The sequence below is a fragment of the Peromyscus californicus genome, unplaced genomic scaffold (genome assembly GCF_007827085.1).
Source record: "Peromyscus californicus insignis strain IS unplaced genomic scaffold, ASM782708v3 Scaffold_3__1_contigs__length_106647218, whole genome shotgun sequence".
NCBI classification, from domain to species: domain Eukaryota; kingdom Metazoa; phylum Chordata; class Mammalia; order Rodentia; family Cricetidae; genus Peromyscus; species Peromyscus californicus.
In genome coordinates this window covers 101985800-102056520 of record NW_026294551.1, presented here as the reverse complement: position 1 = coordinate 102056520, position 70721 = coordinate 101985800, and the positions used below count along the sequence as shown (strand labels likewise).

General features: G+C 47.8%; 2 protein-coding genes across 6 annotated transcripts; one reads left to right on the top strand and one right to left on the bottom strand.

Annotated features, from left to right (window-relative positions):
* Window positions 1–16164: 16164 nt before the first annotated feature.
* Tvp23a (trans-golgi network vesicle protein 23 homolog A) lies at window positions 16165–62654 on the top strand. 3 transcript variants are annotated; one of them, XM_052759456.1, is made up of 9 exons: window positions 16165–16326; window positions 16575–16654; window positions 34505–35014; window positions 52345–52489; window positions 53726–53815; window positions 54503–54631; window positions 55948–56076; window positions 57940–57999; window positions 62105–62654. In XM_052759456.1, the coding sequence occupies exons 3-8, from the start codon at window positions 34989–34991 to the stop codon at window positions 57997–57999; spliced, it is 579 nt and encodes a 192-aa protein (XP_052615416.1). In that variant the 5' UTR covers window positions 16165–16326; window positions 16575–16654; window positions 34505–34988; the 3' UTR covers window positions 62105–62654. The 3 variants fall into 3 exon arrangements, with proteins under 3 accessions (XP_052615416.1, XP_052615415.1, XP_052615417.1); XM_052759457.1 differs by lacking the exon at window positions 16165–16326 and adding an exon at window positions 33270–33381; XM_052759455.1 differs by lacking the exon at window positions 34505–35014 and having other exon boundaries at window positions 16175–16326.
* Nubp1 (NUBP iron-sulfur cluster assembly factor 1, cytosolic) lies at window positions 57627–70224 on the bottom strand. 3 transcript variants are annotated; one of them, XR_008222614.1, is made up of 12 exons: window positions 70078–70222; window positions 69897–70001; window positions 68271–68404; window positions 64394–64462; window positions 62480–62512; window positions 61858–61948; window positions 61082–61236; window positions 60838–60948; window positions 60489–60591; window positions 59203–59286; window positions 58711–58892; window positions 57627–57804 (listed from the first exon to the last, which is right to left on the bottom strand). XR_008222614.1 is itself a non-coding variant. In XM_052759453.1 (11 exons), the coding sequence occupies exons 1-11, from the start codon at window positions 70094–70096 to the stop codon at window positions 58765–58767; spliced, it is 1032 nt and encodes a 343-aa protein (XP_052615413.1). In that variant the 5' UTR covers window positions 70097–70223; the 3' UTR covers window positions 57627–58764. The 3 variants fall into 3 exon arrangements, 2 of the variants coding, with proteins under 2 accessions (XP_052615413.1, XP_052615414.1); XM_052759453.1 differs by having other exon boundaries at window positions 57627–58892; window positions 70078–70223; XM_052759454.1 differs by lacking the exon at window positions 62480–62512 and having other exon boundaries at window positions 57627–58892; window positions 70078–70224.
* Between the last annotated feature and the right edge of the window lie 497 nt (window positions 70225–70721).

Here is a 70721-nt window from a genome sequence, read left to right as displayed (position 1 = left end):
TACGCTGGCCCATTTTTATTGGCAGTTTGACGCAGCCAAGAATAACTTGGGAAGAGTCTCACCTGGGGAATTTCCCAGATCAGATGGCTGGTGGACAGATCTGTGAGATCGATTGACATTGATGTGGGAGGGCCCAGCTCACCACAAGTGGCATCTCTGTGGCTGTCAGCCCTAAGCTGGTGGCACCGTGCTATTGCTAGCCCAGGAAGACCCCACTCTCGCCCAGTCATTAACGGCACTTCTTTCCTTTCTCCAAAGTGGCCTGGTTTGTGTAACAATTTTCACATGGCTCCTTTGTGATGGCTAAGAAAACTAGACTCTGTACCAAGCTCCTGATGGGGTGCCACACAGGGGACATGGGACAACAAGGGACCCAGGTTTTGTTGTTGTTGTTTTATTATTATTAATGCCGTGTGACTGGGAGTGAGAGACAGCTGAGGGAAGGAAAGTCAATTTCTCACGCAGCTGCTGACTCCACAGAGAATAAGATAATTGTGCCTACCTTTAAAAACCCGTCCTCCAGTCCCATTCATCTCTGGTGCATGAGCGGCCTTTTTGGAGCCCACTACCTTTAACGGGACACCTCCTGCCGCTTTGAGGCAGGGGGAAGGGCTTGGACTTGCCTCTACTGAAGGTGCCTCCACATGAGAGGCCTTGCCTTGTGGGAAGGAGGGAAGTGAAGGATGGGTTGGGAGGGGAGACTGGGGGTGTGGGAGGAGGGAAGAGGGGGATCTTTGATTGGTGTGTAAAATGAATGAAAAATTTTTCTTAATAAAAAAATGATTAAAAAAGTCTTAAACATAAAAAAAAAAACCCCAAACCTTCCCCCAGCCTCCTGTAGGACACACCTTCCACGTGACTTCCAGGCTGCTGTTCTGCTAGCAGTAGTAATAAACTAATTTAATTATAATTTGGGTTGCACCTTTGGTCTTTTCAGACGATCCTGAGCCGTCTGAAGTAGCTGAGTGTTGGGAGCACAGCATGAAGGTCCTTGTGCCCACAGGTCTCTATAGAAACCAGGAATGTTAAGAATACAGGATTGTCTTTCCAATGGGAAAGATGTAATAAAAAACCAAAAACAAAACAAGACAACAACAAAAACACCTGTTCTTCCATCCAGAAATCTGAGAATTGGAGGTGATTAATAGCCGTGTTATCTGTTGGGTCAGGCCATATCAAGCTCCCACAACCAGGACCAGAGGTAGCTAACAGCCCAAATGACCTCTACACTATCTGTATGTCCAAGACCAGACCAGCGTCTTCCCTAGGCCCTTAAGCTATCACAAGCAGACTGTCCCTAGAACCCATCTTCTTGGAGGAAATGACATGTACCCTGGCCAAGTTTTGATGGAATTTCACTTCTTTGTGCACAGGGTGGGAGGGTGGGGGGATTGTATTACACCAAGAAACTTTTTTCCAAATTATACTGTGTTTAAATTTGTTGGGAATAAACTGTCTGATATCAGACTTTTCAAAGTCTTGATCCAAGTTGATGAAGTCAATCTGAACCGTGTTTCCATTCTCATCTCTTCATGGTTCGATGTCTTACCTGGACCCCTGCAGAGACTGACCCCCTGGGCTGAGTGCCAGCCTGCGGGAGAGTCTGCAAGCAGCTGCTGTGGGATGGTCTGTATGTTAAATGTGTTACTCTGATTGGTTAATAAATAAAACACTGATTGGCCAGTAGCCAGGCAGGAAGTATAGGAGGGACAAGCAGAGAGGAGAATTCTGGTAAGTGGAAGACTGAGGCAGAGAGATGCTGCCAGCCACCACTGTAAGTAAACTGCAAAATCTCTGGGTTTGGTGTCCCAGGTTTCGGCACCAAAATGTTAGTAAATTGATGGCTGAAACTGCAAGGAGACAGTTCAGTCCTAGAGGGTGAGGTATCCCAGACACCTCGAGCTACTCAGAACAAGAGCTCTGCCCTGAAGGTGTCCCGGACACCTGGAGCTGTTTAGCACAGCTCAGATGGCTGGGACTGCAAAGAAATAGCCTAACCTAGGAAAGGAAGGTTTTCTGACCTCTCCAGAGAGTCAGGCCTGGAACTGCTTCAGCAAGGAAGGGTATCCTGACTCTTCGGGAAAGTCAGGATATCCTGACACTTTGGGAAAGTCAGGATATACCTGGTGTGATGGGGGATGGTCTCCCCGCAGGACACAGCAATCCTGCTCCTCTCCTGGAGAGCCACAATCTCTGGCTCAGTGTACCAGCTCTTTCTCGCTCAGTCCACTATGGGATGTCCCAGCAAAGTTCTTCTGTGCACCAATGAAGGAAGGCCTTCACCCAAAACTCTTTTGAGAAAGAGGTTTATTTGGGAAGGAGGAGTCCAGGAGAGTAGCTGCCTCTACCAGGGTGGAGAGAACAGCTCACAACTGACCGGGTAGGGCGGTTTATATAGGATGTCTAGGGGGCAGAGTCAACTGTGATTGGTTAGTTTATTTTCTGCTCAGGGATTGGTCAGTTTTGTGAGCAAGGGGCAGAGATGGCCCTGATTTCAGGGCTAAACTGTGTTCCTTTCACTGACCTTTCTTGGCTTTTTGAAACAGGCCAGGGCACATTTCTTTCACTGACTCTGATTCTAGTGGCCAAGAGTGTTATTTTGGTACTAGTTTCAGAGTCAGAGCATATTTCCTGGGTTCTGGGTTTGGGGATAAAGTTTTCATTTCTCTGGCTCAGGTCCCAAACACAGGCTGTGTTTCTTTCCCTGGTCCTGGGCCCTAGGGCCAGGATTCTACTATCCTGCTCTGTGATTGGTTGATTTCACAAGTCAGTTGGACAGGGGCAGAGATGGCTCTGATCTGAGCTAAACTGTGTTTCTCTCACTGGCTTTATCTGAGCCATCCTTCCCTAATTCTGGGCTCCAGGGTCAGGGTGGGTTTCTCTAGCCAGCCCTTTTTCCCTACAGCTGCCATGACAAGCAACATGTAAAAGATACCGGTAAGCCACAAGTCATGTGGCAACTTATAGATTAATTAGAAATGGGTTAATTTAAGATATAAGAACTAGATAACAAGAAGCCTGCTGTGGCCATACAGTTTATAAGCAATATAAGTCTCTGTGTGTTTACTTGGTTGGGTCTAAGCAGCTGTGGGACTGGCAAGTGAGAGAGATTTGTCCTGACCATGGGCCAGGCAAGACTGGAAAACTCTAGCTACAAGCAGCATTCCTCCAGGCTTCAGCTTCTGTTTAAGTTTCCTTCCTGACTTCCCTCAGTGATGGACTGTGACCTAGAAGTGTAAGCCAAAATAAACCCTTTCTCCTCAAGTTGCTTTTGGGCATGGTGTTTGTAACAGCCACAGAGGTCTTTGACCTATTCCTGTCTCTTTCTGTCAAGAGGTGAGGAAGAGCTGTATTCCACTGTATGTTCCTGCTGCCAAACGCATGGGACCAAATGACCCTGGATTGACCCCTGCCACAATAAATCTTCCCTTCCTGTAGGTGTTTCTATAAAATCTGTTAATCTTAAAATTCGCCAGAAAAACAATTCCACCAGTGTGGCTGAGTTTAAGTAAGCTTTTATTTAAAAAATTAAATACTGGCCAAGATAGAATTTTAGTCAGGACCATCACTTGGAAATTCTCCAGGTAGTGGCCTCCATGTGTTGGCAGAGCTTATATGGGCAAAGCCCATAGGCCACTGTACTTTCCCATGAGGCTTTGTGGTTAATTTCCAAGATCTCCAACTTCCAGAATCCCAGGAAGTTACCTGGTCCTTGGGCAGGTGGGGCTTGAAGGTTAACTTTGGGTCTAACTGTCTTTGGTCCCAGTGACATACAGTAACCAATACTCTTCATATATCGAAGTCCCAACCTCCAGTCCTCATTGTGATCCTGTTAGGGCCATTGATGATGGTGATTAAAGTAAGCCCCTTGGAGTGTGACGGGCCCCTCACCAGTCTGATTAGTGTCCTCACAAAAGGAGTAATTGGCACAGATGGCAAAGGAGGATCATGCACACAAACATGGAGGCAACGGAAACAGAAGGCTGGACCGGGCTGAAGGGGGACGGCCTGCTGACACTGTGACTTCAGACTTCCAGCCCCCAGAACTGGGAGACCAAAGTCTGTCGTTTGGGCCATTCGGTCTGCAGGACAGTTTCCATTTCCAGTCCCTAAGAGAAACCAGGAAGGGGGTATCACCACAGTTACATCTGACTTGGATATTGGCCAGAAACTTCACTTGTTTACTTATTTATTGGATGGCTTAAATTTCCAGTTAATTCAAACATGCCTGAAGATCAGCGTGGCTTTGGCTGTCAACTGCATGAGTCACTTTGGCAGAGACACCCCCACCCCCATTCCGTCTTTAAGTGATAAAAAGCCAGGAGGAGAAGGCAACAGACCCAAGACCCTCACTACCCAGGGGCTTCCCTGGCTTCTGAACCTCCTCACTTAGGTGTGGCCTCTGGGCTCCACAGCGGACACCACCTTGTCCCCCTTTCTAATCTTCTGGAATGACAGCACAACAGCCTCCTGTCATTCGCTCACTGTCCTAGTCAGGTTTGGTTGCTGCTGTCACCTGGGAAGAAGGAATCTCAGTGGAGGAAATGCCTCCACAGGACTGGCCTGTAGGCAAGTCTGTAGGGCTTTTCCTTGGTTGGTGATTGATAATGGGGGACCCAGCCCACTGTGGGTGGTGCCACCCCCGAGGAAGTGGTCCTGGGTTGTACAAGAAAGCATGCTGAGCAAGGGTGAGCAAACCATTAAGCAGCACCCCTCCGTGGCCGTCGCTTCAGTTCCTGCCTCCAGGTTTCTACCCCGAGCTCCTGCCCTGACAGCCTTTAATGATGGACTGTGATCTGAAGAGCTGCAAAATGGAATAAACCCTTTCCTTCCCATTTTGCTTTTGGTCATGGTGTTTTATCACAGCAATAGAAACCCTAACTAAGACACTTAGCAAAGACTTGGTATATATAATCTATGTTCTTAGCAGATGGCAACCAGGGATTCTTATTCCATCCAATTGCCCCCAGCAGTAGCCGCCATCAGTCCCACCTATTGCATGAAACCTGAGACTCAGAAGGCTTGGTAAGTTGCCAGAGATATCCCGGTGGATAGGAGGTAAAACAAGCTTCAAACAAGCTGATGTGGGTGTGAGCTCTCAGGCACCCAAACAATTGCCTCTTCACAGCATTAGTGCTTCTGTTTTGTTTTTGTGTTTAGTGAAAGGGGGCAGGGTGAATGCCCTGGACCATTCCATGGAGCTGTCATGCCACCCAGAGAGAGCTGGTGTGGCTCATGAGGCTTCCTCATCCAGTTTGGATAGGTGCCAGGGCCTTTCTCCTCAGCGGGTGCATTTCCCGTAAGTGGTGACTCTTGTCTGCTGTCTCTGAGGCCTGCCAACTTGCTCTCGCCAAGGACAGCAAAGCGCTGTGCCTGCTGGCCAGGGCCTTTGAACTGTTTCCAAATAATAGCAACAATCTTGAAAAAGTGCCCGGAACTGGACTCTGCTCCCCAGTTCAGCCCAGACAAGCCTCCACTGCCTTAGGCCCAGAACCGCATGGCTTAAATGTGCCCTGGATATACAGAGCAGATGTTTGGGAGCTGGGGCTGGCAGGGAAGCGGGACCCTTGGGCTAGTAGTATGTGTGTGGGGAGGGGGCTTGGAGCTTCAGACAGGAAGTGGGTGGTGCCCATGCCTCTCTACTCCCTACTTCTTCTATAGCCACATCATCTCTAGCTCTCTAGGTTGGGCAGAGACACTGCTGGGCATACCTCACAGGCTTGTTCACCTTTTCCTCACTAACCACACAGCACCCAGTGCCCAGAATGTTCAGGGAGCGTCCTTCATCCTTCCAAAGTCACATCCATTCTTCTAGACAATAGATCTCAACCTTCCTGATGCTGCGACCCTTTAATATAGTTCCTCATATGGTGGTGACCTCCAACCATCAAATTATTTCATTGCTACTTCATACAGTAATTTTGCTACTGTTGTGACTTATAATGTAAATACCTGTGTCTTCCGATGGTCTTAGGTGACCCTGTGAAAAGATTGTTCAATAACCCCAAGTGGGTCGAGACCCACAGGTTGAGAACTGCAGGTCTAGACGTAAGTCCTAGAGAGAGTGTGGGGAGGTGAAAGGTCAGCAAGCCAATAAGACAAGAGGATTAAAGATCACCAGAAAGTACTAGAAAGGGAACAAGTCCAGCTTGGGTTTAGATCCTAAAACTAGAGAGGACTTAGCTTGCAGGATGTGAGCCAGGTGAGGGAAGGCTCCTGAGGAGGAACTTCCTACTTTTGGCCCTGGGGGATTCAGGAAGGGCAGAACGTGCAACTAGGGAATAGCAGCTGCAGGAACCCTGAGGTAGCAGGAAGTCTGGGACTTTGTAGGAATCTCAGCCTGGTGGATGTTACCAGAGTCTTGCAAGAGCTAGGGGTCATGGAAGGGGAGAAAGGTCAAAGGCTCTGACTAGGCAGGTCACTCTCTATGGGGATAACTTAACTAGACCTCTAGCTGCTAGGGCAGAGGTGGCTCTTATGTGCTCCCCAGCACAGGAGCTACGGAGGAGCTGCTGGACCCCAGCTACTCAGAGGAAACCAGAGGTCCAGGAAGCACCTGCTCATGGGGTGACAGGCTCCACACTCACAACCAATTGCAGAAGGCCTGTTCACCTTACACTCCTGCATCTTGTCCTGGCTGTTGAAGGACATGTGGCTTTCTTAGGTCTGTTAACCAATTCTCACACCATGGCTGTGTTGCTGGGGAGGCCAAACACTACATCAAAGCTTGGCTTGTCTCTTTTGTGATCCCCACCCATCAACCAAGGGAAGATCTTGGCAGGATCTGGTAGACAGGAATAACCAGGTAGAGAGGACAAGAAATAGCACCCTGGCCATGACCTTTAGTGCACACCTCCTGCCTCCAGACAGGCCTCATGTGAATCACTCCTACCACTCATTTAGATCTTTACAACACTCCACGAGGGAGAGGCTCGAATAAGGTCATTCCAGGTGGGAACAAAAGTTGGACACAGGCTCTCTAACCTGACATTGAAGGTCACGTGGCACTGTGATCAAGTTCAAGTTAGAAGTAGGCTATTACTGTAACAGCCAGGCAGTGGTGGCACATGCCTTTAATCCCAGCACTCAGGAGGCAGAGGCAGGCAGATCTCTGTGAGTTCAAGGCCAGCCCAGGCTGCACACACCCACATGAACACATTCATACATACATGTACACCACACACACACACACACACACACACACACACACACACACACACACACATGATGAGAGCTAGATATGTTATTCAATTGGTAGAGCACTTGCCTGGCATTCACCAAGCCCTAGTTCTGATTCTCAGAACCACATAAAATCAGACATGGTGACACACAGCTGTGATACCAGCCCTCAGGGCACAGAACTGGGAGAATCTGGTGGAAGGCTATTCTCAGCTACAGAGTGAGTTTGACATCAGCCTGGAACCCATGAGACTTCATCTCAAACAAACAAACAAACAAACAAACAAACAAAACTAAAAAACCACCAACTTAGATTCATGCCTTTGAAGTCTGTCACTCACTGGTCCAGCTGAAAAGACAGACAGGTCATGGAAGGATGAGCTAGACATAAGACTCATGTCTTGTGCCGTGGGACCACAGGGGTCCCTCAGGTTCCAGGGCCTATGTGTACGACTGTTAAATCACCATCACCAGGGCATAGCTTGCTAAGCCTCTACTCTGAGAGGGGCACTTTATATCTATTGTGTCTAGTCCTGGTCATCCTGGATGGGGAATATTGGAGAAATTATTAAGGCCACTCCACAGAGTTAAAAGGGAGGTTTATTTAGTGGCATAACTTACAAATGAAGGGATAGGTAGGTTGCAGGGTCTGGGAAAGACGTAGTGCAGTCTGGCGGTGTTCTCTGGAGAACTCTGCTCGGTCTACCTCCAGAGTCCAGGGTCCAGGAACCAAGAGAAGGCAGCACACCCAGATCTCGGGTCTTCAGGACCCTCTCTTGGCCCCGCCTTGTAGGCGTGACAGTTACCGAAGCCTCAATGGGGGTTGGAACTTCCAGATCAAAGCTGGAATGGCTACCCACTACATCTCCCCCTTTTGTCAAAAGAAAGGTTCTAACTTAATACAAGAATATATACAAAGGAGTGGTTATCAAATATTGTCCAGGAGTAATGAGGGATAATGACCTAGATAAGATGGAACTACAATCAATGCGAACAATATCAAGCAAGAAACACATTCTAAAATCCAAAGAAGTCTAGAGTGTAGGTAAATGGCGTATTACAAAGACCATTCCAAGCCGGGCGGTGGTGGCGCATGCCTTTAATCCCAGCACTCGGGAGGCAGAGGCAGGCGAATCTCTGTGAGTTCGAGGCCAGCCTGGTCTCCAAAGCGAGTTCCAGGAAAGGCGCAAAGCTACACAGAGAAACCCTGTCTCGAAAAACCAAAAAAAAAAAAAAAAAAAAAAAAAACAAAGATCATTCCAAATGGTGTCCTATCCTAAAGAACCTGAATCTAATACTTAATATGTTCTATCTAAGATTATACACACACACACACACACACACACACACACACACTAAATTGTAACTATAACTGCTAGTCTTCAATCCCATTAAAGACCTGAGAAGGAATATAATGGTACCTGAGAAATGGAAGATGGATGCAAGCAACTTTCAGGAATCTTGCAAGAGTAGACAGAGACAGCTGGCAGCCTGGACAGTCACCTAATGTTTCTCAGCATTGTTGGTACATTCAAATTGGCTACAGGCCTAGAGTATCTGACAGACCATTTTCAGAAGCAGGAATTCTGAAAGACCATCTTACCCTGTCTTGGCAGAGTTCAGAAGTCCCTTTTCCTTGTGTCCCGCTTGTCCAGAAGGACAGCACTCATATTGTCAGCAGTAGAGGCAAGGGCAGTTCTTTGCCCAATAGGCCATTTTGTGCCAAGAAGACAAACTTCCAAATGGAAATGTCTTAGAAGCCCAATGTTCTCTTGGGATCAAATTGGTGCTTCCAGGAGCAATTGTGTCTCATGTCAACAGAATTCTAAGTTATTTAAATGCCATATTCTCTAGGTCTATGAAGTGTTTGAAGATTACCTGTCCATCCGACCTATGAATCTGTAAATCTGGATAACCTAACTAATGTAACTATAGAGATGACAAGCATAGGTGACTATAAATCTATAAGTCTTATCTACCGAAATAACCTAAGGACTAAGGCTTCATGTAAATTAGGCAAACAGTCTATAAGCAAATGTATGGTAAAGGATGATGACTTCAAAATTGTGACAATACACAAGATATTTATAACAGAGATAGGAATGTATAGTGCAATATGCAATATGACAATAATCTTAAATATATATCAATATACAGAATATCCTAAATAGAAGTAGAACATACATAAAGTATGACAGATATAAATTTACATTTGTATCAATATACAAATATTTCAAATAAGAGTAGAAATATATGTACATTATAACAAATACAGTTCTGTATTTTATCAATATACAAATTATCTTAAACAGGAATGTAAAAATAGTTTACATTTGTATCAACATATAAGAATCCATAACAGTACAAATTACAGTGCAAGTAATCTAAGGCTGCTATTTTACTAAATTTGTTTACTAGTATATACAATAATCTACCATAATATCTTATACCTATCCATTCCATTTCTTCTTTTCTTCTTTTTTTTGAGACACTTTTTCTTTTCTTAAGGAGAATACTGAGTTTAATATTTTCTTCTACCCCCAACCCTATAACCATCATCCATAACGTTGAGAAACATGAAACCTTAGGGAGAAGGGGCATCATTTTCTTAGAATTACTTCCTGCTGTTTAGGGGGTGATGGTATCTCTGTTGGGTACTGTGAGAAAGCTCAGATAGTTAAATCTCAGTTAGACTAACTGTAGGTTCCGCAGCAAGTCTTAGAGTAATGGGTAAGATTGAAATTCTGGCAAGAAGTGTCGTATGATGATGATTATCATGGCATCATTCTGGATTGGGTAGAGTTGTTGTTGTTGGGGCCCCAATCTTCCTTCTGGAGACTTCAGAGACTGCTATTGGAAAAACTTATTTTTTATCAAAATGTAAAGTTTGGATTTAAAGAGGACATAACATGTAAGAAAGGATTCTGAGAGATCAAGAGTAAGCATGGAGAGAATTAGAATCTTGAAGACAATGGTTCCTTTTTATTGGTTTCCTTCTGTCCCACACCAGAGGGCTCTTCTGATATGGGACTGAAGAATCTCTCAACCTTTACTTTTAGCAATATGCTTGGATTTAGAGAAAGAGTGAGCCAAATCCATCTCCAAAGCCAGCTTGGTTTATAATTGATTTGGAACCACAACTTTTCTAGATTGATAGAGATATAGATGTTACAGTGAGATTTTACCCTGTGTAGATTGGTACCAATAGATTCTTTCTTTCTGCTGTAAACATCTGGATATCCAAGGCCTTATAATTTTTGGAAGATGGGTATTTCCATTATCCTGGAAAGACAAAAACAGAACCCTACCCCAACCTTTGATTGTTAAATTTCTCTTACAACTTGTAGAGATGTCACATTGGTGGATGATCTTTTACTTCTCCTCATCAAGGAGTTTCTCCTGTTCGAATCGAATTTTTATTAATTTTGTTGGTATCCATAGCTTTTCTTCTCCTGCAGAAACAAAAGTAAAACTCCTTCCCCAACGTAGAACATATCCAGGTTTCCATTCTGAGATCAGCACATCCTTGAAATAAACCGGTTGGTTTAGCTCAGGAGTTTTGTCTGTCATCCAATGTCTCTCCGCAGCTGTTGTTCCTCTCTCATCAGCATTGAGAAAATTCAAGGTTAATAAAGGACTATGCAATCTATTTCTAGGAGTCATTGTTACCTGTCGCTGTTTATTTAGCATATCCTTTAAAGTTCAATTGGATCTTTCTATGACTGCTTGGCCTGGGGGATTGTGTGTTGGCCTTTGCCACACCTTCTACATAATCCGGGAGGTGGTTGGGGTCTCCTGTTTAGGCTATTCCTAAAAGGAGTATTACTTCTAGGAGTACCCTATGTACTGTTTTTACTTATATGACCTGGTGTACCACATTTAAAACATTTGATACCCCGGGGCCTTCTTTCACCTCTGGGATTTGTCTCTCCTATCCAAGCTTCATTACTGTAGTTAAGAGACTCAACACCATTAGTATACTGAATCCATTCTTCCAAAGGAGCTGATCTGATCTTTAATGGTGTAAGTATTCTTCTGCATTCTGCATTAGCATTGTCGAATGCCAAGGACTGAGTTAATACTTTTCTTAATTCTTTATCTGACACAACTTTTATTATAGCTGTGTTCAGCCTTTGTAAAAAATCAGAGAAGGGTTCATGAAGTCCCTAAAATATCTTTGTGTATACCTCAGTTGGTTTTCCAGGTTCTGGAATTTTTTCCCAAGCATTTAGAGCTGCTGTACGGCATAGGGATATTGTATGCTCATCATAAGTGGCTTGTACAGCAAAACATCCCTCACCAAGAATTTGATTTTGGGAGATCACAAAACCTCTGAGTTTACCTTGTTGTTCTAAATTTTTTGCCTCATCTCTCAACCAGCTTTTCCACTGTAACTGCTGGCTATATTCTAGAACAGCTGAAATTAACTGATGCCAGACATCTGTAATGATTCTATGTGAGGTAGACCACAAATTTAACATGTCTTACATATGTGGAGTGTATCCCATAGGTAACTACTGCTTCCTTTATATTTTAAAAGTCCCTTGTTGAAATTGGTTTTAATGTATATGTCATATATGGCTTGGGGTGTGTGTCATCTGCTGGCTTCTCATGGATTATAACAGGATAAGCCATTGTATGAGAGCCATTTGGAGATGTTACAATCTCTATGGTCTTGCCCTTCTGGTTATTAGGTCCCTTGTCATATTTACTGAGAGTTTATTCCAGGGCTTGCAAACGAGCACCTAGGGGTCTGTTCTAGGGAGGGAACCTCCTCTCTGACAAGGGACTCCAGATTTCTCATGGAATCATGGAAGTTTTTATGTTCTTCAGAAACACATGATTCCATGGACCTTATCAATTAATGATAATCTTTCTTCCTTATATAGTGTCTGGAGAGTTAGTGTTCTATCCATTAAATATTCACATTTATTATCAATAAGATCAATTTTGGGTACAAGCCTGTTTTGTAAATCCTGATTAGCAGATTCCAGAGAAAGAATCTTTTTCTGTAAGCTTTCACTGCTATTTTTGAAAGCCTGTAAATCCTGATTAGCAGATTCCAGAGAGAGAATTTTTTCTGTAAGTTTTCATTGCTATTTTTTAAAGCCTGTATCAGTCCCAATAGTGACTCATCTTTGTTCTTATTATTAAACCAGTGTTTGAACACTGTGTGAATTATTATGATGAATGCCAAAATGGTACAGGCCAGATATGCCTTAGGAAGGTCATACATTTCCAGGAAAATGTCATTCATCATACAGGCAAAAAGGTTTTTAAATTCTTGTGAGGTAATGTCGGCCATATTACAAGAATTACTCAAAATTTGTTAGTCAATTTTAAGGTGTAAAATTATCAAGTACTTTTACTTGAAATAATATACTTGTTTGCCTAGCTTACCTTTTGTGGTTTTGGGGGGTGTGGTAGCACTTACAGCCAGCAGGAGGCATTAGTACAGCTCTAAAGCAGGGCCTGCTGGCGACCTTGGCTGGCGGCAGCTGAAGACAGGAGCCGAGATGGCGGGGAGTCGGCACTCAGGGAGGAGGGGAATGCCTCACTCACAGTGGTTTTTTGCTGGTCTGGGGGCTAAGCTAGGGAACTGAGACCAGACTAGCTGCCCCCTTTTTTGGGTATAGAACCGTGTAGGCGTTCCCTGGTTTTATGGAACCTTGCAGGCGGGTTTAGGAACCCACCAGTCAGGGAGGAGGCTGAAGGTGGGAGCCACCCAGGCCTTTGGAATTTGCCCCACGTTGGGTGCCAGATATTGGAGAAATTATTAAGGCCACTCCACGGAGTTAAAAGGGAGGTTTATTTAGTGGCATAACTTACAAATAAAGAGATAGGTAGGTTGCAAAGTCTGGGAAAGACGTAGCGCAGTCTGGCGGTGTTCTCTGGAGAACTCTGCTCAGTCTACCTCCAGAGTCCAGGGTCCAGGAACCAAGAGAAGGGGGCACACCCAGATCTCGGGTCTTCAGGGCCCTCTCTTGGCCCTGCCTTGTAGGCATGACAGTTACCGAAGTCTCAATGGGGGTTGGAACTTCCAGATCAAAGCTGGAATGGCTACCCACTACAGGGGAAATGTGGTCCCACTTTATAAATATGGACACTGAGACCAGGGAGACGGTGTTTCCTGCACAGGCCACCCATCTAGGCCTCCTGACAACCAGACTTTGAGCTCTGGGGGAATCTCCAGAGCCCAGTGGCCACACAACCAGCAGACCCTCCAGGGGCTGTTCAGGCTCCAAGGCTCAACTACAGGACCAGGGAGAAGACTGAAACTTGAGTTTCTGCTCCCTGCCCCTGGTAGGCTAAGAGGAGCAGGGAGCACAGAAAAAAAGTCTCTGCTCTAACATTCCCTATATTCCAAATACTCCCAGTATTTCCCTTATGGAAAGAAGTTTTCCAAACCCCTCCCTGGAGATTCCAACGGCCTGGAACAGACTCCTCAAACCTACCTAGTAATAGGTGACTCCTCACAAACTAAAAGTGGGGAGGGGGGAAAGCCTGGCATCTCTCCCTCCATTTTGTGTCTCTCCTTTGTTTGCTTCGGACTCCTGCCTGATTCTGTGTAGACAAGGGAATTACAAAGACCTGTCTGTGTGCCTTAATTCCCCCTCAAGACTGAAGAGAGACAGGTCAGTATGTGGTACCTGCCATCGCCCAAGACTCCAGATCAGTTGATTTCCCCGGCAGGCCAACTGCGCATGACGTCAATCATCCCTGATGCTGAAGCTGCACCCTGGAGCAGATCACCTTGGAAGAACCAGATTAGTTCCCCGATCATATCAGTGTGAAGAGGTTAACAGTATTTCAGATCAACTGGCACAACTGACCTGAACAGTGAGGGGCAGGACCATATCTCAGGCAGGACCACTTCATTGGACAGAATACCTCTTGCCCCATCTCAGTTCTCTCTGTACTAAACTTAAAGCTTGTTAAAGCTTGTGCCCTGAAGATGAAGTCAGGGTCCCTAGGCCTCACCATCTGTTTCTTCCCAGTGCGCTGTCTCTTCTGTTTTCACTCTTCCTCCCCTCTCCTGTTGGTGTATGGGGCAGGTAGCTGAGCCAGCTTCAAGGCGGATGATAAATTCCCTGCACAGTTCTTGGTCTTTGCCTTCCCGGCCTCTGCCCTGTGAGGACAGGCCAGGGCAGGTGGGGAGCAAAGTCAACTGGTGTTCATGGGGTGACCTTTGTGGCAGAAGCAGTGGTTGTTCCTGAGGCTCCCCACCCCGAGAGTGTTAGCTAGCCCTAATGGGGCTTCCAAAGGGGTTTTCCCAACTGTCCCCAACTCAACAAACACCAGCAGCTGCTGCTGCTCAGGGTCAGAGGAAAAGCCCCTAAATGCACTGCAACGAACAGCCTCTCACCTCCACCTGGCCTCCACTGTGGACACTTTCCCCAATCCACTCCTGGTGGCTTCTCCATGTCACATCTGTGCCTGGAGCCAGCTGTGGTTGGGGAAGAGCCAACACCACTTTCCAGAAAGCCCAGCCTCGGTGATCGTAGATCCTGATGCCTCGAAGGCAATCCCGACCTTGGTCTCACATAGGAGTCATAAGAGAACTGAACTCTCTGCTGCCCAGATAGCGCAGCCAGGCTCTACTCCAGGTGGAGGCCCAAGAGAAGGCACTGGATCTGACCCCTGAGAGCTTTGGCAGTTCTGCTGGACTGATTCCAGTGGACTATAGTGGCAGTTGAATGGTAGAGGTTTTAGAAGCTACTAGAACTGATGCTGGGCTTGGAAATACATATATGATACTGGGGATTGAGCCAAGCTCCTCTTGTATGCAAGGCAAACAATCTAGAACTCTTTCAAAAGCACGTGTGTGAATGGGCACACACACACACACACACACACACACACACACACACACACACACACACACATAAATACATGCACTCCAATAAACTTTTTGAGACAGGGTCTTGCTAAGTTGCCCAGGCTGGCCTTGAACTTGTTCTGTATTTCAGGCTAGCCTAAAACTTGTGATCTTCCTGCCTCAGCCTTCCTAAGTACTTCGATTTCAGGCCAACTTTACCATGTCAGGCATGGTCTGAAAAATACTTCGAAAGGCTCAGCCCCCGAGGATGGCCTCCACCCTTCCTCCAGACAGCATTTCTGTGGCCTAAAAAATGGAGCACACAGCTGGCAGTCTCTGGCACAGCCAGAGGATCAGACATGCGGCAGCTCCTCACTGCACCCCAACCAGGGCCGCAGGGTAGGAGCTGCCGCGGAGCTTGTGGCCCAGTGTCCCCCACGGGGTCACCAGGAGTCAGGCTAACACCTGCTTGGGGGCAGGGAGAAACTCGAACCAGCAAAGGAGAACCAACAGCCTTGGCTTCCTGGCACTGAGCTCTCTACCCAGGGTAGTAGAGCAGGGATGTGGGGCTGAGGAAGATTGTGGAGGTGGTGGGGTGGGAACTGGGAAATGGGAGGGGCAGGCCACAGAGGAGGTGGATGACTCTGTCCTGGGCCAGGAGAAGGCCAGTAAGGCCTTCCCATGTCAATAGCTACTCTCCTCAGTGTGCCCGTTTCCATAACAATACCACAGTCCCCGAGCCAAGCACATGATCCTGATCACACCTGGTTGGTTGGTTTGTTTGCTTTTCTATGCACTCAGGCATTTTCTGCCTCAGATTTCCAGGTGTTGGGGTCACAGGCCTGTACTACTACACCTGACCCAGAAAAATCTGCTTTTCATGGAGCTTGAAAACTTTCCTTCCAACCTGAGTGTGGCTTCTGGATACTAACGTACATTCATTCATTCATCCCTTCTGGCCCTAACACACACACACACACACACACACACACACACACACACACACACACACACACACACACCCCTCTGCCACCATCCCTCACTGTCCTGGGTCCTGCAGGTCTGTCCTCTCTTTGCCACAGCTCCCTGCTCTCAGCTTCTGCTAGTTGCCACAGCTTCCCTGGGGATCCTCTCTGGTCCCGCCCCAGCCCGAGAATGCGCACTGCGCAGAGCCCCTCCCCCACAGACAACCAAAGCAAAGCTGCGGAGCCTTGGCTCCTAGCATCCCTCCTGGCGGCTGCTTGCTCGGCATCCTAAACCTTGGGCTGTAAAGGGCGGAGCTGGAGCCTGCGCTGTAGGGTCAAGTGGTACCCAGGAGAATGAAGCAGGTAGGCCTGTGGAAATGCCCTGCCGTGAGGATGATGATGGCAAAGAGACCGAGAGAGGTAGATAAATGCACTGGCCTTGGAGCCTAAGGCTGAACTAGGCCCAGTGTAAAGGGGGAGGGGAAAGCCTGGAGCGGTAAGGGAATAACGCTAGGAGAAGCAGAGAGATGTGCCCAGGAAGAGAGGGCCCTTAGGAGTGGAGGCCGGGTGTGCATCTGTGGGGCCTGCCATCTGTACCTGGTGTCCCCCAGGCCCTCGTGGACGATACTGAGGATGTGTCCCTGGACTTCGGCAATGAAGAGGAGCTGGCTTTTAGGAAGGCCAAGATCAGGTATGTTGAGACCAGGCCTTGGGCCAGTGGTCCCAAACTGCAAATTCATTCATTTAAAATACACGGAGCAACTACTGTGTGCAGTCACACAGACCCTGCCCCCTTGGAGCATACAGTTGGGCAGGGAGACTGCTAACTTATGAGGCAAATATATTGACAGGGTTAGGAAGAAACCAGCATGGTGAGGCAAGAGACGTTTCCAAGAGGTGCTCTCACGCTGTAGCACAACAAGGGGTGTTTCTCTGACTTTAAGTGAGAATGAAGGTTGAGAAGCAGGCAGCTCTAGGAGACTCTGGAGGAAGAGTTCCCACTGAAGGAAGAGCACATGCTGCGGTCCTGCAGGCCTTGTTGGAAGGTCAGAGAAGAGCACTGTGGCTGGATGGCAGTGTAGGAGGGAGTCGGTGGGCAGCTGGGCAGATGAGAAAGTGCTTGCCACTCTAACCAGCCAGACTGATCCTGGGCCAGGTCCCAGACCTGCTTGGCACCTTCAGCAGCAGGACCAAGGTGGAGAAGTAACTTAGAAGCATGCTGGCCAGTGGCCTGAGAACCTGATCCTCTAGAAACATTCCCAGCTCGGCCACAACCACTTGTCCATTTTGTTCATCTCTCTCCCAACTCGCATACCTGGCAACCGGCCCCTGGTACCTTCCTTTATTTTTTCTGGTGCTGGGGATGGAACTGAGGGCCTCGTGCACCCTTGGTAAGAGCGCTGCCACTCTGCTGAACCCTCAGCCGTTCCTCTTATCGCCCCTCCCATCAGCTCGTCTTTAGAATGGAACACACTGCGCTCCCTCCCTATGGTCTCTATAACAAATTATCACAAACATGCTGGCCTCATGTAACTCAGTTGGTGGAGTTCCTGCCTAGCATGCACAGAGGTGTGGGTTCCTTCCTAAAATAGCATAAATGAGGCATGGTGGTGCATGCGTCTACACATGCACACTCACATGTGTGTGCATACTCCTTGTACTTCTCACTAACATAGGTATTTTTGACAACATCACAAGCCTGCTCAGTAATCTCAGGTAATTTACACTTCAGGATCCTTTACTGTGTGAGGTCTGGGGATGTAGCTCAGTTGGTATAGAGTGCTTGCCTAGCATGCAGGAAGCCCTGGGTTCCAGTCCATACCTAGCACTAAATAAACTGGGTATAGTGGCACATACCTGTAATCCCAGTGCAAGGGACGTGGAGGCATCTTGGTCATCCTCAGCTACATGGTGAGTTCAGGACCAGCTTGGGCTGCATGAGCCTCTCTGTTTCTGTCTGTCTCTCTTAGATCCTTTACTAAATGAAGATGCCAAGTCCAAAAAATGTGACATCCACAGGTTCCAGAGATAGGTTCCAGATATTGAAGGCACACTATTTATCCTTCCGTACTGTGGGAACTGGAGTCCTAAGTGGAGGAGTTTATAGATCATGCAGACAATCATGTGTTCAGTACCTGGTGAATGTCACCTATGGGCCTGACACTGGGCTGGTCATCATGTTATGCAGTGTGCAGGACCCAGCCCCTGCCTATGGAGTTGCCCAGGCTAGAGTCTAAGGACACTTCTGCCATGTAAAGGTCAGGTCCTGCTTGCTGGGGGCTGTCCTATGCAACCCTTGCTTGCTTGCTAGCTCTCAGCTAGCTTTCTCCTCCCTTATGCTGCTCAGCAGCCCCTGCCTAGGGAATGGTGCTACCCACAATGACTGGGTCTTCCTACATTAACAATCAAGACAGTCCCCCACAAACATGCCCACAGGCCAACCTGATCTGGATAATTCCACGTTGAGACTCTTCTCAAGTGATTCTAGGTTGTATCAAGTTGACAGTAAAACCAGCCAACCCAGATGTATTCACCAGCTATATTGTGGTGGTTACTAGCTACCTGTGGCTGCTGGGCATTGGAACTGTGGCTAGTGATATGGAATTTGATTCTGTTTAATTTTAGTGTAAATCTAAACAGCCACATGCAGCTGCTGTCCTGGATGAACCAGATCTAGAGCTCTTTTTCCCTAGAAGGATTTTGTCGGGGGCAGTGTTGGGGTCAAGACTGCAGGATGAAGACTGCCTTAGCCTCTTTCCTGTTGCTGTGGTAACCCTGACAACTTAAAAAAAGGAAGCAGTGTAAAGAAGGAAGGGTTTTGTGTGGCTCACAGATCAAAAGCCAAGTACAGCATGGTGGGAGTCACCATGCCAGGGACTGGTGCAGCTGGTCAGAGTGCATCTCTAGTCAGGAAGGGGAGTGGAATGCTTGTGCTCAGGTCCGTTTCCTTTTTATATGATGTAGGATCCAAGCCCAGGGGATGGTGCTGCCGATGGTGGGCAGGTCTTCCTACTTCCATCAGTTTACTCAAGACAATCCACATTGGGTGTGTTGAGAGGCCTGTATCTCAGATAGTTCTAGATCTCCTCAAGTTGGCAATTGAGATTACGCGTCATAGACTGATTTAGGAGCAGAAGAAAGCAGAGGTTAGGAGCGTGGCCAGGACACTTGGAAGGTTCAGTCTACCTTGACTGTGTGGTAGTTGAGGTGTGGGTGATGGACAGGGAACTGGGGAGATGGATTAGTGGATAAAGCACTTGCTATGCAAGCCTGGGGACCCGAGTCAGATTCCAGCACTCACATAACATGGTGAATGTGTCTGCTTGTGTCTATAACCCCAGTGCTTCGGCACTGGGGACAAGGTTAGGGTTTCCGTCCACTAGCTTAGCCAAAAAAAAAAAAAAGGTGAGGTCTAGGCTCAGTAAGAGACCCTGTCCCAAGGTTAATGCCCTTCTCTAGCAATACACACACACACACACACACACACACACACACACACACACACACACAGCTGTGGGGTGGGGACAGGTAGTCAGGGATGATGTTCATGCTTCTGGTCTGGGGCCCAAAGTTAAAGGAGCGCTTGTAGAGCAAAGATGTTGAGCTTTGAATGGTCCTTGATGGACTGTCATGGAACAGCAGGGAGGGGTACCTTGGAGCTAGAGGAATTACACTCACTGTAGATCTGCAGGCAGCTGCTCACCAATCTGAGAGCTGCCGATCCCAGAATCCTCTGATGTGCCAATGCTGATTTATCAGCCTGTCCAGGGATTAGTGGATTCACCGGGGATGTGATGTGTAGGCAATCCAGAGAATGAGCGCACTCAGCAGTGTGAAGAATTAGGTTCTTTATTTTGTTTTGATTTTAGTGTGGTTTATTGAGTAAGGATCTCACTATATAACCCAACTCTAGGATCCTCCTGCCTCCACCTCCCAAGTGCTATGACTATAGATCACACACACACACACACACACGGTGCAAAGTGGATCCTATTTACTTACTTGCTTGCTTACTTTTTTTTGACAGGGTCGTATGTAGCCCAGGCTGGTCTCGCTATGAGCTTGAACTTCTGATTCTTCTGCCTTTTCCTCCCAAGTGCTGAGATTACAGGTGTGTGTCACCATACTTATTTATGTGGTTCTAGAATGTCTTAGTTACAGTTTCTATTGCTGTGATAAAACACCGTGACCAAAGACAACTTGGGGAGGAAAGGGTTTATTGGACTAAAAACTCTCAGGTCATAGCCCATCACTGAGGAGTGAGGGCAGAACTCAAGGCAGGAACCTGGAGACAGAAACTGAAGTAGAGACCGTGGAGGGATGCTGTTTACTGGCTTTCTCTCCATGGTTTGCTCAGCCTACATTCTTATAACATCCAGGACCACCCGTCCAGGGGTGGTACCATCTCCATTGAGCTGGGCCCTTCCATACAGATCATCAATCAACAAAATGCTCTACAAACTTGCCTATAGGCCAGCCTTATGGAAGCATTTTCTCATTTGAGTGTCCTGCTAGGTTAGTTTTTTGAGGCAGGGTCCCCATATGTAGCCCAGGCTGACATTACAGGGCTGTGCTACCACACCCAGTCTGCTTATTTTATTTTACTGTGATTTTTTAAAAAAGACTACAATGTATCCGAGCTCTGTCTTTCCCTTTGTACAGGGCAGTGGTGCTTGGGTAAGTTCACATCGCTGCAAATTGGAACTTTTTAATCCTGCAGAAGTGAAACTCTGTGCCCATTAAACCTTTCTGCATTCCCATTAACTCCCTGCTAACCACCATTCTATTTCCTGTCTTCTCAAATCTGAATCACAGCGTTTGCTCTTTATGACCGCTTCTTTTACTGACTACAATGTTCTCAAGGTTTATCCCTGAATTTTCTCCTCCCTTAAAGCTGAATATTAACCCATGTTGTGAGTCTGCCACACTCACAGACAGTTGTTGACTTCCACCTCTCGACCCTTGTGACTAATACTGTCCCTGCCAATGGGTTTGCACACCCCACCGTAGAGACCATACCCCCAGTTCTTTTACATATAGTGACAGCAGCAGGTCTGTGGGCTGGATGGAAGTTCTCTTTTTATGTTTTGAGGAACTTGCTCATTTCCCAGAGGAGCTTGCTCGTTTCCCAGAGCAGCCGCACCATTTTACAGTCAATGGACTCTCCACACCCTTGCTAACACAGCGTTTTCTGTAGGGCTTTTTGTTTGTTTGGGGTTACTGTTCTTTTAGTTTCTGAGGCAGGGTGGTCATGTAGCCCCAGGCTGGCCTCAAGCTCCCTATGTAGTCAAGGAGGACATTGGGTTTCTAGGTTTCCTGCCTAGTGCTGGGACTCCAGGACCATGCCTCCATATCCAGTGTGTGCAGTGCTGGGACTCCCAGGACCATGCCTTCATATCTAGTGTGTGCAGTGCTGGGACTCCAGGACCATGCCTCCATATCCAGTGTGTGCAGTGCTGGGACTTCAGGACCATGCCTTCATATCTAGTGTGTGCAGTGCTGGGACTCCAGGACCATGCCTCCATATCCAGTGTGTGCAGTGCTGGGACTCCAGGACCATGCCTTCATATCTAGTGTGTGCAGTGCTGGGACTCCAGGACCATGCCTCCATATCCAGTGTGTGCAGTGCTGGGACTTCAGGACCATGCCTCCATATCCAGTGTGTGCAGTGCTGGGACTCCAGGACCATGCCTCCATATCCAGTGTGTGCAGTGCTGGGGCCTCCAGGACCATGCCTCCATATCCAGTGTGTGCAGTGCTGGGACTCCAGGACCATGCCTCCATATCCAGTGTGTGCAGTGCTGGGACTCCAGGACCATGCCTCCATATCTATTGTGTGCAGTGCTGGGACTGAGCCTAAGGTTTCAGGCTAGGCCAGCACTCTCCCAACTGAGCTACATCCCCAGCCCAAGAGATTTTTTCTTGTTCTGAGACAGGCTCTCATTGTAGACTACATGGGTCTCATATATCACTCATGTGTCACAGAGCCATGTCATGTGTATGTTCAATCAAAGTGCAGCTGGCATGCCATCAACTCAGACAGTCTGAGGCTCAGTGTGCCTTTGGTCACCATGACCTCATTCCATAATTATTTCACCATCCCAGATGGAAACCCTGTACTCATTAGACAGTCACTTCCCATTTCTCCTTCCCACAAACTCCCAGCTGCCACCAATATACTTAGTAAATTGCTTATTCTGGATGTGTGTTATAAATGGTATGTGTCAGGATATTCTAGAAATACAGAAATAGTATGTATGTGTATATATATGTACATGTGTATTTGTGTATATGTAGGATTGTTATGGGTATCTGTGAGTGTATGTGTGTATATGTGTATGTGTGTGCAGGTGTGTTATGTGTGTGTGTTCATCTGTGTGTATATATGGAATGAAAAATTGTACATTATATATATTTGGTTATATATATATACATACATACATACAGATAGATAGATAGATAGATAGATAGATAGATAGATAGATAGATAGATAGATTTATTATGGTAGCTTGGTTCACATTATTTTGTAGCCTGAGAAATCCCAGGATCTATTAACAAACTGGAGCTCCCATGAAGTTGGTGAGGGCCCCAGTCCAAAGTCTTTGAAGAGCTGGGGCCAGTGACATGAGGCCCAGTCTGAATCCCAGGGCTTCACTCTGTGCACAGCTCAGTCTGTGTTGAATGTCTAGGCTGGGTGCTCTGATGTCTGAGGGTGGAAGAGATTAGTGTCCCAGCTCAGCCTGAGAGTGAACCCCTCTTCCTCTTCCCTGTTGCTCTGTGCTCAGGCCCTGGTAGAGGTCTGAGGCCCACCTGCTGGGGGGTGCTCCTTTTCATGGTCCTCCATTCAAATTCCAGACCCTTCTGGAAACATTCTCAGAGACATACCCACAAATAGTGTCTTACCAGCCAGCTAGGCATCCCTTAGCCCAGTGAAATTAACATATGGAATTATATACTGTGTGGGTCCCCCCCCCCCCCGTGTGTGTGTGTGTGTGCACATGTGGAGGCCAGAAATCAACCTTGGCTCTCATTCTTCAGGACCCACCCACCCACTTGGTTTTTGAGACAGGGTCTCTCACAGGGACTTGGGACCTGGTGTCTTAGGCTAGGCTAGCTAGCCAGTGAGCCCGAGAGCTGCCTGTCTGTTTCTCACACACTGCTGTTATGAGCAGGGACTGCCACGTGGTTGGTATGGTTGCATGGTTGCTGGGGTTGTATGCTTGCACAGTAAGTACTTCACTGTCTGAGCCATCATGGATTCCAGGTTTGTCTCTGTCTGGGTGTTTAGCCACATTTAATTCCTCTTTATAACCAAATACCATTGTGTGAATGTACCACGTTTTGTTTATCCATTCATAAGTTGATAGGTATTTGAGCTATTTTTGCTTTTCAGTTCTCATTAATAATGTAACTATGAGCATTTGTGTCTATGTCTGGGGGTAGGGCGTATGTTTCGGTTCTCTTAGGTACTCACCTAGAAGGGAAACCCCAGAGTGCTGTGGAAGCTCTGCTATACTGCCGGTGGGGAGACTTTTAGCCACCTTGAAGAACACATGGGGTCCTGGGCTTCTGGTCAGGGAAACCTAGATTTGGACCTCAATTCAGCATCCCCACGCCAAGCACCTGCACCCCGGAGTTTGAGTCTCAGATGCCTTTGGAGGCATGAATGGCTTTTGTGTAAAGTTGCCTCCTGAGCTCTGTGGAAGGACACGGGGCCTCCTCTCATCAGGAGACGCAGCCCCGCTCCCCCTGGAGTTCCTTTGCCTCTGCCATTCATCTGGGGTGTGTTTTGCTGCCAGGGGTGGTAGGCTAACTTAAATCAGCAGTCTGTCTTTTTTCCCACCAACATTTCCTCATGGTTCCATCCTCCTGGGCCGAAGGTCTTCCTGCCAATTTGTAGTTCCCCTCTTCCCAGGGCAAGTAGTGGATTCAACAATTTCAGGGATCCCTAGGACTTTGGGAGACCCAAACCCTTCCAAGACTGGCCTGTGTCAGCCCAGGTCTTTACTCACTCAGTTTTCTAATCTGTGAGATGGGGTGGTGGCAGCTTCCTGGTACTGTCCTATGAGGACCACAAGAGGCAGCCATGAGTGGGTGATGTATGTAAAGAGACATTGGGTTCCGAGGCACCACTCAAGACTGCATAAAGATGTTTATTACTTTATTGATCTTGTGGCTTCCGGGCCTAGCCTCTTTGTACAGGCCTGGGGTGCGCACAGGCCTGGGGTGCGCACAGGCCTGGGGTGCGCACAGGCCCTTGCTGGGATGAGATGCTGTACTGAGGGTCTTCCTGAAGCCGGCTGCTGCCTCTCCATGGAAAGCTGTGCTCACTCTTCCATATTTCCTCTTTTAAGTGTTCTGTGTTTTAAGACATTTCTTTTTATTTTTTTAAGGTGTGCATGTGTGCTCAAGTGTGCACATGCGCGTGTACCCAGCATGCTTATGCTTTCAAGACACTGTCTGCATGAAGTCCCAGCGAATCCAAGTGCCGTGGGTCTCAGGTGTTGTCTCCTGCGGTGTAGCAGTGTTCTCCTTCCCCACACTGATTTGGGGCCTTGGTCTCTGTCCCAGTTGTCAACGCTAGTTTGCTTGCAGGGTTTGATGAAAGCTTCTCAGTAAGGTCAGTCTGGGGAAGCATGTGTGAATTTTTTTTAAAGATTTATTTATTTTATTTTATGTGTCTGATTGTTTTATCTGCATGTATGTATGTATGTGCACCACGTGTGTGCCTGGTACCCGTGAAGGTCAGAGGAGAGCATGAGATCCCCTGTAGCTGGAGTCACAAATGGTCGTGAGCAGCCATGTGGGTGCTGGGAACCGAACCCAGGTCCTCTGCAAGAGCAACAAGTGCTTTACGGCCTGAGCTAGCTCTCCAGTCCAAAGTGATTTTTTTTTTAATGGATCCCAAGCTGGCCTTAACTCCTCATGCAGCCAACAGTAGCCTTGAAATTCTGATCCTCTTGCCCTCCACCTCTTGAGTGCTGATATTCCAGGAGTGTGCCACCACACCCCGTTTATGTTGTGCTAGGGACAAACCCAGAGTTTTGTGCATGTGAGGCAAGCAATCGGTAGACTGAGAGACATGCCCGTCTCATGAATATGAAGCTGAGAACTCTGCCCTCTGCTCTTAGACCCACAGCAAGTCACATGTTAGTGGGTGGCAGGCATGCAGGCAAGCATCGCATGAATGAAAACATCCACAGTGGACTGAGCTCCCCATGTTGCATACAGAAACTGTTCTCACAGTGAGACTTGAATGATATTGGCTGCTTTCGGGATGAAGTCATGTGGAATGCCCAAGAACCAGGAACAGGTTATCCAGCACTTTCCACATGCAGGCACCACTCTGTGATCTGTGTATAAAGGTTCATTGCCTTTGCATGGTCAGCCTGTGGTATGGCTACTAATACATAGTCAGATCAAGATTAGGGAAACTGAGGCAGAGAGGTGCATGAGTTGCTCAACATCACAGTGGTATTAGGTCAAGGATCTGAACTTGACCAGCTCTCAAGCCCATGTTTTATGTTATATTATATTTCATTAGTGGGGGTATGGGGATGAACTTGACTTTTGGGGGGACACTGGATTAAGAGTATCTGTCTTTGTTCCCTGGGGAAGACGTCTACGTTCTATGTATCAATATAGATGTTATGGAATCGCCTCTGCTAGCTATTCACAGTTTCTCCTTCTGACCAGTCTTTCTTCTTCTTCTTCTTCTTCTTCTTCTTCTTCTTCTTCTTCTTCTTCTTCTTCTTCTTCTTCTTCTTCTTCTTCTCCTTCTCCTTCTCCTTCTCCTTCTCCTTCTTCTCCTTCTTCTTCTTCTTCTTCTTCTTCTTCTCCTTCTTCTCCTCCTCCTCCTCCTCCTCCTCCTCCTCCTCCCCCTCCTTCTTCTCTTTCCTCCTCCTCCTCCTCCTCCTCCTCCTCCTCCTTTCCTCCTTTCCTCCTTCTTTTTTTCTTTTGAACTGTCCTGGAACTCTCATTGTAGCCAATGACGACTTTGAACCCCTGATCCTCTGATTTCTACCTCTCTAGTGGGATTACAAGTATTACCGCACCATTGCGGTGACCAGATCGCTGTGTTTGGTGGGGTGACCTGTGTACAGCAGGTCATTAGCAGCATCTCTGTGCTCTGCCCTCTAGGCACCAGGACCATCCAAACCATCACTTGGTGGCAACTGAAAACGTCTTCAGATACTGGACATGTCCCCTGTAGACAAAATCACCAATTTGGAATTTAGAATATTCTCTATTGGGAGTTGAGGAGTTTGCTCCTCAGTTAATTGGTCAGGTTTTTTGAGGCCTAGGCTGGTCTCACTTCTCTATTTAGCCAAAATGGCATTGTTCTCCTGATTCCCTTGGACAGCTCCTGAGGGCTGAGATTATAGACAGGGTCCACTAGGCCCAGCTTCTACCTAGAGTCTGGGTCTAGATAAGTTAAAACTGGTGTTTAAGGGAACTTGGAGCTGTTTCATTACTTCTGTGTGTGACACTGATACACGAGAAGCTGGAGATAGAGGAAAGGGAAGCAAAGGGGTGGGTGACAGCACTTGAGATGGCTTGGTGGACAGTCACTCTTGTAAAACAATATAAACACACTCGGTTTACTACACACACACACGCAGCACACGCAAGCACAAGCACTCATATACACATACAGACACACACACACACACACACACACACACACAGCACACACACCATGTTCCAGAATACTAAGGAATCAATAATTTTTATTTTCTCATTAACCCAAAATATCTGTCTATTCAATTGATGAGGACCCTCACCAAGACTCCTACGTACCTTTGGAGAACAAGTTATATTGTCCCTAGCTCTCTAAAATAAATTTAGAAAAATATAGAAATAAGGCACATAAATAAAAAAATTTAAACCCTGGCATCACAGAGTACACCTTTCATCCCAGCACTGAAGAGGCAGAGGCAGAGGGATCTCTAAGTTTGAGGCAAACCTGGGCAGCAGAGCAAGTTTGTAAGTTTGAAGCCAGCCTTAGCTACAGACTCTATCTACCCCCTCAAACAGCAAACAAACAAACAAACAAACAAAAACCCCAGACACACAAGCCAGTTCCATCAAGAGTAGGTTGTTTAATTTTAAGGAAGGTTCCAAGGAAAATAACCCTCAAAATGGAGGAACTAGTGAGATTTCAGTTCTCTTTGATCAGGCACATCATAGCTTATTTTGAAATTAATTCCTCACGTCTCTGACAGCTCCACTTCCCCTTACATGTGTATTTCTTGTTCACATGGACTTGCCTGTGTGAGCTGGGTCAGCAGGAAAGCCACTGAAGGATAACTGCACTGGACTTTGACCACCACGTCTGGAAAGTGTGTGGAGATGAGGAATGGGCATCAGTTGCGGTCCAAGGGGCTTCGTTTTGGATTGGGAGGAGTAAATGTTGAAAAACTGGTACAAAGCTCATTCATGTGTCTGGCGACATTGTCTTGGTAAAGAGCAATTCCGGAACTTGTGGTTGAAACCCAGATTCCTTAGAGCCCCCCGTCTGATCCTGGCCCATGGGCCAGAAGCCGTGTCCCCTACAGTTATTAAAATATCTCTGAGCATTGTCTGCCCTGGGACAAGCCTCTGTGACTGAAGGGGCCAGTGCTCTGAAGGCAGGGCTGGCTGGTGACGCTGTGCACCGTTGTCTACTCTGATGGACAGTGGTGCTGCGATATTCTGACGGCTCTGTTGGCCCATCCACATTTTGGAGAAGTCCCACGTTGGCATCCATGTGATTCACTGTAGAAGGGTGTGGCACTCCATTTCGTTCAGGGCACTCTGGCCCAGCCTGTGCCTGGCAATCAGTAGGCACCCAGTCAATGGGCTACTGTTTGAAGCTTGATTTATTTAGTTATATTTCTGGAATGATGTTGAAGATAAATTGAAAAATATTTTGTTATAAAATTAATTCTATGTCTCTAGGCAATTTAAACAAGGTCAAATTAGGATCAGTGATTTTTTTGCATTTCTTAAAAACAGATGTGTGTGTAGAGGTGGGTGCATGTGTGTCATGGCAGTTGCGGGGGTCAGAGGACAACTTGGAGGAGTCTCTCCTTCCATCATGAAGGTCACAGGGGCTGAACTCAGGTCATCAGGCTTGGCAGCAGGTGCCTGTCAGTGACGTGCTGGCCTATCTGTGGTTACTTTGAATGCCAAATTCACCTGCAAACAAAAATACACACAGAACTCAAATACAAAGTGTGCTATTTTCAGTATGGTGGGACATTTTAATGCTCAATGAAACTCCAAATAAAGGCCCTGTAAAATATAGCCACTAGATACATTAACTTGAAAAATAGTGCTTTGAATTAATATCCATAAAAGAATTTTAAAATATCTTTTTAAAAAGATTTTCTTTAAGAAATGTAAATTTTGAATGTGTAAAAGTGTTTTGGCTGCACGTATATATGCACCATGTGTGTGCCCGATACTCATGGAGGTTAGAAGAGGGTATCAGATCCCCTGGGACTGGGGTTACAGACCGTTCGGAGCTGCCAAAGTGGGTGCTGGGAAATGAACCCCAGTCCCCTGGAGAGCAAGTGCTCTTATGCACAAGCCATCTCTCCAGCCCTGTAGAAGCATTTTGAAAGTGTTGTTTTTTAGAACAGCACTACGAAGCCGGGCATGAAGGTACACTCCTGTGATCCCAGCACGTGGGAGGCAGAGGCAGGTGGCTTGGAGGTCCAGGGTCATTCTCATCTACATAGGGAGTTCAAGGCTAGCCTGGGCTACATGAGACCCTATCTCAGAGTAAATCCATCAGGCAATCCATCAACAAAAGAGAGGCACAAATAGCTGACATATGCCCTAATGTACTTCACTGTACATTAAGAACAGGACATTCTTCCAGAAGCAGAGCACAGGACGAGAGCCACAGGCTTTATCTGAGTACACTTCATTTCCTCAGGTCCTTTGCAGCTTGTGTGCCCTCGGGGATCAGTCCTAGCGACGTCGCCTGGCAGAGACACCACCAGTGTTATCTCTAAAAGTGTGTTCTGTTCTTGAACCCGGTCACCACCACAGATGGCCCGTTCTTCCCCTCTGATCCTGTTTACCTGTTATCCCAGTTTTGGTTTTGCAAAACTAAGTCTTGCTGTGTAGCCCAGGCTGGTCTGGAACTCACAATACCCCTGCCTCAGCCTCCCAGATAGGGATTCTTAATTATCTTTGCCACTCAAAGGACCCAGGATTCTTTCAAGAGAGGGAAGTAGATTTCAAATCTTTGCTTTTCCCCTCTGGACTGGTGCTTGCCCACCAGACCTTATGTGTGCTGGATAAACTGTTATCTATCCCCAGCTCTCTTTTTCCACTTTTTATTTTCAGATACAGACTTACCAAGTTGCCTGGATGGCCTTGACCTCAGTCAAGAAATGAAAGAAATGAACTTTTGATTTTCCGCTTAGACCTCTGGAGATTTCAGGCCTCCTTCCCGGTGGCATATCTAGGAGGACTTCAAAACTTGAGGCAGGAACCAGTCCGACTGGCTCTTGAATAGCCTTCAATGCCAGGAAGGAGGGACACTTGGAAAACCACACGTGGTTGTAGAACAATTAAAGAGCCAGCCTGTGGGACTCCCACACCCGGTAGAGGTGAGGAGTCAATGCTGCCTGATTGGACAGGGTGTCACTCAATTCTCCCATCACGTAACCTCCTGCCCAGAGATGGCCTTTGTCTCTGGTCCCCACACAGGGAGCTGTGCCAATAATTTTGTTTTGGGGAGACAGAGCTGAGGACTGAACATGAGGTGGAAGACTGTAGCATTCGGAGAAGCGTTCTGATTACAGGAACACTGAAGTGGCTGGAAGTGGGTTGGAGAGATGGCTCCAGCAAACAGCACCTACTCTTGCAGACGCCCTGAGTTTGGTTCCCCCATCTTTTCCTGGTCTGCCGTGAACAGTCTCCATTCACGTGCCCCGGCCACTATGCCCTGTCCATCAAGATGGACGGAAACCCTCTAAACCATGAGCCAGAATGACCCTCTCCTCACCCAGTCTCTGTCATGCACTGTGGTCATAGCGAGACAGTACCTAACAGCCTCCAATCAGACATCTAGTTACTGGAAGGTATACATCATAGAGGAAATATAAACACATTCCTGAATTCTTGCAGTATACCTCCAAATTTTGTCAAAGTCATGAGCTAGTTCCATGCATCCTCCAGTAGGTGACCTGTGAACTCACAAAGACATGATTCCATTTTCTAAATTTATTTGTTGATTGGTTGACTGATGCAGCACATCAGGTGAGATAACAACCCTTGGGAGTCGGTTCTCTCCTTCCATCTTGAGGGTCCCAGGGACTGAATTCAGGTGGTGAGCTTGACAGCAAGCATCCTGCCTCAGCCACCTTGCCTGGTGTGAGCCTCTTCCCATGTGCCTCTGTCGTTATGAGTTTACTCTCATGGTGTAGCAGTTTTGCTATCCTCTAGAATATCCCAAATGCCAGCCTCATCATAGCCTTGTCTCCATCTCTTCCTGGAATTTGGAGACCATGTATGATGCATTTACCTGTGCTGTTAGCTCCGGCCTGCAGGTTAAGCCTGATGCTCTGGGAACACAGAGGCAGCCGCAATGCTCAGGGCTGTCAGGGTGGGCCACTGTTCCTCCACCTTCAGGCAACTGCCGGCCTACGGCACCATCTGTCACCAAACCAAAGGACAGAAGCTCAGAAGACATGGTGGCCTACCCAGCGTCACTAGGGAGAGGATTTGTCACTGAGGTCCCGCCCCACCCCCACCCAGAGCCCTCTGCAGCAGGTCGCCTGGGAACACAATTGCTTTCTTGCTTTGAGTCTAGGCAGTTCACCCCTCTGAGCATCAGGGGCCTTGTCTTTGAAAAGACTCACTGTTCCCTCTTCATGTATTTTCTCTGGGTTCAAGATAAGTGTTGTGGACTGAATGAAGTCTGTGCTGAAAGAAATGTTGGGAATCCCTCACCCCCGAGTCTGGCTGAAGTATCTTGCCAGCTAAGAACCAAGAATGGCAGCACAGTTAGCAGAGGTTACTGTGAAGGTTGTCTGCCCAAGACAGTCTTCCGTCTCTATAATGTTACGAGGGTTGGGGCCGGCTCAGTGGGTGAAGGCTGCTGTGTAAACATGAGGATTTGAGTTCAATCCCCAGCACCCACATAAAAGCCAGGCATAGTGGCCCACTTCTGTGACCCCATTGCTAGGCAGCGGAAGACAGGTATAGTGAGGCGGTGTGGGGAGCGGGGGTGGGTGATAGAGGCAAGAGGATCCCAGTGGCTTCTCTTGATAGCTAGTCTAGCTAAAACAGAACATTTCAGGTTTGGTGAGAGGCCTTGTCTCAAAAATAAGGTGCAGAAATAAGGAAGAACCAGATGGTGACCTCTGGCGCGCACACACACACACGCACACGCACACATATACACAGGTATGTATGTTAAAACAGCAATGCCATGTTTAAAAAATAAATGTGTGTGAACACATTCCTTTACCAGACGCAAAAGGAGGAGAGAGGACTTTACAAACCCTTTAACAAGTTCTTTCAGAGCCCACCACAATTGCATACCTAGCTTCTGTGCTAAAACCTGAGGGTGTGGCTTTCTCTTGGGGCCCACATGTACGATTGAGTAAGGACCCTCTTTTCCCAGACCCCTTCTTCCTAAGGCCATCCGTTCTTCAGTCTGGTGCTGAGGCGAAGTGCAGTTGTACATTGCTGGCCCAGCATGCCTGATGCCCTGGGCCCATCCCCAGCATGCCTGACGCCCTGGGCCCATCCCCAGCATGCCTGACATCCTGGGCCCATCCCCAGCATGCCTGACGCCCTGGGCCCATCCCCAGCATGCCTGACGCCCTGAGCCCATCCCCAGCATGCCTGACGCCCTGGGCCCATCCCCAGCATGCCTGATGCCCTGGGCCCATCCCCAGCATGCCTCATCCTAGCACTTGGGAGATGGAGGCAGGAGGGCCAGAAGTTCAGAGCTCCTCAGGCTGCTGAGGCAGTATTGTGGAACTGTGTCTCTGGCCCACACCCCTCAGCCACAACCACAACTCTGCTCCTTCCTACCTGGAGAAGCTCTGAGCTCAACAAGGGGCGATGGCAGAGCAGTCTCTCTGTGCTGCCCAGTACCAATGCCTCGTTATCCCTGGTCACCGCCCACCGGGCCCTTTAGTGTGTCACATTTCTCATGTGATTGTCCCAGAACTCCATGCAGTTGGTGCTGCTGTGGCATGTGCAGCTTCCACAGACTGGTTGAACAGTGCCCCCTGGAGATATGTCATGGCAACTCTGATTCATCCCATTTCACAGATAGGACCCTGGTCCATTCTTCTGTCCAAGATCACACAAGTCCTCAGTGGAGGAGCTGGGACTTGAACCAGGGCAACTGCCAAGTTCAGAGTCCGAGCTTGTACTGAGGACCCTCTCATGGCTGCCCACTCTGCTGCCTTCTTTCTGAAGGAGAGTCAGTGACATCAGGACCCTCCCTCCCTCCCTCCCTCCTTCCTTTTAGCAGCACTTAGTACATTCACAGTGCCATGCACCCTTCCCACTAATTCCAGAATATTTTCATCACCCCAAGGGAAACCCCACCACAGAGACTCTGAGTCCCCTTCCGGTAGCCTCTGGCAACCACTGACACACCCTTGTGTCATCCGCCCATTCTAGAGAGCCCATAGAAGTTAAATCATCACGTGACCCTTTGGGTCTAGCTTCTTCCACTTAACATGGTGTTTTCAAGGCTCATCCACATGGTTGGATAGTTATCCTTCAGCACCCAAGGAGACTGGTGTCAGGACTCTTCTTGGGTACCCAAATCTGAGGATGGTCACATCCCCATATAAAATAGACATAGTTTGACATGCAACTTATGAACATCTTCCCATATACCGTCAGCCACATCTAGAGGACTTGCAACATCTGATATAAAGACAGTGTCACCTACACAGGTGTTAGACCATATTGCTTAGAAGATGATGATTTTAAAGTCATGTTCAATAGAGTAGCAGGGTTTTGGTTTTTTACTTTTTGTTTTTGTTTTTTTTTTTTGAGCTGAGGATCGAACCCAGGGCCTTGCGCTTGCTAGGCAAGCGCTCTACCACTGAGCTAACTCCCCAACCCTATAGCAGGGGTTTTTTTCCCCTCAAATATTTTGGCATGTAAGTTTGGGGTGGGGCTGGGGATGAGTATTTATGTGGACAACCATCCTCCAACTTATTTTTTGAGACGGGGTCTTTCAGTGAACCTGGAGCTGATTGTGTTAGGCTGGCTGGCTAGCAAACCCCAGAGGAATGCCCCTGTCTCCACCTCAGTAGCTCTGGGATTCTAGGTGCAAACCACCATGCCCGGCTTTTTATTTGGACCCTGAGGATCTGAACTTGGGCCTCATGCTTGAATGTGCTTGGTTCGCAGTTGAGGTGGACACAGCCACTTATGCAAAGGTACGTCATTATTTTTCTTCACGTTTTTATTGTCATAAATTGACCATTTTAACCATTTTCTCTTTTTATGATTTTTAAAATTCTATTTATTGGGCTAGTGAGATGGCTTTAGTGGGTTATGGCCTCTGCTGCCCGGACTGGCAACCAGAGACCCTGGGACCCCCATAGTGGAAGGCAAGAGCTCCCAAAAGTTGTCCTTTGACCCCCACCTGTGCTGTGGCATGCACACACACACACACACACACACACACACACACACACACACACAATAAATAATGGGAACAGTTGGTTCTCTCCTTCTACCACGTAGGTCCCAGAGATTGAACACGGGTTGTGAGGCCCGACAGCAGGCACCTTTACCTACTGAATGGTCTGGCTGATTCTTTTTAATTTTTTCATGTGCATAGCTTTGTGGTAGTAACAACATTCATTTTGTGCGACACCACCACCACCCATCTCCAGGAATTCTCTCATCTTCCCAACTGTACTCAGAAAACAGTCCTCACTGTCCCTACTCCAACACTCAGGAACCTCTATCCTTTTCTTTTCTTAGTGTGTGTGTGCGCGCGCGCGCGCGCGCGCACGCGCGTGTGTGTGTGTGTGAGTGCGTGCGTGCGTGTGTGTGTGTGTGTGTGTGTGTGTGTGTGTGCCACGTGTGCTGGTGTTCTCAAAAGAGGGTATCCAACTCCCTGGTGCTGTGTTAGGCGATTGTGAGCCTCCTGTCATGGATGCTGGGAACCAAAGGTGGGTCCCCTGCAAGAGCGGGAAGCACTCTTAACCACTGAGCAGTCCAGCCCCAGTCCTATTTTCCATCTCTGTCTCTGGCTGTTCCGGGCCCCACATACAGCGGAATTGTGGGACACCGCTCCTTTTGTGCTGCCTTCTTCCCTGAGCATCAGGTTTTCAAGGGTGGTCCACCTAGAGCAAGTGCCACACGTTAGTGTAGCTGATGACACTTCACTGTGTGCTGATAGCACATTTTGCTTATCAAGTGACCTATTGGTAGACATCTGGGGTATTTCCATTTTGGTCCATTGTGGTTAATACTGTTGTGAATAGCTGTATATAGTACATGGTTTTGTTTGAATCTCTGATATCCATTCTTTGGTGTCTATGTTTTTAGAAGACCCCAGAGCCTTGGCTAAAGGATGGGTCTGGGCTCCAGCGGCATCAGAGTCCATCAGGCCTAACTCAGACTGGCTGGTGCCTGATGACTCCCTGCAGCCTGGGCTGAGCAGACAGGGCCTGCTGAGTCATCCCATGAGCTTCCTTCTATGTGATACTGAGCCAACCGGCTGCTAAAGTTGGTCTATGTCTTTAAGAAAAAGTAAAGAACAGAAACAAGAGGAGAAAACTGCGGTGGCCAGAGGGAAGTTGCTGTTCTTCACTTCCACACATAAACCTCAGCTGCGCAGACTTTTAGTGGGAACTGTGAGTGCTTGGCAACCAGCATCCACTCCAACATCCTGATGGCCCCAGGATCCGCCCGTCCAGGCTCTGATGAGTGCAGGAGGTCACGTTGTCATCCGTCATGACGGAGATGGCCCTGCACCTGGAGCATTCTACAGAAGAATGAGATACAGGAGCCTCGGTGGCAGGTCCTGAGTATGCACAGCCCCGGGGCTCCTGGAGGGTGAGAGAAATTTCTGCTTCCTCAGACTTGGGTGCCTTCTGTGTCTCCCCCTCCCCCGTTTTACTCTTGGCCCCAAGTTGACATTGGAGACAATGTAGAAGAGGGCTGTTGATGACAAGCTGAGGTACTGCAGTCCCAGCAGGCTCCCAGGAGACCAGGAGTGAGCAGGTGGAAAGATGACTGAGCCCAGGACCAGAGAGAGTACTCCATCTACAAAGTGCTTGTCTTGCAAGTGTAACAGCTAAGTTCAACTCCCAGAACCCATGGGAAACCTGGGCATGGTGGTGCACACTTATAAGCCCCGCACTGGGAAGATAGATAGGTCCTTGGAGCTTCCTGGCCAGCCATTGTCCTCAGTGGTCCCAGGTCCCAGTGAAAGACCTTGCCTCATAAAAATGAGGTACTGGCTTCTGAAGAATGGCAGCTGAGATTGTCCTCTGTCTCTACTCACAGACAGAAAGGAAGGAAGGAAGGAAGGAAGGAAGGAAGGAAGGAAGGAAGGAAGGACAGACGTAAAACTTTAAAGGAAGTAGGGAGTTGGTTGGTTGACAGCCCAGTCAGAAAAGCCTTGTGAGCAAGTCCGATCTCAGAACCCACAGGAGAAAGCCAGGCATGGCTGCACACATGTGGGTTCCCAATACTGGGAGGTGGAGATGGAGGATCCAGGGGCTCTGGTCAGCCTAGCCTGAGAACTCCAGGTTCAGTAACTCTGTCTCTCAAAAACTAAGGTAGATGCTACTGAGCTTTTCCTTTGTACCCCCAACATCCTCAAGCTCATACACATGCCTGCACACACAAGAGTGCATATGCACATGTGCGCACACACACGCACACGCACACACACACACACACACAGTCTTGTGTCTCCTCCAGGGCAGGATTGAGCATCTGGACTCTGGCTGTCACTGTGCCACTGTCATTAGGAGGGTGACATTTGTGCCTCACAGCGATGTCCCACCCCATCCCACTCCCCTTTTTTAAAGAGGAACTGATGAACACAGAAAAAAAGGACTTGTTTTCTGGAGTTTTCCTCAGGCATCCAGCTGCAGTGACCAACTACAGTTGGGGATTTTTAGGTGTGATTTTTTTAAACCACAGACAGGCCACCCAAGGCACCAGAACATCACCCTGTGAGTCGGTCTGCCCTGGAAGGCACTTGTGTCTCCGTGCAAAATCCAGACCAGCTTCCTGTGGTCTTTCTTGGTCTACTGTTTCATTCAAATTTTACACAGGGCCGAGAAGAGTGGAGCTGGCGCCCTCCTTGCTAGGGTCCTTGTCCGTGTGGCTGAGCTGTCTTGTCCCCCAGCTCCAGCTCCTGGGCTGATTTGAGACAGATTCCTGCATCCTCTCAAAGGGTACATAGCAGGAAGGTGACTGAGAAAGGAAGATAACAATGTCTCAGCCAGCTGAGCTGGGCCACTGTCCCCACACGCCAACTAAAAGAGACAGGAAAGAGAGATGTGTTCAGTGTGGCCACACTGGGAAAAGGACCAGATAGGTGGGTCCAGGGCCCCCAAGTCTGTCTTCAGGGTTTTAGCAGGAGCGTTGGGTTTAACTGGAGAAAGGATGGAGACAGAGCAGGCAAGAGTTCGACACGGTTAAGCAGTTCTGATGAAGGTGTCATCTGAGAGCACTGTTTTATCTCCTTCTGGAAGGTGGGCCTGAAGAAGCCACTGCCGGCATGGCCTTGCAAGGAGCAGTCGGGGTTACAGTCTCTCAAGGGCAGGTGAATGTGGACATGGCCTGTTGCACAGACTCACCTTAGCTGGGCGGAGTTTTGAGTCACTTGCCACCAAGGTCAGTCCCTGAAGTCCAAGGTGACTGGAGAAGAAAGGTAGAGGGAGCCACAGAGCTGCGAAGGGACAAGGTGGACTTATGCCAGGGAGCAGTGCCCTTCTTCATTCATGTCTGTGCTACACTGATGAGAACATTCCAGAATGCCTAAGGGCCATCAGAAACTGAAATAGGATGTGTGGTGTGGAATTCATGCCAGAGAGCCCACGTGCAGGTCTGGGGAGCTCTGAAAAAGTCAGGCCTTCCCTGTGAGTGCTTTGGAGGCGGCTAGGCCAGCCAGCCCAGCTCAGTGGCTTACCTCAGGCCAGTGAGAGACCTTTTCTCTGAAAACAAGGTGGACAGATTCTCAGGAACAACATCGGAAGTTGATATCTGGCCTGCACACTCACGTGCACACGCATGTGCACACATATAGACACACTCACACTCCATAGTGCAGGCTGGGTATGGTGCTTCACAGCTATAATCACAGAACTTGGAGATTGAGTCAGGAGGATTACAAGTTCTAAGCCAGCTTGGGCTACTGGGGCAGAGGTGATGGCTCAGTGAATAAAATGATTGCTGTACAAGCAGGAGTGACTGAGCTCTGATCCCCAGCACCCATGGGAAAGACTGGCATGGTGGCCCACGCCTGTAATGCCAATGCTGGATCACAGAGGCAGGCTCGCTAGCTGGCCAGCCACCACTGCCAGTTCCAGGGTCCGTGAGAGACCTTGTCTCCAAAGTAGGGGAGGGAGGCTGAGTGTGGCCGCACATACCTTTAATCCTAGAATTTAGGAGGCAGAGGCAGGCAGATCTCTGCTAATTCCAGGCCAGCCAAGGCTAGATAGTTAAGACCTTGTCTATAAATAAATAAACACTTTTTAAAAATCGTAAAAAGGGATAGAGAGTGATTGAAGAAGGGCCTTGACACTGACCTCTCACACAGAATCCCACCCAGGTGAGTGCACCTGTGCACACATCTGCACACGCCCAGGTGAGTGCACCCGCGCACACATCTGCACACGCCCAGGTGAGTGCACCCATGTACACATCTGCATATGCACAAAGAAAACTAAGCATAAACCCTGAGCACAATTTTGGAAGTAAGCAAATGAAGAATAGCCCTTTCTTTCTCCCTCCCTCCCTCTCTTCCTACCTTCTTTTATGTGTGTAAGGGAGGGTGCAGACATGTGTGGAGGTTGGAAGACAACTTGGAAGAGTTGGTTCTCTTTACCATGTGGGTCCTGGGATCATCACCTGAGCCATCTTGCCAGCCCAAGAACAGTTTTTAAAGACACATGTTAGATCCCTGTTACATTTAGGGCAGTGGCCCTTTCCTCCTGGTTAGAGCTGCTGTGAAAGGTGATGCGAAGGGGTTGTGTGTGCCAAGCTGTGAATGGCCCAGGTGCCTTCTGCACAGACCACCTTGACTCATTTGAGTAGTGCTCGGGCTGTCGCTCAGCCCTGGCTACTGGCTGCTCCCTGTGTGTACGCACAGAGAGCCCACACCCAGGTGCCCATCCTCCTTATTATATAACCCGTGCTAAGGGGTTTTAGGTCTACACAAAAGCAGAACAGAGGGCTGGGGGTGTGGCTCAGCTGGCCCAGTGCTTACCAAGCATGTGCAAAGCCCTGGGTCTGATCCCAGTATTCCGTAACCCAGAAATGAGGGTGGGTTCCTACAACCCCAAAACACAGGAGGATCAGGGTTATCCTTGGCTCCATAGTGAATGGAGGCCAGTCTGGGATACACAACACCCTGTCTCAAAAAAGAAAAAAGGCACAGAAGTATTGGTGAAATTATTAAGGCCACCCCACGTAGTTAAAAGGAGATTTATTTAATGGCGTAACTTACAAGTTAAGGGATAGGTAGGTTGCGGGGTCTGGGGAAGGTGTATCGCAGTCCAGTGGTGTTCTCTGGAGCTCTGCTTGGCCCACCTTCACCGTCCAAGGACCTGGAACTGAGTGCGAGTTCCACCCATCCAGATCTCAGGTCTCCAGGTGCCTCCCTTGGCCCCGCCTTGTAGGCGTGACAGTTGCTGAAGTCTCAATGGGGATTGGAACTTCCAGATCAAAGCTGGAATGGCTACCCACTACATCTCCCCCTTTTTGTCTAAATAAGAAGGTTCTAACCTAATACAAGACTATATACAAAGGAGTGGTTATCAAATATTGTCCAGGAATAATGAGGGATAATGACCTAGATAAGATGGAACTACAACCAATGCAAACAATATCAAGCAAGAAACACATACTAAAATCCAGAGAAGTATAGAGCATAGGTAAATGGCATGTTACAAAGATCATTCCAAAAGGTGTCCTATCTTAAAGAACCTGAATATAATACTTAATATGTTCTATCTACTAAGTTGTAACTATAACTGCTAGTCTTCAATCCCATCAAAGACCTGAGAAGGAATATAATGGTACCTGAGAAATGGTAGATGGATGCAAGCAACTTTCGGGAATCTTACAAGAGTAGACCGAGACAGCTGGCAGCCTGGACAGTCACCTAATGTTTCTCAGCATTGTTGGTGCATTCAAATTGGCTACAGGCCTAAAGTATCTGACAGACCATTTTCAGAAGCAGGAATTCTGAAAGACCATCTTACCCTGTCTTGGCAGAGTACAGTGGTTGCTTTCCTTGTGTCCCGCTTGTCCAGAAAGGACAGCATTGCATTCGTATTGTCAGCCGTCGAGGCAAGGGCAGTTCTTTAACCAGTAGGTCATTTTGTACCAAGAAGACAAACTTCCAAATGGAAATGTCTTAGAAGCCCAGCATTCTCTTGGGATCAAATTGGTGCAGCCAGGAGCAATTGTGTCTCACGTCAACAGAATTCTAAGTTATTTAAATGCCATATTCTCTAGGTCTATGAAGTGTTTGAAGATTACCTGTCCATCTGATCTATGTATCTGTAAATCTGGATAACCTAACTAACGTACCTATAGAGATGACAAGCATAGGTGACTATAAATCTATAAGTCTTATCTACCGAAATAACCTAAGCACTAAGGCTTCACATAAACAAGGTAAACAGTATATAAGCAAATGTATGGTAAAGAACGATGACTTCAAAATTGTGACAATACACAAGATGTTTATAACAGAGGTAGGAGTATATAGTGCGATATGCAATATGACAATAATCTTAAATATATATCAATATACCGAATATCCTAAACAGAAGTAGAACATACATAAAGTATGACAGATATAAATTTACATTTGTATCAATATACAAATATTTCAAATAAGAGTAGAAATATATGTACATTATAACAAATATAGTTCTGTATTTGTATCAATATACAAATTATCTTAAACAGGAATATAAAAATAGTTTACATTTGTATCAACATATAAGAATCCATAACAGTGCAAATTACAGTGCAAATTATCTAGGCTACTATTTTACTAAATTTGTTTACAAGTATATACAATAATCTACCATAATATCTTATACCTATCTATTCCATTTCTTCTTTTCCCTTTTTTCTCTTTTTTTTTTTTTTAGAATACTGAGTTTAATATTTTCTTCCACCCCCAACCCTATAACCATCGTCCATAACCCTGAGAATTATGAAACCTAAGGGAGAAGGGGTGTCGTTTTCTTAGAATTGCTTCCTGCTGTTTAGGGGGTGATGGTATCTCTGTTGGGTACTGTGAGAAAGCTCAGATAGTTAAATCTCAGTTAGACTAACTGTAGTTTCTGCAGCAAGTCTTAGAGTAATGGGTAAGATTGTCTGAAATTCTGGTAAGAAGTGTAGTATGATGATGATTACCATGGCATCATTGGGTAGAGTTGTTGGGGCCCCATCTTCCTTCTGGAGACTTCTGAGATTGCTATTAGAAAAACTTATGTGTTATCAAAATGGAAGGTTTGGATTTAAAGAGGACATAGCATGTAAGAAAGGATTCTGAGAGATCAAGAGTAAGCATGGAGAGAATTAGAATCTAGAAGACAATGGTCCCTTTTTATTGGTTTCTTTCTGTCCCACACTAGAGGGCTCTTCTGATATGGGACTGAAGAATCTCTCAAACTTTTCTTTTAGCAATGTGCTTGGATTTAGAGAAGGAGTGAGCCAATTCCATCTCCAAAGCCAGCTTGGCTTATAATTGAATTGGAACCACAACTTTTCTAGATTGATAGAGAGAAAGATGTTAGACAGTGAGATTTTACCATATGTAGATTGGTACCAATAGATTCTTTCTTTCTGCTGTAAACATCCGGATATCCAAGGCCTTATGATTATTGGAAGATGGGTATTTCCATTATCCTGGAAAGACAAAAACAGAACCCTACACCAACCTTTGATTGTTAAATTTTTCTTACAACTTGTAGAGATGTCACATTGGTGGATGATCTTTTACTTCTCCTCATCAAGGGGTTTTTCCTGTTCGAATCGAATTTTTATTAATTTTGTTGGTATCCATAGCTTTTCTTCTCCTGCAGAAACAAAGGCAAAACCCCTTCCCCAACATAGAACATATCCAGGTTTCCATTCTGAGGTCAGCACATCCTTGAAATAAACCAGTTGGTTTAGCTCAGGAGTTTTGTCTGTCATCCAATGTCTCTCCGCAGCTGTTGTTCTTTCTCGTCAGCATTGAGAAAATTCAAGGTTAATAAAGCACTATGCAATCTATTCCTAGGAGTCATTGTTACCTGTTGCTGTTTATTTAGCATATCCTTTAAAGTTCAATTGGATCTTTCTATGACTGCTTGGCCTGGGGGATTGTGTGGTATACCTGTAACATGCTTTATATTGTAATAAGCAAAGAATTGTCTCATTTTATTGGAGACATATGCTGGGGCATTGTCTGTCTTAATTTGTACAGGTATTCCCATGATGGCCATAACTTCTAATAGGTGTGTAATCACAGAATCAGCCTTTTCAGAACTCATAGGAGTTGCCCACTGAAATCCTGAATAGGTGTCAATGGTATGATGTACATACTTTAATCTTCCAAATTCTGCAAAATGAAACACGTCCATCTGCCAAATTTCATTTCTTTGTATACCTTTTGGATTGATCCCTGCAGGTAATGGAATTTGGTTATAGATGGAACAAGTAGGACATTTTTTCACAATATCCTTAGCCTGTCACCAAGTGATGGAGAAATCCTTCTTCAAACCTTTGCTATTTACATGGTATTTCTTATGAAATTCTGAAGCTTCTAGCACATTACCTATTAGTAACTGATCAATCTCATCATTACCTTGTGCTAGAGGTCCTGGCAGACCTGTATGGGATCTGATATGTGTTATATATATAGGATGTTCCCTTTTTCTGATGATTTCCTGCAATTGTATGAATAATGAAGTTAATTCTGTATTATCAGCAATAAATTCAGCAGTTTCAATATGTAAAACAACTCTTTCTGCATATTGAGAGTCAGTGACTATATTCAGGGGTTCTGTTAAGTCCATCAGTACCATAAGAATGGCATACAGTTCTGCCTTTTGTACACAGCTGTATGGACTTTGTACCACTTTACTTAAGTCTCCTGATTTATATCCTGCTTTCCCTGATTTATTTGCATCAGTATAGAATGTGAGGACTCCAGAAATTGGCCTTTGTTGTACAATGTGAGGACCCATTCAGTCTTCTTTAGGAATTCTATTCTCTTGCTTTGGGGATAGTGGTTGTTAATCTCTCCCAAAAAGTTACTGCAGGCTCCCTGCCAGTATTCATTATCTTTCCATAGTGATGAAATTTCCTCATTAGTTAAAGGTACTACAATTTCTGCTGGGTCCATTCCTGTCAACTGGCGAAGTCTTAGTTTACCTTTTTGAATCAAATCAGAGATCTTTCCTATATAAGTCTTCAATTTCTTATTTGGTTTACATGGTAGGAATATCCATTCCAATATAATATCTTCCCTCTGCATCAAAATACCTGTGGGGGAATGTCTGGAGGGGAATATGACAAGAATGCATTTAAGTTCTGGATCCACACGATCCACATGTGCTTCTCGAGTTGTCTTTTCTACTAGAGCCAATTCCTTCTCAGCATGGCTGATAATTCTCTTGGACTATTTAATTCTTTGTCCCCTTCTAGAGTATTAGCCAAATTTTGTAGTCCATCTTTGGGTATTCCCATGATACCCAGTAAGTTGGAAATGCTTCCTAATAACTTTTGAAAATCATTAAGAGTCTTCAACCGATCTCTCCTTAGCTGTACCTTTTGGGGGTCTAATTTCTTGTAGCTCTATCTTATATCCTAAGTAATTAATAGAATCTCCTATTTGTATTTTTTCAGGAGCAATTTGCAGTCCCCAGCGAGTCAAAAGTTTTTTTACGTCTTCAAACATGCTTTCTAATGTATCTAATTTTGGATCAGCTAATAGGATATCATCCATATAGTGATAAATTATGGATTGTGGAAACTTTACACAAATTATCTCCAATGGTTTCTGCACAAAGTATTGGCACAAAGTAGGGCTGTTTAACATTCCCTGTGGGAGAACCTTCCATTTACATCTCTTGACTGGCTGAGAATTGTTATAATTAGGTACTGTGAAGGCAAATTTTTCTCTATCATTTTCTTCTAAGGGTATGGTAAAGAAACAGTCTTTTAAGTCAATAACTATTACAGGCCATTCTTTAGGTAGCAGAGAGGGCAAGGGCATCCCAGTCTGTAGGGGGCCCATTGGCTGAATTACTTTATTAATAGCGCTCAGATCTGTCAGCATTCTCCAATTACCAGACTTTTTTAAATAACAAATACAGAATTGCAAGGGCTGGTAGATTCTTCAATGTGTTGAGCATTTAACTGCTCTTGAACCAGCTGTTCTAAAGCTTGTAGCTTGTCTTTTGTCAAAGGCCATTGTCCAACCCAGACAGGTTTATTAGCCATTTTAAAGGTAAGGCAGTTGGTACTTCTGAGAGTTCAACAGCAGTCGTGCTCTGTTTGTGAACAGCCTGAATGGTTGGTGACTGATTTTTATAGCATGTCATGATATTGTTCCTAGAAACATGCATTGGTCTGTATTCCTTTTCTGAAAGTGTAGGAATTTTAATCTGGGTATTCCACTGTTGTAACAGATCCTGGCCCCAAAGATTTACTGCTACATTGGCTTCAGCCTTCCTCTCTGTCCTTCTGGCCCTATGCATTCAACCCATCTCGAACTCTGTTTTATCTGAGATAGAGTGCCAATCCCTAAAAGTTGGACATCTACCTCTTGAAGAGGCCAATTCAGATGCCATGATTTTGGTGTAATTATAGTCATATCTGCACCTCTGTCTACCAGGCCCTCCAGAACCAGGCCATTAATTCGAATTCTAAGCTTTGGTCTTTGTTCATTTATGGAAGTCTGCCAAAATATTTGTTTTATAGTGTTCTTTGTAAACTGTGATCCACCTATCAGAGCTGTTTTATTATCCATTGTAGTATTGGTTTTTACATTAGGCATTGGTTTATTCAGTTGTCCTGGAGAGGAATTTCTTCCACAGTGGCTGGGAATGTTCGTACTATGTTTGATTTGGGGGCCTGCAAGAGGACCCCTGAGGCGTTTCCCACCAGTAAAGGGTTGCCTTGTATGTCTATTTTTGATCTGCACTCACTGGTCCAATGTCGGCCTTTGCCACACCTTCTACATAATCCAGGAGGTGGTTGGGGACTCCTGTTTAGGCTATTGCTAAAAGGAGTATTACTTCTAGGAGTACCCCATGTACAGTTTTTACTTATATGACCTGGTGTACCACATTTAAAACATTTGGTACCCCGGGGCCTTCTTTCACCTCTGGGATTTGTCTCTCCTATCCAAGCCTCATTACTGTAGTTAAGAGACTCAACACCATTAGTATACTGAATCCATTCTTCCAAAGGAGCTGATCTGATCTTTAATGGTGTAAGTATTCTTCTGCATTCTGCATTAGCATTGTCGAACGCCAAGGACTGAGTTAATACTTTTCTTAATTCTTTATCTGATACAGCTTTTGTTATAGCTGTGTTCAGCCTTTGTAAAAAATCGGTGAAGGGTTCGTGAGGTCCCTGAAATATCTTTGTGTATACCTCAGTTGGTTTTCCAGGTTCTGGAATTTTTTCCCAAGCATTTAGAGCTGCTGTACAGCATAGGGATATTGTATGCTCATCATAAGTGGCTTGTACATTCCTGTCAGCGAAACATCCCTCACCAAGTATTTGATCTTGGGAGATCACAAAACCTCTGATTTTACCTTGTTGTTCTAAATTTTTTGCCTCTTCTCTCAACCAGCTTTTCCACTGTAGCTGCTAGCTATATTCTAGAACAGCTGAAATTAACTGATGCCAGTCATCTGGGATGATTCTATGTGAGGTAGACCACGAATTTAACATCTGTCTTACGTATGTGGAGTGTATCCCATAGGTAACTACTGCTTCCTTTATATTTTAAAAGTCCCTTGTTGAAATTGGTTTTAATGTATATGTCATATATGGCTTGGGGTGTGTGTCATCTGCTGGCTTTTCATGGATTATAACAGGATAAGCCATTGTATGAGAGCCATTTGGAGATGTTACAATCTCTATGGTCTTGCCCTTCTGGTTATTAGGTCCCTTGTCATGTTTACTGAGAGTTTCTTCCAGGGCTTGCAAACGAGCACCTAGGGTCTGTTCTAGGGAGTGAACCTCCTCTCTTGCAAGGGACTCCAGATTTCTCATGGAATCATAGAAGTTTTTATGTTCCTCAGAAACACATGATTCCATGGACCTTATCTTATCAATTAATGATAATCTTTCTTCCTTATATAGTGTCTGGAGAGTTAGTGTTCTGTCCATTAAATATTCACATTTATTATCAATAAGATCAATTTTTGGTACAAGCCTGTTTTGTAAATCCTGATTAGCAGATTCCAGAGAAAGAATCTTTTTCTGTAAGCCTTCATTGCTCTCTTTTAAAGCAGATTGCAGAGAGAATCTTTTTCTGTAAGCCTTCATTGCTATCTTTGAAAGCCTGTAAATCCTGGTTAGCAGATTCCAGAGAGAGAATCTTTTTCTGTAAGCTTTCATTGCTATCTTTTGAAGCCTGTAAATCTTGGTTAGCAGATTCCAGAGAAAGATTCTTTTTCTGTAAGACTTCATTTCTATTTTTTAAAGCAGATTCCAGAAAGAGAATCTTTTTCTGTAAGTTTTCATTGCTATTTTTTAAAGCCTGTATCAGTCCCAATAATGACTCATCTTTGTTCTTGTTATTAAACCAGTGTTTGAACACTGTGTGAATTATTACAATGAATGCCAAAATGGTACAGGCCAGATATGCCTTCGGAAGGTCGTATATTTCCAGGAAGATGTCATTCATCATACAGGCAAAAAGGTTTTCAAATTCTTGTGAGGTAATGTTGTCAGCCATATTACAAGAATTACTCAAAATTTGTTAGTCAATTTTAAGGTGTAAAATTATCAAGTACTTCTACTTGAAACAATATGCTTACCTTTCGTGGTTTTGGAGAGTGTAGTAGCACTTTTCAGCCAGCAGGTGGCGTTGGTACAGCTCCAAAGCAGGGCCTGCTGGTGATCTTGGCTGACTGCAGCTCGCTGGAGTCAAGATGGCGGGAGCCGGAGCCGGAGCCGGCACTCGGGAAGCCGGGGAGTGCCTCTGTCGCTGGTCTCGGGGCTAAGCTAGGGAACTGAGACCGGACTAGCTGCTCCCTTTTTCGGGAATGGAACAGTGTAGGCGTTCCCTGGTTATGTGGAACTTTGCAGGCGGGTTTAGGTACCCGCTAGCCGGGGAGGAGGCTGAGGGTGGGAGCCACCCAGGCCTTTGGGATTTGCCCCACGTGAGCACCAGATATTGGTGAAATTATTAAGGCCACTCCACGTAGTTAAAAGGAGATTTATTTAATGGCGTAACTTACAAGTTAAGGGATAGGTAGGGTCGGGGTCTGGGGAAGGTGTATCGCAGTCCAGTGGTGTTCTCTGGAGCTCTGCTTGGCCCACCTTCACCGTCCAAGGTCCTGGAACCGAGTGCGAGTTCTGCCCATCCAGATCTCAGGTCTCTAGGCGCCTCCCTTGGCCCCGCCTTGTAGGCGTGACAGTTGCCGAAGTCTCAATGGGGGTTGGAACTTCCAGATCAAAGCTGGAATGGCTACCCACTACACAGAAGCTGCAGTTCCCACACTTCCCCTTCGATTCCCGTCCCACAACTGTGGCACACTTGTTACAGCTACTGAACCAGCACCTTACCAAGCACAGTCCAGCCTTTCCATAGGGCTTTCTTTCTTCTGGCCATACATTCTGTGGGATCTGATAAATGTGTGTGGTGACTTGCACCCTCCATTATAGTATCGCAAAGAATAGCTTCACTGACCCAAAGCCCCTGTGCACCACCTGTATCCCCTCCTCTGCTCTCAGAACCCCTGACAGAATGGCCTCTTCACCATCTCTCTAGTTTTGTCTCTTCCAGAACATTGCCATTTTGTGATTAGCTGACATAGCCTCTTCACACAGCGGAATTCACTTAGTGTGTGCTTCTCATGCCTCCTGTCTGTGGTGTTGGAGTAGTACATTTCTGTGGTGGGACTGACCTCCCATGGTCTGGCTGTTCTACATCCTGTGCGTTCCTCTACCAGGCACAGGTTAAGACCTCCAGTGAGACCTACACACACTTCAAGTTGAGAATCTACCTTGTGTTCCCCAGGAAATGGGTGTCCACTTCAAGATAGGGGCCAGCCACCCAGCCAGCCACAGAGTAAGAAGGAAAGAAAGATATATAGAATAAAGAAAGGTAAAAAGCCCAGAGACAAAATATAGTTAAAGAGAAACAGGATAATTTAAGTTAGGAAAGCTGACTAGAAACAAGCCAAGCTAATGCCGGGCATTCATTTGTATGAATAAGTTTCTGTGTATTTATTTGGGAGCTGGATGGTGGGCCCCCAAGGGTTAAAAAAAAAACAAAACCACACTTGCCCTTGAGATAGTAAGCTTCTAGGTGTCTCTTTGAGGGGAGGGTTGAATACTGAGTAGAAAATACTATCAGTTGGGCATGAAGAGGGACCTTTTGGGGGTTGTGGGGGGATTAGGAATCCTGGAAGATCCCTCAAAAATGCCCCCCCCCACAGCTTGACAAAAAGAAAGTTGAGGTCAGAGGGGAATTTCCTTGTGGCTCCTTGGTGGTGGGACCAGTTTGAGTGACATTGGGCTGAGGTAACAGCTGTTCTCAATCACAAAGCAGTGTGTGTTGCAGAACCCTGGGATGCCACCACCACACCACTTCTTCAGAGTCCTCAAAAGGGACACTGCACCTGTTTACAGAGGAGGAGTGAGGTCTTTCTGTGCCCTGTGCTCACTCATGTGTCAATGGGCGTGGTCCCGCGTCAGAGTGCATGTGTGGTCAAGAACACATGGGGGCTGATCTTCAGTGTCCATCCTGTTTTGAGAGTCTCTCTGTTTTCCCTCTATACAGGCCAGCCTAAGCAGGCCTGAGAGCTTCTGGGAATCCCAGCATCTCTGCCTCCCCTTATCTATAAGAATGCCTGGAGCTCAGACGTTCCTGATTTGTGTCCTGCTCTGCTTGGGCTCTAGGGAATCAAATTCAGGCCCTTACCTTTGCACAGCAAGTACTTTTGCCCACTGAGCCATCTCCCAGCCTGAGGCCGTGACAACTTGTACAGCACTGGAAAGGCGATGGAGCTACAAAGGAAAGTAGGACCTGGAAGGCTGACCCCCAGCCAGCCCAGAATCATCCTGCCATTTGCCTCTCAAGGGATGCATCGGGAAGTCTGCTGCCCCGAGTAACCTACATGTGTTCAAGGCTGGAGCCACAGCCTTCAAAGCTTAGAAGCTAGTCTCTGGCACCTGAGTATTAGTCTGGCATTGACAAGCTGGGCCAACTCCAGTTGTAGACGAAAGAGGCACTGGAGAGGTGGAGAGAGCCGAATAGGACTCGAGCCATGGTTTGACATGCATCAGGCTCTGCTTGAATAACAATAATCAAAACACTTCCCGATAAGAATTAAGGAAGCAGGTGGACAAGATGGTCCAGGGTAAAAGCGCAGGCTTGACAACATGAGTTTTAACCCTAGAGTCCCTGGTGGGAGGAGAGAGCTGATTCTGAAAAGTTGTCCTCAGACCTCCACTTGTGTGTGTTCCCAGTGATTAAAAAAAAAAAAGTGTCATAATCATCCAGAATAATTGTCATCCGAGAGGCTTCAGCCAGCAACCGATGGGATCAGATGCAGAGACTCACAGACAAACGTTAGTCCGAGTTCAGGAAATCCTTTGGAAGTGGGGGAGGAAGGATTGTAGGAGCCAGAGGGGACGAGGACACCACAAGAAAACCCACAGAGTCAACCAAACAGGACTCATAGGGGCTTGCAGAGATTCAACGGACAATGAGCGTGGGTCTGACCTAGGTCCTCTGCATGTATGTTATGGTTGTGTAGCTGGGTGTTCTTATGGGACTTCTAACAGTGGGAGCGGGCTGTCTCTGACTCTTTTGCCTGCTCTTGGGACCCTTTTCCTCCTACTGGGTTGCCTCCTTCAGCTTTGATATGAGGGTTTGTGTCTAGTCTTATTGTAACTTGTTATGCCATGTTCGGGTGATATCCCTGGGAGGCCTGCCCTTTTCTGAAGGGAAGACAGAGGAGGAGTGGATGGGGTTGGGGGCAGTGGAGGGGAGGTAGGGAGGAGGAGCTGGGAGGAGAGGAGGGAGAGGAAACTGCAGTCAGGATGTAATATATGAGAGAAGAATAAAATAATAATAATAAATAAAAAAGATTTCATCTATTTCACATGTACGGGTCTTTGCCTGCATGTATGTCTATACATCACATGCAGTTCCTGAAGAGGCCAGAAGAGGTCACTGAATTCCAGGAACAGGAGTTACAGGTAGTTGTGAGCAGCCATATGGGTGCTGAGAATCAAACCCAGGTCCTCTGAAGGAGCAGCCAGTGCTCTTGACCACTGAGTCATCTCTGCAGCCCTTCCCAGTGATCTCAATCGACTCAATCACAATATTTAACACAGCAAATACATTAAATTCCAGGAATTATTTCAGGGACTACTAAAATATTTTTTGCATGTGCATGTGTGTGTACATGTATGTGTGTACATGTATGTGCGTTCCCATGTGTGGGAAGGTATGAGTGCAAGGACTTGTGTGTGCAGAGGCCTGAGGTTGATGTCAAGTGTCTTCCTCAGTCTCTCTCCACTCCTGAGGCAGAGCCTCTCATTGAACTCAGAGCTAGCCATAAAGAACTGGCTAGCCGCTGGGCGGTGGTGGCGCACACCTTTAATCCCAGCACTCAGGAAGCAGAGGCAGGTGGATCTCTGTGAGTTCGAGGCCACCCTGGTCTACAGAGGGAGATCTAGGACAGGCTCCAAAGCTACACAGAGAAACCCTGTCTCAAAGAAAAAAATAAAAGAACTGGCTAGCCAGCTTGCCCAAGGGATCTTGTCTCTGCCTTTTGAGAGCTGGGATTAGAAGCAGGCAACCACACCCAACCTTTTCTGTGGATTTCTGGGATCTAAATTCCAGTACTCACACTTGCATGGCAAACATTTCTCCACTGAGACATCTTTCCAGATCTATTTAAAATGTCTTGGATGTGACCTTAGCCTGGAAGAATGTCCAGGGGTGAGTCTCTCTCTAGCTTTACCTGGGTAAAGAGGCAAAAGGCTGCTACAGCTGGCTGAAAATCACTAACCAGGTTCAGGGTAAAGGAGTGTGAGTCCCACAAATCTTATCTTCTGGAATAGTCTAGGAAGTCTTGAAGTGCCACATAATCATGTCCAATATGAAATGGCAGAGACATCTCCTGGGCACAGAATAAGCCCTCACCTGCAGTCAGAGGAGAGTGTTCTGGCACACAGCTGCTCCTCTGCACCGACCGGCCTCGCCTTGCAGAGCACAAAGCATGGAAGACTCGATCCTGTTTCTGGGTCTCATTGAACATCCCACTGTGAGCCAGACACGACTTTATGGGTGCCTCCAGCTCGCTCCCTGACTGCCTTCCTCAGGGTCATCAGGCCTCCCCTGCAGTTCTTCTGTGGTCTCTTTTACCACCCCTTTTACCTGCCATTTTAAAAAGATGTTTTGTGTGTGTGTGCGTGTGAGTGTGAGCAAGCACACATGCACATGCATGAGGTCAGTGCCGTGGAGGCCAGAAAAAAGCACTGGATCCCCTGTAGCTGGAGCTTCGGAGAGTTGTGAGCTGCCAGACATGGGTACTGGGACTAGAGCGCTGGTCTTCTGGAGGAGGAGCAAGTGTTTTAACCTCCAAGACATCTCTCTAGTCCTGCCTGCCATTTTTTTTAATCCATGTTTTATAACTAATCCGGAAGTGTCATGTGGACAGACCACAGGCTAGTGAGGAACATAATCTGTGATATTTTATTTAAAGAATTAGCTGTTTTTGTTTGTTTTTAGACAAAGTCTCACATATCCCAGGCTAGCCTCCCATCTCCATATGGCTGATGACCTTGAACCTCTAATCCTCCTGCTTTTACCTCCCAAGTGTGGGTATTCCAGGTGTGCTCCACCACACCTGGTCTATGACGTGCTGGGATCACACCCAGTGCCTTGTGCAGGCCAGGTGACCACTGTCACTCAAGCCACACCCCAGCCACTCAGAGCGCTGTTCTCATTGCTGTTGTCACGTAGCTGCTGCTGAGGTCTTTGCTCCAGCTCATGTATCTGCACTGTACCTGTGTGCTGTTTGGAACTGGGACACCACAGCAAGAATCTGAAAGCCACATCCTCTCAGTGTCACCCACTGCCATCAGTATGTCCTTGGTGGCCATTGCTGTCTGCTCCAGACGGGTCAGTGGTCCTTTTCGCAGTCAGCCCCAGCTCTAGTTCTCTGATTTCTCTGAAAAGCTGCTGCTGCAGGCTGAGTGCCTCCCACGGCTCAGGCTCTTCTGAGGCAGGCTGGCATCTGAAAGCATAGTGCTCAGGAACCAATGTCTGAGGAAACTCCAACATCTAGTTACCACTCGTTGCCAAGCAACTGGCATGAGCTGGATACCCATTAGTTTCATCACTATTTCTACTCTCCAGGAAGATGCTTTGCCCAGTGGCCTGTGAGCTCTGCCCTGTGAGCTCACGTGTACTGGTGGAATGACCCAAACTTTACTTTTAGGGAACTGTTGTCACCACTGGGCGGGAAGACAGAAATCAGTCTCACTTCACTTCAGAGGTGACCTTGTTTCCAAGAGGGCAAATGACGTTTGGAGTCAGATTAGGGGAAAGTCCTGGGTTCTTCGAGGGAGAAAACAGAGTGGTGTCCTAACACGTTTCAGAGGCTGGGGTGTAGCTCAGGTGTACAGTGCTTGCATAACATGCACAAGGTCCCAAGTGTGATCCCCAGCACCACATAGACCAGGTGTGCACATCTGTAATCTAGCACACAGGCGGTATAGGGAGGAGAATCAGAAATTTGGGGACATCACTGGTCATCATTGAGGCCAGCCTAGGATGTGTGAGACTTTGTCATTTTGGGGAATGCTGAAGTGTGTGAACAGTGCTGAGTTTTGAGCTGAACCACCCAGAGACAAATGCCCTCTGGTGATGCCAATGTGAATTTCATGACCTTGTTCTTGGGTCTGAGTCGGGGCACCTCCTGGGTTCTCCCCAGGCACCCCCTGGCCACCTTCTTCCACCTGTTCTTCCGCGTGAGCGCCATCGTCACCTACGTGTGCTGTGACTGGTTCAGCAGGAGCTTCGTGGGCTGCTTCGTCACTGTGCTTCTCCTTCTGTCCTTTGACTTCTGGTCTGTGAAGGTAAGGCTCCCTCTCCAGGGACATGTGGGCTTTGCTCCCAGACGGTGATAGGGGATCCAGGGCTGCTTTTGTTTAAACACCGAGGGGCCAGCAAGAGCGCTCAGCAGGTGAAGGGTACTTCTTGTCAAGCATGGACCGCAGTATGATTCTTGGGATCTACATGGTGCAAGGAGAGAACCACAACTTGTCCCTTGACCTCCACAAGTATGCTGTGGCACATGAGTGCCCTTCTCTTCCACACAAAATCAATGTTTAAAAATTTTACGGATTACTGGGCCCATGTCACTTATAATTAGAGAGCAAAAATGCTTCAGTAAGTGACTTCCAGGGTCAGTTGTCACAGGTTCACAAATGCATCATGGGGGTGACGACCCCATGTGGCTTTGGACTTTGTACAGTTTTCATGATACACACACACACACACACACACACACACACACACACACACACAATATGACCATCTGTTTTATTTTGAGGCAGGATCTTTGTTTTTTGAGACAGCATCTCACTATGTAACCCTGGCTAACTCCAGCTCACAGAGATCTGCCTGAGGACTGGGGTTCAAGGTGTGCACTGCCCACCATTACCTGGCCAGAATTCCACTTTTTAAAATGATAAGGGCCAGTATAGTGGCACACCTCTTTAATATCAGCACTCAGAGGATAGGAGGGAAGGGGGTAGGTGGGCAGAGGCAGGTGGATCTCTGTGAATTTGAGGCCAGCCTGGTATACCTAGTAAGTTCTGGGCCAACCAAGTGAGACCCTGTCTCAGAAAAAATACAACAAAACAAAAAAAGTAAGCTTGTTAAAGACAAGAAGCCTGGAAAGCTCACTTGAGGAACAGTTACAATTCAACATCCTTTTTCCCTTTTTCTTTTTTGTGTGAGCATGCACACATGTGCTGTAATGTACATGTGGTCAGAGGACAAGCTGCAGAGTCAGTTCTCATTCCACCATATGGGTCCTGGGGAATTGAACTCGGGTCAGCAGGCTTGGCAGAAGCCTCTTCACACACACACACACACACACACACACACACACACACACACACACACACACACCGTCATCTTACAGCCCACATCCTTCTCTTGATATCCTCTGCAGTTCACAACACACATTAGTCAGTGCATTGGCACACACCCAGTGCTCACCACTTAGGAAGCTGAGGCAGGAGGCTTGAGACAATTAGCCATTTTGTTCCTTGTGTGCTCACAGCACTTTTGCCCACTTTCCTCAGAATGTAACTGGAAGACTCATGGTGGGTCTTCGATGGTGGAACCAGATAGATGAAGACGGAAAAAGCCACTGGATATTTGAAGCCAGAAAGGTACTCTCTGAGACAAGACAAAACTATTAAGAACCTGGACAAGGCTGTGTGCAGCTTACACAGGTTCCCTGAGTACTGTGTGTGCCAGACCAGACCCTGCCCTACACAAATCCTCTGTGAAACCCACACAGCAACAGTGCACAGTAAACAAGCAAAAACAAGTCACTTGTGGTGATATTTTATTTGTGCACCTCAATAAAGCTCATCTGAGGATCAGAGGAAAAAGCCAGCCACTATAGTAAACATAGAGATCAGGCAGTGGTAGCACACGCCTTTAATCCTAGCATTCGGGAGGCAGAGATTCATCCGGATCTCTGTGAATTCAAGGCCACACTGGGAACAGAGCCAGGTGTGGTGGCACACACCTTTAATACCAGCACTAACTATAGAGGTCTGGAGGTCTGTACAGACAGACAGGAAGTGATAAAGCTGGGCAGAAAGAGGAAGTGATGTAGCTGGGCGGAGAGGGGAAGATGGCAGGGCACAGAAAGGATATAGGCGTGAGTATACAGGAAGTAACTCTCTCTGAAAGGCTGAGAGTTGGTGAGGTTGTCTGTGGCTTGTCCTATTCCTCTGGTCTCTCAGTTTCACCCCAATATCTGGCTCCAGGTTTTTTATTAGTAAGACCATTAAGCAATTCATCTTACAGTCACTGCTTGAAAAAGGACAGTGACTGTTCCCCAACAGGTCTCTCCGACCCACATGGCCACCACTGAGGCAGAGGCGCGCATCTTCTGGCTTGGCCTCATCGTCTGCCCAGTGATCTGGATCGTGTTCTTCTTCAGCACCTTGTTCTCCTTGAAGCTGAAGTGGCTGGTAAGATGCATCCTGATCCCCCTGCTGCTGTGACAAACAGGGGCTGGAAGTGGTCTGACCCGGTGGTCACTCGAACAGTTTGGTGGAGATGGCCACGTAGTGGATACATTCACCATTTGGAGGGTGTATTGGGGCTTCTGTCATTTTTGCAGTTATATAACCATCACAGCCAATCTTAGGGTTTTCAAAAGATTTTATTATAATTGTGTGTGTGTGTGTGTGTGTGTGTGTGTGTGTGTGTGTGTGTGTGTGTGTGCGCGCGCGCACACACGCGCGTGTGTGTATCTGCGTGTGGTGTGTGCGGCAAGTGCAGGTGCCCTCAGGACCCCGAAGAGGGCATGGGTTCCCCTGGAATTGCAACTACAAGCCTTTTTGTAAGCTGCTGACAGGAGTGTTGGGCACCAAACTCAGGTCCTCTGAGAACAGTAAGCTCTCCAGCCCATTTTAGAATTATTTTCATCACCCCCACCCAAAGAAAATCTATACTTTGTAGACCTTGCCCTCTATCCCGTTTTCCTGCCCCCTGGCACTCACCTTCCTAGACAGACTTGCCTGAGGGTGACATCAGTACAGTTGCGGCCAGCTTTCTGTCCCAGACGGTGTTCCAGATGGTGAGTGACCAAGTTCTTACCTCCCAGGTGCTCAAAGTGAAGGGCATCTGTTGGCAACTGCAATTCCTAACAGTCTTCCTACCAGCTGGCTAACCATGGTTTTTACTGTGTATATGTAAAATCTACCATATTGACTATTTCCAGTCTATAGTTCTTGCCTGTGAAATAATATATTTGTTCTTCTCTAAGAGGCTTCTTTCACTTGGCACATGTTCAGGTCCAACCAAACTATAGTGTGTATCAGTACACTGTTTCTTTGCATGGTTAGTATCCATAGTATGAGTATACCACATTCTGTTTCATTCATTCATTAGAGGATAGGGAATAATGCTGATATGAAATTGTTGTTTCTGAGGTACCGGGGAAGGAACCCAGGGCTGTGTGAATGCTAGGCAAGTACTCCACTGAGCTACATCCTCAGCCCCCAGGAAGGAGTTTTTATTAAAAAGTACAGTATCCATTAACAGACCACCTTTCTTGGGTGGGACTGACAGTACTCAGTTTTTATTTGGGAGGGCTGTCCATTCACTGGGGACACAGAACACAGGTCACAGTAGAAGCAGCACCATGATGGTAAATGGGTTCCACGGTTTGGCTTCCACACTGCCCCCCCCCCCGCGCCCCGCCCCAGCTCCATGGCTTTGGGCAGCTTCTGTCTCTCAGCTTGTCTCCTCAGCAGGCTTCCCTTTGCTTTGCCCAATACAGGCTCTTGTGATCGCTGGGATTTCCCTCCAAGCTGCCAACCTCTATGGCTACATCCTTTGTAAGATGGGGGGCGAGGGTGACATCAGTACAGTTGCGGCCAGCTTTCTGTCCCAGACGGTGTTCCAGATGGTGAGTGACCAAGTTCTTACCTCCCAGGTGCTCAAAGTGAAGGGCATCTGTTGGCAACTGCAATTCCTAACAGTCTTCCTACCAGCTGGCTAACCATGGTTTTTACTGTGTATATGTAAAATCTACCATATTGACTATTTCCAGTCTATAGTTCTAGCTCGCCATGATGGTATACATTTTTTTTAAAGGTTTATTTATTTAGTATACAGCATGTATGACTGCAGGTCAGAAGAGGGCACCAGATCTCATTATAGATGGTTGTGAGCCACCATGTGGTTGCTGGGAATTGAACTCAGGACCTCTGGAAGAGCAGTCAGTGCTCTTAACCTGAGCCATCTCTCCAGCCCCTGATGGTATACACTTTTAATCTTAGTACTCTGGAGCAGAGGCAGGTGGATCTCTGAGTTTGAGACCAGCCTGGTCTAAATGAGTTCCAGCCCAGCCAGGGCTACATAGTAAGATCCTGTCTCAATAGATAAATAAGCAAATAAATAAATAAAAAGCATAATAGGTAAATTAGTTCTAGGGACAGCACTGTGCAGATGCCATGGTCTAGCTCCAAAACCTTCTCACCTCCAACAGGAGCCCGGTCCTTTTCACACCAGCTCCCCAGTGTCCCTAGCTGCTGGCACCCACCATCCTGTCTGTAAGGGACTGACAGCTCCTATCAGCACAGTCGGAATCTGACAGTTTGTGACTACTGTTTTGTTTTGTTAAAGATTTATTTATTTTGTATATGAATGCTCTATCTGCATGTCCACCTTTATGTCAGAAGAGGACACCAGATCTCATTACAGATGGTTGTGAGCCACCATGTGGTTGCTGGGAATTGAACTCAGGAACTCTGGGGGAGCAGCCAGTGCTCTTAACCGCTGAGCTATCTCTCCAGTCCTACTGTTTAGTTTTAAGTGATATTTAAAACTATAGAATTGGAGGCTGGAGAGATGGCTCAGCGGCTTAGAGAACAAAGCTTTTGCAGAGGAGCCAGACTGGGTTCCCGGCACCCACATGGTGGCTCAGTCATCTGTAGCTCCAGTTCCAGTGGATCTGACACCCTCTTGTGATTTCCACAGGCACCAAGCACACACATTAATACATGCATACATTCACTCAGGCAAAACACTCACACCCATAAAATTAAATAAAACAAAACCCTACAGAATTGGCCAGGGAGATGGCTCAGTAGATAAAAGCACTGGATGTGTAAGCCTGACAAACTAAATTCAATCCCAAGAATCGACAAAAGCCAGATGTGGTGGCATACATCTATAATCATGACAGTTCTGGGGTAAGATGAAAGGTAGATATAGAAGTTCATGGGCAACTAGCCTGGAGTATACAGTGCAGAGATAGGGGAGAGACCCTGCCTCAAAAACAGGGTGGAAAGAGAAAACTAATTCCCCAAAAGTTGTCCTCTGATTCCCATAGGTACATCATGGAATGCACAAACCTGCACATACACACATACAAAAAAGAAAAAAAAGAAAAACCACCCCGCAGAATTAAGGAAAGAGTGACAAAGCCATCTGTTTTGTTTTGAAGGCAGGAAATAGTTTTTAAAATAATTTATTTTCATTTTATGTGCATTGGTGTTTCACCTGCATGCAGGTCTGTGTGAGGGTGTCAAAGTGAGCTGCCATGTGGGTCCTGGGAACTGAACCCAGGTCTTCTGGAAGAGCAGCCAGTGCTCCTAACTGCTGAGCCATTTCTCCAGCCCCAGGAATATTTCTGGAAGGGAAGGACGGAGGAGTTTTTGGTCTGACAGGTTCAGTGTGCAGTGGTCTCAATGCTGCTGCTTGTGGCAATGGCTCTGTCAGTCAGCCGCTCTTCACTGGGGCAGTCATGGCTCTTCTTGCCTTGCAGGCATCCCCAGGTGACATTCAGAAGCCCGGGCTTGAAGGACTGGACATCCACCAGCGTTAGGTGAGCAATGGATGCAGGCCTGAGGCCTGGGCACTCATGGGACATGCAGCCCCCAGGCAGCTGTGCCCGAGGTCTAGGGGACTCTCCTCAGTCCTCCAAGCTGACCTGGAGCAAGTCCAAGCTGGAGCCCTGAAGTTTAGGCCTGTCCAGAACCACTGACCTTCAGAAAGGTCACACCTTCCCCACAGAGACCCCAGCACATTCCAACAGTACGTGTGTAAAGGGAAAGGAGAGGACAGGGGAGGGGGTTGCCCACCTTCTCCTGCCACACCACAGTGGTGTGGAAATCTGGAATGACTTCCCTCAGCAGCTCTCAGTTCCTATGTCTCACTCAGTCTCAGGTCAGGAGAGTTACACCAGTCTCTCAGAAGCACCAGGAAAGAGTTTGCCTGGGACCCTGGGAATTACTGGATGTCCTGAGGGTACCCACCACCCTATGGGTGACTTCTGGGCTTTTCTGGGGGGAGGGGGTTGATGGCCCTTAGCCAAAGCATGATCCCAGAGCTGGAGACCCAGTGTGGGCTGGGGCCGCTGTCACTTCCATCCACCTGAGGGAGCCACAGGCCTCCCTCTGCCCCTCCCTAGGTTTATACTTGAGGCAGAAAGAGCTCCTGGGAGTCTTTGGACTCCAGAAAGCAGCCCCTAAGGGACGGGTTCAAGGAGACCGTTTTATTTTACGATGAATGGCACCTGTATGCAGAGTACCTATACCTTTGATCTGGAGGAAGCAGGCAGATAGGTGATTAAAGTCTTAAGGAAGTGACTTCAAATCCTGTCAGCATCTGCTGGCCACGGCCCCACCTGTCCCCCGCTGACCACCTGTGCCTGCAGGTCCTGTCCCCTGATGAGGTTCGCATTATGTGACTGACGAGAACCACAAAACTCTCGGATTCCTAGAAAATAAGTGAGGGGTGAGCTCTCGCCTGTCCGCTCTGCAGGACCAGGCCCACAGCTGCCATGGCTCGCTCTGGCCATCCACAGCCAGGATTTCAATCAGTGTTACTGGCCTTTACAGCTTGTATCTCCCACGCCATCAACTTCACCCTCCCTGTTTCTCAAACTAAGAACTAGCTCACAACATGGACACATGGGGAGAAGTCTCCCGAGGAGCCATGCTGATCATGCGGGTGGCCAGCACCCTTCTGTCTCTGCACACTTCACCCCTCTAGGTACTTCCTGCCAGTAGCTGTCTCAAACACTTACTTTGAATTATACTTCGGTAGGCTGCTGTGGCTGGTGAATCTGGGGCTTCAACAAAGAACGACTGCCCTTTGTCACAGCTCTTACCTTAAAAAGACAGAACACGAGACCCTGTGAACGCCCCACTCTTGGTGCTTGCTGTGGCATGGCTACCTGGGGCTCCCCACTCAAGGAGAGCAAAGCTGGGGAACACAACCGAGGCCTCAGCTGCATCCCCGCCCCAGCAACCCTCACTTCTCTTTGCTGTTGCCGCAAGCCAGCTGGGCGGTACATGGCAAATGCAGATTCCAGGTCCAAAGAAGTGTGTCTGCTGTTCTGGGCGGGCCCAGGAATCTGCATTAGATCCACTAACCAGCAGCCCAGGAAAATGAGAATACAGGGAAGGGAATCAACAGAGACAGTGTGTGTGGCAAGACCTAAGGACTAAGAAAGGAAATGCAGGCAGGGTGAACGGAGCATCTCCTCAGAAATGCACATGTCAATGTAGAACACATACAGCCTCTCGTGCTTAGAACAGGCCTCACGGTGCACACACCCTGCCCTCTGCTCTCTCCCGTATCAGTTCATTTTTATGGTCATCCACACTGGGATGGATCTGTCACATACACACACACACACACACACGGACCATATGTGACCCAGGGAGACATAGCTCATTGGTTGTGAATCTCCCTTGTGCCCAGGTCCCCATGCTGCTGCCTGGCATACACCAGGCCCTGCCAGGAAAGGCCAGCTCCCACACTTGGGCGCACAGCCACCTGCAGCTGAGCCCAATCTGGTCAGGCTCTTCCCTCTCAGACCCAGGCACCCGGCACTCACAGGCGAGTCCTGTCACAGGCACTCAGCACTCACACAAGCTCAACTCTTATCTTGGGGAACTGAAATCTGGGGGAAGCTGAGCCCTTGCCTGTCTCCTCTTCCCTCCGCAAGCTGATGTCCTGGGTGAGCCTGGGATGGAGATAGGTGTGTACTCCTTCTCCAGTTTTGAAGCCGCTCAGAGTGCAAATGTCAGGATCCTATGATACCCAGCATGGTCCCCTATAGCATATCAGTGCCCACCCAAGTGGCACGGAGTGGGCTGTCTCAGCGCTTGCTGGTGACGAAGGGGTCCTGCAGTCCTAGGGGTATGTGGCTGGGGTTTCATGGAGGTGGATCTGAGGTACTGCCCCAGGCCTCACTGGCTGCAGCCTCTAAGGAACTCTGTGGGTCCCGCTCTGACCCACCACTGCTGTTCCGAGCCCGCGAGCTCCTATGACAGCTGTACAAGCAGCATAAACCCTCAGACTCACCGATGAGTGGATCCAGCGGCACTCTGCCCAGGAGAGGGATCTTCAGGTCCTGGCACAGGGCCTCTGCACCCCCAGTTGTGGGAGGGAAAATCTGAGACTCTTTCTGTGAAGCAGAAAGAGGAGGAAGTTTTTCTCTGCTTCTGTATCTTAGGACACACTAGTTTCCAGATGTTTTAAAGCAGTGGCTGATTTTTGGATGTGAAACTCCAAAGCATCTTCACTCAGGCAGAGGAGGGCTTGATGGAGACCCTGCCTTCCTGACACAGCAGGGAGAGCAGTCTAGAGAAGCACCCTGCTGTTTCCTCACTAAGACAAGGGTGTGTAGCGGCCCCACCCCTGGGACCCTCACCTTGCACTTGGGGCAAATGAAGCCGCTCATGTTCTCCACCACTCCAATAATGGGCAGCTTCACCTTGTGGCAGAAGCTTATCTCTTTCCGGACATCCTGGAGGGCCACCTCCTGGCAAAGTTCACAGAGCAGTTATCCCACAGCCACAGGGCACTGGAAGACACGTGTGGTCCAGGGGATGGCCGTGACACTGGGCACACCATCAAGTGCTGGGGAACGTGACCATGGCCTGGTGCTCACTCACCTGAGGGGTGGTGAGGATCACTGCCCCATCAATGTGCGCCGCAGCCAGATACTGGACGACAGAGAGGTGTTCATCGGATGTGCCGGGTGGGGTGTCTACAATGAGGTAGTCGACATCTCCCCAGTCTACATCATGGAGGAACTGCTTGATCATGCCTGGAAGGGAGCAAGGCTGAGTGTGTGCCCTCCTTCTGTACACATGTCCAGAAGGATCTTCCAGTCTACAGGAGCATTCCTACACTCCATAGCAGGGGCCCTCAACAAGTGATACTGTTGCCCCCAGGGAGCAGGAGGTGAGGCCTGCAGATATGTTGGGTGGTCATGAGGTCAGGAGTACTACTATCATTATGTTATGTATGGTACGGACATGTTGCCCCAACAGACTCATGTGACCGAAGTCAGTAATGAGAGAAGGTGGCTGCCCCAGGCCATGCTTTCTGTATGCCCTTGTTTCCCCCACACTGACCCAGCAAGGGGGTTTCACTTCACACTTCCTTCCTTGACACAAACCAGCCACGTGACACCACACTACAAATAACTTTAGGATTCTGAAAGCCTTAAGAACAGAAGAGCTCGTAGCAGGTACTAAAATGTCTACACTGAAAACTGGCATTTCTCATACCAGGTCAAGCACTAGAATGCAGGACCTGGGCTCTGTCCCTAGTACCAAAGCAATAGCATTAAATACCACTGAAGTCATGCATGCAGTCTCCCTGACAGTCTAGTCTGGATGTAGGCAGAACAAGGAATTTGAGCCAGAGGAGCAAAGTGACAAACCATTTTTCTTTGGTCCCCTCCAGATGACAGCATCATCAGGGCTGCTGAGCAGGAAACCCACAGACATCACCCCCAGGTTGTCCTCCACATACTGCAGAGGGAATGGGGAGAAACACGTTTGCTTGTGGGAACAGGGGCACAACACACCTACACAAACCACATGTGGGTACTTCCCCGGGGATCTGGTAAAGAAAAAAACTTCAAGATGAAGGTATCATGTGCCTCACACCTACGCTTGCCTTTGCAGCCTTAGGTGGCCATGGTGAGATCTACAAGAGGCCATGTCTGGCCTGTGCCTCAACGACAGGTTAACGAAGCTAAAACAAACACCATCTCCTCAGGTGTCCTAACTGGATGAGCAGAGACCTCACAGTCTGGTCTTGGAGGTGAGGTTTGACTGGGACACACTGGTCATTCAGTTTCACAACACCACTTCGTAGCCATGGAACCAGAGAGCACAGGTCCATCGGCCCCATACAGACAAGGTCTGCTGGTCCTCGATCTTACCTGCATGCTTGGAAAACAGCCTCAGTAAACATTCAAGTTAAGCAATATTTTTGCCAACTCCACCTCCATCAGATACACCTATCTCACACCCTGCCCCCCAGGAAGGCTAACTCACCACTGGAGACCAGCCGGAGCCACTCTGGTGAACCTGTGGGGACATGGCAGTCATTCTTATCACTGTGCACTCTGGTCACATCATCACTGACAAAGTGTCCAAAGAGGATGGTTTCACACAGTGCGATTCACCATCCTGTACTGCATCACTCAATAAAAAAGGTTTTTAAATTATATTTATTTAGTGCGTGCATGCATGTGTATGTATATGTGTCTTGACTGCACACGGAGGTCAGAGGACAACCTTCAGGACTCTCCGTCCACTGTGTGGATCCCAAGAACAGATTTCAGTCCTCAGCACCTTCATTTGCTAGCTGCTGAGTTCTTAATGGAGGTTTGAGAAATGAAGACCTTATTTGACACAAACCCTCTATCCCTGTCTGTTTTTGTCAAAGAACCAAAATCATTCAAGTTCAGGCACAACTTTGAGGTGTTTAAAAAGAATGAGAGGCTGGCCAGCTGCTGCTTCTTCAGGCACATGGAAGGCAGCCAGGTCACGATGCACAGGAGCAGAAGGGATCTACTACCTGTGACCTTTAGTGCCACAGTTGATTCAAGGCTACCCAAAAGGGGTGCAGAGATGGCTCCACAGTTAAAAGCACTGGCTATGCTTTCAAAGGACCTGGGTTCAATTTCCAGCATCTGAATGTGGTAGCTCACATCTGTCTGTAATTCTAGTTTCTGGCAATCTGACAGCCTCTTTGTCTCTTTGGACAATGTGAGCATGTGGTGCACAGACATACATGCAGAAAAAACACCCCCACATACACAAAATGAAATGAAATACAATTTTAAAAGTTGCCCTTAGGCCAGGCATGGTGGCACACACCTTTAATCCCAGCACTCAGGGGACAGTGGCAAGTGGATCTCTGTGAGTTCCAGGCCAGCCAGGGCTACCCAGTGAAAGTCTAAAAAAAAAGAAAGAAAGAAAAACACTTGCCCCAGTTAAGTGGCCTGAGCCCTGACTCCATGATACTATCCACAGAGGGCAAGGGCCCAAAGTCACCAGGAAGTCCCATGGGGCTACTTCAGGACCTGGACCTCGAGGGCTGGGCTCTGTTCTGTTTATTATGAAACTTGAACTTAAGCAACTTCCACCTACACATCAGACGGTGCTTCTCCTCTTTCTAGACAGGTCCTGACACCCCTTGGCCCCCTAACCAAGTGATCCTCCCAACTCACCCTCACACGTGACTGGACTACAGCTTGTAGCACCATGCCTGGCCATAAATCATGCTTGTACTATAAGCAGCTCACACCTAGGTTGGGTTGTGTATTGTGCAAGGGCTCACTGACCAGGGAAGAATCCTGTTTTACTTCAACATGGGTGACCCTGCACACACTCACATCCTCAGAGCGCACCCAAGGCCTCAGCAGTACGACCAAGAGCAGCCTGGGTGACCTTCCGATTTACTGAGGCTGAAGGCTCCTGCTCTTGCCTGCAGCTAGTGTTCTCCACTAGGTCTCCGTACCGGGTAGCCTGTCCCTCCACTCTGCCCTCCCATTTTCTGCCTTGCTTGACACTCTGTGCCTTGAGGAGAACGTGGAGCTTCTGAGCCCCTGCCCTGCTTCTGCACACCGCCAGGGGTCCCTCCTGCCCTGTCATTCTCCAGTCTCACAAGCAGGGTCTCAGCTCCCTAGAGGAGACCACAACACTGAGGGTCCCTAGCTTCCATGCAGACCCACACACTCTCGAGCCGCGAGTTAGCGCTCAGAGCTGAATTTCCACCTCTCACGTCTGCATCCTGCTGGCTGTCTCCCTCCCCTCCCCACGAAGGCACCAATGCTTCTCACAGACGTGGACGCACTTTATGCCTAATCCCAAACCCCCAAATCCACAGCCGCTGAGGAAGAACAGGGGCATGTGCATGTGCTCGCCCACAGAGAAGCAGTCAAGTACTCTGACGGCCATCACCTGCTCTCCTTCCAAGCCCATGATCTTGGGAATCGACGGCCCACAGATATCGATGTCCAGAAGGGCGACCTGGGAATGAGAAGAGGAAGGTCACTGACTGCTAGACCCTCGAGATGTGCACATCGGGACAGGACACAACCACGGACACATCAAAACAGACAACTGAGCTTCCACTTTCTCAGGGGAAAGGTGTAACATGGCCCTTCCAGGCCACTGATACAGTACAACTCCTAGGGCGCGTCATCCATACAGGCCCCAGTGTGGAACAAGGTGATCTTACAGCAGGCCATCAAGCCACTCAGAGATTTAGGTCACTCAGTCAAGGAGTGTCCTGTGATTTCTGTATCACAGAAGACGACGCTGAGATTCAGAGGTCTGGAGACTTGTTCAGTGCGTAAGGAACAGAGACAGGACAAAGTCAAAGTTCCCAATGCCAGTGCTCTTCCCATGACACTTTCAGGCCTACAGAGGAGGGGAGGAGGTCTGAATAGAAATTCCGGCTGACTTCTAGGCAAGCACCATTTTCCTGTGACCAAGTTGATAACAAACTTCCCAAAGAGCCTTAAAGTAAGAAAGGACATCCTGGAGAGAGGGCTCAGACACTGAGAGACCACGCTGCTCTTCAACAGAGCACAATTCAAAGCACCCATGTCCAGCAACTCAAGACCATCAGAACTCCAGTTTCAGGGGATCTGGTGCCCCCTTCTGGCCTCCACAGACACGGCACTCATGCACACTCCCCACAAACACATCCTTTTAATTGTATTTTATGTGTACATAAAATTATATTTTATGTATCTGTGCACCACATGCATGCCTGGCCCATGTAGGCCATAAGAGGGCATCAGATCCCCTGGAACTGGAGTTATAGACAGTTGTGAGTTGCCATATGGGTGCTGGGAATTGAACCTGGCCCTCTAAAAAGGCAGTCAGTTACCAATACCCACGTTGGGCAGCTCAAAATTGCCTGTAACTCCAGCTCCAGGGTATCTAACACCCTTTTCTGGCCTCTCTAGACACTTGGCCACACATGGCAGTTACACAGATACACATACATGCAAATAAGAATAATCTTTAAAAATATGAAAGGAATCTGGGAAGTTCTTGTTGGGGACTTAGGCAGTCTCAGAAGAAACTGTACCTAAGTCTGTCCCCACCCTTCCTGACAACTGGCCCGTGGCAGCACGCGCTGGCCTTGTGAAGGGCAGCCATTCATCTTGAGAACTGGTGGTCTGGAAACTGGAGTGCAGCACCCCTGGGGAACTTTGGAACTTGCCCCATGCTCTCTTCTCTCCTCCTTCTCCATCCTACTTCCTCTACATGCTGGCTGACTGTGGTACCGGTGTGTACCGGGACACAGAGAACTTCATCACTGAGATCCCTGTTTGCCTCCTGCGTCCTCTGCCGGCCTGGCCCCAGAGTGCAGCACAGGGACATCTGCCACCTGAGGATGGGACCTGGGTCCCTGACATGAGAAATCAGAGAACCTCTGCAGCTCTAGAGGTCTCCAGCCACCTGTCTCATCAGCTCATTCTGAGGAAAGATTTTCCCCACAAGCCAGAGAAGGAACTGAGCCAAGTGATACCAGGATGCAATACCCACATTGACAGTCACCTCACTGTCCAGGAAGGCAGTGAGAGCTGTGCTCAGGATCTCCCTGGGCTGCTCCCTGTGGCAGATGACACCTGAGTCACCATCACTGATTTCTTCCCTCCTCAGCCTAGGTCAGGCTAGTGAGTGCCTGCTGAAAACCAGGCCTGTTTGTCCATCCGCAGGACCTCCCAGCTGGCTGATGGTGAGGAGTCCCTCTCACAGTAAGTGGGGAGTGGACGTGCTGTGGCTATCAACTCTGCCCCCTTAAAATGTGAACTTTCTTCCCTAACAGGGTCCTGGTTCTAACTCTGGGCCTTCCAAGCCACTTCACATGAAGGCTTCTCCCTCAGTCTTGCCTATCAGAGCTGCTGGCCTTTGAAATGAGTTTGAGGGTTTAAGGCTCCTCCAGCTGTGGAGTCTACAAACCCAGGGAAGGGTCTTAGGTGCTTCCTCACACGCCCTGAACTGACAGTACCGATGCTGCTCACCTTTCATCCATGGTGCCCAAGATCATCCATGGTACTGTGCAGGAGTTGGACATGTGCAATGGAAGCTGGCAAGCGATCCTCCTAGGCCCTTGGCCTGGACTACAAAGGCTCCTTCATTTACATACACCTTCCTTCCTCTGCCTGATGTCAGGACTCAACTCCACTTCTGCTGTCTTTACCCTAGGTCTTTTCCTAACAAGATGACAAACAGCAGCTTGGAGCAGTCGAGTGCCAGGCTTCTACTGGTCACAGAAGGCAGCCTGAGGGCTGGAGAGACTGCGCTCTGGACGCTCATCAAGCTCCATCCAGTGTGACCACGTCTACACTGTGCACGGCAGATGGCCCTGCAGTCATTGCCAGGATGCCGCCCAGAGAATGCAGGCTTCCCTACAGCCTGCTTCCAGTTTTGAGACAGGGGCTCACTCTGTAGCACAGGCTGGCCTGGAACTTGTGGCAGTCCTCTCAAGTGCCAAGACTACAGGTGTGAGTCAGCACACCCAGCTCACTGTCTTTTTTTTTTTTTAAAATAACTCTAACTGCATAAAGAAATACAGCTTGTCAGGTCCTGTCTCCACACTGAACTGCATACTGGAAGGTCTTGACAGGTGTGTAGCAAGACACTTGTATGGAGGACAGGCACATGAACTTAGCTCCCCATGCCTGGCTGGGGCAGAGGCTGTTGTAGACACAGCTGTGTAGACGCAGCTGTCTAAGAATATTCCCAACAGCTCTAGAGCCAAAACTTATTCTGGCCAATACAGGTCAATTTTTGTTGTTAGAATTTTTTTTTTGTGGGAGGCAGGGACTGATTCTCAAACATATGCTCCACCACTGTGCTGCAGTCCCAGCCCCTTATGGAAAATGCAATGTGATCAAAAAGACTGCACTGTACTAGGCAATATAAATTTGACCCTTTGGTGGCAAGAGACTATCCCCTAACAGAACATTTAACCTGCTCTGACCTGTGGGTTAGGTAGGTTGCTCTAAAAGCATTAATCATCCTCTGAATTTCAGTTAGCAAAGTGCAGCCGTGATGAGGACGGTTGTCGGGGACCTTTCGAGGACACTGTGCGGGAGGAGCAGTACTTGCACTTTAACTGCTCCCTCTCACCCAGGCCTCTGAGCCCCATCTCACAGATGAGAAAATGGAGGCAGAGAGTCTGGCAACCAGCCCGGGCATCAGCAGTGATGTGAGTAGAGCTGGGATATGAAGTTGCGCTGCCCTTGGCTAGCACCACCCTTTATTAAAGCTGGCACTCCTGCAGAGTGCTGGGGATCTGAGTTAGTTTTGTCTGTTTTGAGACAGGGTCTCTGTAGACATGGCTGGCCTTGAATTCAAACATCCTCCTGCCCCCAGGCTCCAAAATACTGGGATTTACAAGCATGTGTCACATGGCCTGGTGAGGTGATTCCAATTTCATGTCTGTACACTTGAGATGAATGACCCAGCACAGAAAATATTTCCTGCTTTATGGACAAAAACAAGAATAATGTATAGGTGCTTGTGTGACTTGGGAAGTAACCATTTAAATATGTAAATACCAATCTTCACTCACAGGAGATGGACTTCAAGAAAACAGAAAGAGCTTTATGAGGGGCAGGTAGAAGAGGCCCCAGTGAAACGTGACAACCAGCTGCCCTCTTGGTTAGAGAACCCAGTGGCCAGGCAGCTCCTCATTCTCTCTGCAGGGTCAAGACAGTCAGAGAGGTTGGTGCCCTGGAGACTAAGAATCACTCCCTAAAGCCATCAGGGGCTCTGACACAAGAGCACCTCCCAGCATAGCCCAGAGTCGCACCTGCGTGTCTCCATCTTCTGCCAGGCCGTGGGCGAGGTGGGCACTGAACGTGCTTTTCCCGACGCCACCTTTCCCAGACAGCACCAAGATTCTGTGTTTCACCGTCTTCATTTTCTCCTTGATTTCCTCCACGGCTGCAAAGAAGCAGTTGAGGCGATGACCTCCCTGCCTTGGCTCGGAGTGTCCTTCCCAGAGGGCTGGAAGGGTCACTCTCTAAGCTGTTTCTAACACTCCTTGTGTGATATCACTTCAGCAAAATAATAATAAATGCTAGGAAGAAAATGTGGCTACCACCACCCCTGAGAGTGTCTTGTTTGATTTATGCATTGCCTCATCTACTAGAACATGGGCTCCCAGGAGGGTAAGGTGTTCAAATTCCTGATCAGAACCTTGCAGATAGCAAAGCTTTACAACCCAGGGGACATCTGTCAACATCTGCAGAAATTCTTTGGCTGTCACAAGGAGGGACCACTAGTGGCGTGTAGGATGATGCTAGGTGTTTTAAGCACAGGCAGCCCTAATAACCAGGAATGATCAGCTTCAAACATCACTAGTGCTGAGGATAAGAAATCCTGACAGACAGGCTCACAGCTGAGTACCCATCCCAATAACTAACATCTCATCCTCTTGAAATCTTTAAAAACGACACGGTGGGGTAACTTTTCCATGATGAAGGCAATCAGAAACTTTGCTCAAGGCCACAGTTTGCAGGTAACCCAACAATCAGTACCAGAGCCTTCCTTCTCCCAGCTTCCTGTTTTCCAAGCCCCGTCTGGGCGGGACCTCAGCCCTCCTCACCTGGAGCTGCTCCTGAAGGGTTTAGCCTGTGCTCCTGCTTCTCTCCCCCACTCTGGTCTTCCTCACAGCTCTCTCTCCACTGCAGTAAGGAACACTCATTTCTGCCAAGTGATGGGCTCACTCCATAAAAGGGTTCTTCTCCCTACCAGAGCCAGAGCCCCAGTGATCTGTGACAGACCTCCGCATCTGTCCTCTGTGCTTGGCCTCGTGTATAGTGAGGCCAGTGGCTGTCACTCAGGCCCTCGTCCTGTCCTACATCACTTTTACCTATTCTAGCCTTCTTTAAAGTCCTATTCAGTTATTGATTTATTTATTTATTTATTTATTTTTTGGAGACAGGGTCTCATCTAAGCCCAGGCTGGCCTCTAATTCGCTATATAATCAAGGATGACTTTGAACTCATGATTCTTTTCTAAACGTGAAAACGTCTTAAGTGCTGAGATTACAAGCATGTGCCAACACACTCGGCCCCAATGTTCATTCATTTATACAGGGTCTCATCATGTAGCCCGGGCTGGATTCTAACTTGTGGTCATCCTCCTGCTTCTACCTCTCACCCCCAGAGTGCCGGGGGAACAGGCCTGAACCACCAAGCTGACTTTGATGCCCATTTTGGTTTCCTGGCTGTCATAGGTCAGACTCAGCCTCCACTTCCACCACTTTCCTCCGCTGTTTGACCTTTAAAGCCGCCCCTCGCTCCTCAAGCTCCGCCTACTACGCCAACCGCCCCCCCCCCCCCAAACACAGACAAGTCGGCCTGCTAGCCGCTGTCATTTATCCTTCAAGTCCCGCCCCTTCCACTTCCTGGTCCGCCGGCCACTTCCTCACCCGGGTCCGGTGCAGCGCCGGCGCCCGACGCGCACAGCCTCTGGTTGGGGCATCCCTGGCACGAGGCTCCTCGGCCCGCCTGGGCGCTGTCGGCCCCGGGGCAGCCTGCGCGGAGACAAGGGCACAGTCAGAGCGTTTCGGTCCCAGCGGCCCGCCACCCACGCGGCCCGCGCCAGCTCACCGTGGGGCGCCTCCTCCATGCTGCCACTCTTGCCGGGGCTGCGCTAGCCGGAACTCCGGGGGCGGGTTTCCGCCTCGCGGGTCCAATCTGACCCTCCGGCCGTGTGAACGGTCTCGCCAGACTAGGACTGCGCACGCGCAAAACCCTGTGCGCCGTGGGTGGGGCTCCGATTTCGGTTCCCTCCAAAACTGAGCTGAGACAGTCGTAAAAATTGTACGGCGTCTGAGCAAGTGAGGTGGCTTTACGATTAAAGACGCTTGTTGAGCAAGTCTGACGGCCTGCGTTCGATTCCCAGAACTCACATGGTGGAAAGAGGACGGACGCTGAAAGCGGTCCTCTGACACATACACATATGCACAGTAATACGATCTTTTTAATGACTTCTGTCAATGTTATTCTCCATGACCTCAGTGTTGATGCAATTACTACTAGTAAAAGTACAGTGTGTAAATCTTTTTTTCTTTTAAAGGGTGGTGGAGGAGAGTTGACCCCCAGGTTAAGAGCACTGGCTGCTCTTCCAGAGGTCCTGAGTTCAATTCCCAGCAACCACATGGTGGCTCACAACCATCTATAATGAGATCTGGTGCCCTCTTCTGGTCTGCAGGCAGAACACTGTATACATAATAATTTTTTTTTTTTTAAAG

Excerpts from the sequence above, each read along its gene's own strand:
- Tvp23a (XM_052759455.1), top strand. Across the intron at positions 16,655-52,344 it reads TTTAGGAAGGCCAAGATCAG|GCACCCCCTGGCCACCTTCT; the intron begins GTATGTTGAGAC and ends GGTTCTCCCCAG. Across the intron at positions 54,632-55,947 it reads CCTTGAAGCTGAAGTGGCTG|GCTCTTGTGATCGCTGGGAT; the intron begins GTAAGATGCATC and ends TGCCCAATACAG.
- Nubp1 (XM_052759453.1), bottom strand. Across the intron at positions 64,463-68,270 it reads CAGAAGATGGAGACACGCAG|GTCGCCCTTCTGGACATCGA; the intron begins GTGCGACTCTGG and ends TCTCATTCCCAG. Across the intron at positions 60,592-60,837 it reads TCATTTGCCCCAAGTGCAAG|AAAGAGTCTCAGATTTTCCC; the intron begins GTGAGGGTCCCA and ends TCTGCTTCACAG.